The sequence below is a fragment of the Erythrolamprus reginae genome, chromosome 1 (genome assembly GCF_031021105.1).
Source record: "Erythrolamprus reginae isolate rEryReg1 chromosome 1, rEryReg1.hap1, whole genome shotgun sequence".
Taxonomy (NCBI): domain Eukaryota; kingdom Metazoa; phylum Chordata; class Lepidosauria; order Squamata; family Dipsadidae; genus Erythrolamprus; species Erythrolamprus reginae.
The window spans coordinates 339,812,055-339,884,143 of NC_091950.1; the positions used below are offsets into that span (position 1 = coordinate 339,812,055).

The 72,089-nt window shown below is 39.6% G+C and overlaps 3 protein-coding genes across 4 annotated transcripts; 1 reads left to right on the forward strand and 2 right to left on the reverse strand.

The window, feature by feature from the left end:
• The first annotated feature begins 1,480 nt into the window (after positions 1–1,480).
• On the forward strand, positions 1,481–27,973 carry EXO1 (exonuclease 1). 2 transcript variants are annotated; one of them, XM_070734026.1, is made up of 15 exons: positions 1,586–1,681; positions 2,348–2,436; positions 2,743–2,923; positions 4,062–4,181; positions 5,079–5,202; positions 6,218–6,355; positions 7,650–7,862; positions 12,176–12,363; positions 12,836–12,932; positions 13,793–14,015; positions 14,426–14,660; positions 18,026–18,506; positions 19,010–19,108; positions 21,513–21,703; positions 27,671–27,973. In XM_070734026.1, exons 3-15 carry the CDS (start codon positions 2,763–2,765, stop codon positions 27,816–27,818), a joined length of 2,418 nt encoding a protein of 805 aa, XP_070590127.1. In that variant the 5' UTR covers positions 1,586–1,681; positions 2,348–2,436; positions 2,743–2,762; the 3' UTR covers positions 27,819–27,973. The 2 variants fall into 2 exon arrangements, with proteins under 2 accessions (XP_070590126.1, XP_070590127.1); XM_070734025.1 differs by lacking the exon at positions 2,348–2,436 and having other exon boundaries at positions 1,481–1,681.
• A 14,274-nt stretch (positions 27,974–42,247) lies between these two features.
• Positions 42,248–46,871, reverse strand: MAP1LC3C (microtubule associated protein 1 light chain 3 gamma). The gene is made up of 4 exons (XM_070740716.1): positions 46,811–46,871; positions 46,345–46,400; positions 45,319–45,425; positions 42,248–42,753 (listed from the first exon to the last, which is right to left on the reverse strand). The coding sequence occupies exons 1-4, from the start codon at positions 46,869–46,871 to the stop codon at positions 42,543–42,545; spliced, it is 435 nt and encodes a 144-aa protein (XP_070596817.1). The 3' UTR covers positions 42,248–42,542.
• A 19,506-nt stretch (positions 46,872–66,377) lies between these two features.
• Positions 66,378–68,540, reverse strand: LOC139161516 (uncharacterized). The gene is made up of 2 exons (XM_070740728.1): positions 67,894–68,540; positions 66,378–66,667 (listed from the first exon to the last, which is right to left on the reverse strand). The coding sequence occupies exons 1-2, from the start codon at positions 68,525–68,527 to the stop codon at positions 66,579–66,581; spliced, it is 723 nt and encodes a 240-aa protein (XP_070596829.1). The 5' UTR covers positions 68,528–68,540; the 3' UTR covers positions 66,378–66,578.
• Between the last annotated feature and the right edge of the window lie 3,549 nt (positions 68,541–72,089).

The window sequence follows — 72,089 nt, forward strand, 5'->3', positions numbered from 1 at the left end:
AAAGATACTGGGAAAATGTGCAGAGATTAACATTTAAAAAACTCAAAAGAAAGATGAAAAGGAATTTGGATATTGTTATAAAGAGTACCATAAACTTCAAAAAAACCCAAAACCCACCCAACAATATACGGTAAATAGATTTTAGACTAATTAAAGACTTCCACTGAAGCAATAGTGTAAAGAAATTCACATTCTTTGACATATACTTCACTAGTTGCTGGATAAGGTTGAGGAAGATAGAAAGGGTAGAGAAATGCTAAATTGGATGGACAGAATTAAAGATATTACTGTATTGGGTTTTCCTTTAAAGAATTATTGGGTTGTTTCTGCAAATACATCAGCACAACAAGCACTGATCTATGCATTTATTGGGAATCAACCAGGAATCAATGGACTTTATCCAATTAACCAATTTAGGCACCCAGATTTTCTGGATCCTGGAGCTTGCCAAGACTGTAGAAAATACAACTTCAGCAACCGAGTAGTTAATGCCTGGTACTCACTACCTGATTCTGTAATTTCGTCACTAAACCCCCAAAACTTTACCTTTAAGACTGTCCACTGTTGACCTCACTCGCTTCCTAAGAGATCAGTAAGGGGTGTGCATGTGCACCAGCATGCCTACCATCCACTGTCCTACTGTTTCCCTTTTATTTAGTCATCTGATGTATATAAACAGTGTTATATCTATGTATACTATCAATACGTACTTGACTGGCTAAATAAATAAATAAACAAACAAACAAACAAATTTAATACATTCGTTGGGCAAATGATACACCTTTTAGATACAGCCACAATAAGTGCGGATGCTTTATTAAGGGGTTTTTTTAAATTGTTTTTTAATGGTTTTTTAATATTTTGTTAGCCACCCAGGTTAAATACATACATACATACATACATACATACATACATACATACATACATACATACATACATACATACATACATACTAGAAGGGTGCTTATTTATGAGATTCCTCTATTGTACTGCCCCATCAAACCAGACTCTAGATGGCACAGTGATACTAAAGATTGTCACAAAATGACAATATTGATAAAATAACGATCAGATCAATATAATCTATCCATAGATCCACCACATCTTTTGCACAACTTGCTAAATTAATGTTTCTTTGCTGAATCAGTCCAACTGCCAACGTTCACACATGATAAGCCATGAACTAAACTAGACTGCAGCCATTCCAACCTATTTTATTTATTTATTAATCTAATTTACATGCCGCCCAACTCAAGGACTCTATTAACGTGACGACTGCATTTAATTTATTCATTTATTGTTCTATCCCAACGCGTATACCACAAAAGAAAACAACCATTCCAGTAGCAACAAACAGTCGCCCCGGCAAAATCTAGCCTCGCGCAAAGAAAAACGCTTGTACTACAACGCCCAAGATGCCGAGCGGCGAGCACCAAGGCGAGGCTCCTCTTTAAGAACTCCTTTGACCGCGCGGCATGCTGGGCGTTGTGGTCTCCATCGGGTCCCACGATTTTCCCTCGCTCTCGCGAGGAGGGCGGGGTCGAGGTGGGGCTTCTGTAAAGCGCGCGCGGGTCGAAATCGTCGCGCGCTGCGTTGGTTTTTGCCGAATGGCCGAAAAGTGTCGGTCGCCGGGTGACGGTTCGGTGCTGCCCCGATCCAAGCAGTTGCGCTCCTGCATCAGGTACCGGGGCGCAGGGCGGAGCGGGGGACTATATTTTTCATTCCCGAGCTTTGGGGTTTCCCAGCTTCAGAAGCTGGACGAGATAGCGTCCCTACCATAAAGGGAAAGTGAGATCGTCTCCCGATGGTATTTTCGACCTTTAAAACACAATTAAGTTTAAGTAAATTTAATTAAAACACAAACACGTTGCGGCTTTGTCTTTTCCCCCGATTGCGTGCCAAGTGATTAAGCGCGGGTTATCCTTTTAAATTAGTTGGCGCGAGTAAGAATGGACGGAGGAACAAAAAGAAAAGAAAAAAACTTTGCAATTTTTTTTGGGTAGTATTGTAAAGTCTTATATTAAACCCTTTGTTTTCAGTGCCACTTAACGTGTGGATTGCTGGTTCGGAATTTGCAGTCCTGCTTAAAACTTGACTTGCAGAGATCTGCTGTTTTAAAGGAAATAATTTATTTTTCTGTTAAACATTTTTCCCTCCCCTTCACCTTCCTATGAAAGTACTGGCCATTTCTATTGTTTTAAAGATTTCGTTTAAACTTGCATAGGATTATTCTAGGACTAGGCATTAATGGAATAAGAATGGGAAGCAAGGGAAAAGCAACCTTTGAAATAAAAATTGAATTCAGTAACTTTCCAAATAAAGTGAATAGCTGTCACTTTTTCCTTAGATGTTGTGTTACTGCTGATTTTTCCCCCTCCATACTATATTAGATCAAAGGATTTTATGGATTTTTGGAGAGCATGAAAAGAGAGAAAGGTAGGAACTAGAGATGAGAATATTTCTTGCACCGATAATCTATTCCTGAAAGTTTATTCTAATGTCAGAAAAATCCTCATGCACCAAAACAAATTCTCAATACAAATGAATTTGAATTCAAGTTTTGTTGTTGCATGCTACAACATACTAGTTACCAGTTACTAATATTATAAATATTATTTTATTGACAACTCGAGGTCTATTGCCACTTTTGAAATCTTATCAATGTGTGTTGTAAAGTTTCCTGGCCTAGCTCAGGAACAATTATGAATCAGTTGTCTTTGTGTTTCTTTATTTTGCTTGCAGAATTCAACTGATACGATACAATGGGAATCCAAGGGTTGCTCCAGTTTATCAAAGAGGCAGCTGAACCTACTCATGTAAAGAAGTACAAAGGACAAGTAGTTGCTGTAGACACTTATTGCTGGCTGCACAAAGGAGCCTATGCATGTGCAGAAAAGCTTGCAAAAGGAGAAGCCACTGACCAGTATGTGCAAAACTATTTGACTGATAGAGTGTGTAAAATACAGTAGTTACTGATGTGGTGGGTGTGCCTTTAACCATTTTTAGCCTTCGGGCTTTAACAGGCTTCTAGGTCAACTGGAAGGCTGCAGAAGGGTTTTTTGTGACATCACCGATTTTCAAAGATTTGGGGGTACTTAAAGCAGGATATTTCTGCATTTTAGCATTTCACATGAAAATTCATGTTTCCAACTTTGTTGGTTTTGCTGCCAAAGTTCAGTGATATGCTTTTAACTATTCTTATCAGCTAGGTAGAAATTAATCATTTTTTGCACCACTTTAAGTTTTCATGCTTATTTATGCGTTTTCATGCCAAAAATTGTGGTAGCAAAAAAAAAACCCTATCATTTTATGACCAAATTTTGGGCACAAACAGTGCTTCAATTAGAAATGGCAGGTGCATATGGGTTGAAGGGGCACAATCATATAACCCTTTTAAGCATTTGAATGGATTTGATGGCTGCTTCTGAAGCTGATAGGCTGTGAATTTTAATCCTAAATTTGAAATAGAGTTCACTGTACAGGAAAGTCTCATTTTCAAATTTGCATAAAAGCTGCCCATCAATGTATTCCATCAATAAGAAAGATGAGAAAGAGGAGCATATTAAGTATGTTGCTAAATGTATGAACTCAGAGAAATAACTTAATTTCTTTTCATATTAATTGCTTGTGAAAAATTTAAACAAAGGATTTCTTAAAAACCATTTAAAAATAATAATAGTAAATAGTTATGAATAGTTGTTGCATAGGATTGCAGTCCAAAGTAAAAAAATATTTGGAAAAGAAGATAATCCTTTTTAATCCATATTCTTTTCTTAATTTAATATACAAAATGAAATATTTTTCTCTTGTATGATGTGTTTACTACAGTTAATTAAGTCAGATGTCATTCTTCATTTACTTCTGTAAGCTAAGTAGTTGACTAGGCACAAAATATAGATTTAGCTACATTGATATAAACTGCAACCGTGGCTGATCATGTTGCTACCCTAATCTAATGGCAGTTCTGTTGTTGCAAGCAGAAGTTGGCCTTGTTATGCAAACGATATGTTATGTTTCAAGATGTCATGACAAATTTATGAGGCTGGTGTTTCTTTTCACAGATATGTTGTTTATTGCATGAAACTTGTTGATATGCTTTTATCATTTGGAGTTAAACCAATTCTGGTATTTGATGGATGCACTCTGCCTTCAAAAAAGGAAGTTGAAAAAACAAGAAGGGAGTAAGTTATGTTTGAGTATACTGTACTAAGAAGCTGGGGGTGTTCCTTTTTTAAATATTTCCAATGCAACAGAATATTGGAAAGAAATTTAGATTCTGTTTCCTAGCAGAATAATACTTCAAAAACAAAGCTGGATCAAATTCAGTAAGAAGGGGCAAATCAGCAAAAGAAAGATTGAGATCAAAATGAACTGGATCTGATTGGGGATTACAGAGAGAGAGAAAATACCCAAGATATTCTCTATGAGTTGGGAAATATGTAGGTATCTCCCTACTATTATTAAGTAATAGCAATGAACAAGAACTGTGGTGACTCAGTGGCTTTAATGACACTAGAGAGGGTCTCTGCTCCAACAGTTCAAATCTTAGAACTTCATGTCAGGCTGAGCTCCCATCACTCACCTCAGTTTCTGTTTACCAAACAGTTCGAAAGCCTCTTCTGTGTGAGTAGATAAACAAGTACCACATTGTTGGGGGGGACAAGTTGGTGCTCCATTCAGGTAGTCCAATTCCTGCCCACTCCGAACCTTCCCAATTGTGGCGTTTATTTACGAGGCGACTCCATAAGGGGCTGTGGATGCTGCTGCAGGAGAAGCCACTCATCTTTCTTTCTGGTACAAAGCCCTTCCATGGTGCACTTTGTCCAACAACAGAGCTCATAAACTCTTACTCTGAAATAGAATTATGGTCTGGCTAATGTAACAATGCCATATGCTAATGACAATAGCAAAGAACATTATTACTGGGCTTTATATTGTTGATTATTGTTATCTTTTATATCTTATTCTTAAGCTTTTATACAGTAAATCTCAACAATGTAAGGATATTTTCGGGGAGAATAGCACAATATTTTATTGTTATGAATGTGAGACAATGTATTTGTTATGTTATTTTGAAGAAAACGACAAACAAATCTCCTAAAAGGGAAACAGCTGCTCCGTGAAGGGAAATTATCAGAAGCAAGAGAATGCTTTGCTCGCAGCATTAATGTTACACACGCAATGGCTTGTGAAGTGATTAAAGTAAGTGTTTATACTAGTAGGTTCCCTACTATGAATTTCACATTCCGTGATTTGCCTTTGCTATCAATATTAAGCTTGCATAACTTAGCTTAGAGCAAAACAATGAATTGTGCTTATTTTATGGTAACCTTTAGTGGCATATGACTGGGTTCTTTTAGAACTGGAAGTGTATTTAGGTTTACAAGACTGGCAATTGATAACAGCCTTTTCATTTCTCCTTTACTTCTCCCCCCCCCCCCCAGTCCCATATGGGTTAGACCAGTAAGGAAGTGTATGTCCCCTCCGCAAGTTTCTATGGACCAAGTCTTTGGGAAAAAAATATTTCTGTAACTAAATAGTACAAGCTGGTTCTAGAACTAGAAAATTATAGTCTTCAGCTTACAACTATTTGAAATTAACGGCACTGAAAAAAGTGACTTATGACTATTTTTCACACTTACAACCAAATGCAGCTTCCCCACAGTCACATGATCAAAATTCAGATGCTTGGCAACTAACATTTATGACGCTTGCAGTGTCCCAAGATCACGTGATCCCCATTTGGCGCCTTCTGACAAGCAAAGTCAATTGGAAAGCCAGATTCACTTAATAACTGGGTCACCAACTTAACAACTACAATGATTCACTTTGTAGCAGGAAATGGAGCAAAACTCACCTAGCACGGAGCATGTTTCACTTAGCCACAGAAATATCAGGCTCAATTGTGCTTGTAAATTGAAGACTACTTGTATAGAGAGTAATTCAAGAAAATGATGCAAATCAGCTAGATTTCATTAGATTAGATTAGATTAGATTATAGAAAGTTCCACTTGAATACAACTTGAATATTGCGATTAGAGTCCTGGAGAACTACTATTCTCTGTTCTAAACTCAAATGCTAATTTTCCAGAATCCCATTCGCACTATTCAAGTTGTATCTAGCAGGTGAATTGTTCATTTATTATAGTTTTCTAGGTTAATGTGTGGTATGCTGAGCATTTCCAATGTTGCATTATTTTTGTTTGTTTGTTTGCAGGCTGCTCGAGCCAAAGGAATAGATTGTCTTGTTGCGCCTTATGAAGCTGATGCTCAATTAGCTTATCTAAACAAAGCTGGCATGGTCCAAGCTATAATTACGGAGGATTCTGATCTCCTTGCTTTTGGATGCAAAAAGGTAGGAAGTTTACATGGAAAATCACTCTCTGATCCTGTTTGGTCCAGTGCAGGATCTTCACACCTATCTTTGCATTACCTTCCCTTGCCAGCGTTAAATATAGCAAAATGTTAATCTTCAATTAATTAAGGCAGATTTGAATAACCAGCCTGAAAAGAACTAGCAATATGGTTTAGAAATTGGCAGTGGAGCCATTTATACAAACGAGCATGGATCATATCAGGGAGAAATTTTCTTTCATATACTTAGATCCAAAACTTATTATTTCTAAAGAGAAATCAAAATTTGTGCATGTGTGTGCCTGCATATGAACACCTGTGCATATAAATATATATGTGTGTGCCTTTGAAATATTCAATGTTGATGTTATCTTTACAATAAGGTGGGTGACTTATGTATAAGCATAATTTATTAAGAACATTTAGGGAGTGGGTGGCAGAAGTGAGAATAAAACTCTGGACTTTGCCACTACTTTACACATCATCTCTGTCCTGAACTTTGACGTATTTGTGATAAAGGCATGTAAAATAGAATGTTCTGCTAATTGCCATGTACTTAATTTCTCGTTAGGCTTAAAATTAAAATAACATTGTACAATGGGACTGTATTTTTATATTTGTTCCAACTATAAAATCTTCCACAGCCTTGCATCAATTTTCTTAAAGTTTCCTTACATCAAAAATATGTAAATAGTTTTTCTAGTAAAAACTGTGACCCATACACATGAGATGTGTATTTTTGTTCTTAGCCCTCCTTCTGCCATCTGTGGTATGAGACATCCACATTATTGTATACTATGTAGTATAGTATAGAATACATAGTACAGTGGTACTTCTACTTACAAACTTTTCTAGATAAGGACCGGGTGTTCAAGATTTTTTTGCCTCTTCTCAAGAACCATTTTCCACTTACAAACTGGAGCCTCCGAAACTGTAACATGAAAAGGCAGGGAGAAGCCTCCGTGGGGCCTCTAGGAATCTCCTGGGAGGAAACAGGGCCGGAAAAGGTGGGGAAAAGCCTCTGTAGGGCCTCTCTAGGAATCTCCTGGGAGGAAACAGGGCTGGAAAAGGAGGGGAGAAGCCTCCATGGGGCCTCTCTAGGAATTTCCTGGAAGGAAACAGGGCCGAAAAAACCAGGGAGAAGCCTCTGTGGGACATCTCTAGGAATCTCCTGGGAGGAAACGGGGCCTCCACCCAGAACACCTGATCCTACCTACCATTTTGATGCTGGTGATATATCTTGTGGATGTTCCTTGAATATATATATTCATTCGTGATTTTGTTTTCATTTCAAGGTGTTTCTTAAAATTGACAAATTTGGAAATGGCTTAGAAATTGATCAAGCTCGCTTCGGAATGTGCAAACAGCTTGGGGATGTGTTTACAGAAGAGAAATTCCGCTACATGTGTATTCTTTCTGGTTGTGACTACCTTCCATCCATTCATGGTATTGGCTTAGGCAAGTCTTGCAAACTGTTAAAGATAGCCAATAACCCCGATATTATAAAGGTAATGTGTTCTTTCCATCTTGAAAAATCTCTGGATAATGAGAAAAATCTGCTCTAGAATTTCAAAATGTTTCAGAATCATATTTTAAATTTCATCTCATGCTAACATTTTCAAAACCTAGTTTTCTCACTTGGCTCATGATGGTAAAAGTAACTGTACTGTTCTTGGTTCTGAGTAGACAATGCATTAGAAAGGAAGGAAGCACTCAAGGTAAAAAGTGAAAGTGGTTAGATAGTGGGAAGGGTTAAACCAATTGTTTAACCCTTAAAGTGCCACCAAGTCTCTGCCTAAGAGCTTTCTACCCACACTTTTAATTACTACCACATGAGTTTTGACTTCAGCAGACCTTCCTTTATGTATTCTAGCTGTTACCAAGACCAAGTTATTCAGGGAGGGTTTATGCTGGTTAATTTGCCATCTTAATTGGCCATAAGTTGTTCGGCAGGAGTGGGCAACCTGTGGCTCCTATTGAACTATAGCTGTATCCTGTATCTCTTATAATTAGAGATACAGGATAGAGCTATAGTTCAATACCTGCTAGAAGCTGTAGTTCAGCATCATCTGCAACACAGCTTGTTACCTACCAGCATTCCTTGGTATAAAAGCATCTTAGATAATAGGTGTATTTCTGCCTTTTCAGAGTACAGTGGTACCTCATGATACGAACCCCTTGCCGTACGAACAACCCGAGATACGAACCTGGGGTTCGGAAATTTTTTGCCTCTTCTTACGAACTTTTTCCATCTTATGAACCCGCCACCGCCGAGAAGCCCTGCCGCCCGGCTGTTGCTTTTTGAAACAGCTGGGGGGCTTCTCAGCGTCCTCCTGAACCCGGACGCCAAACCCAAACTTCCGGGTTCGGCATTCGGGAGGCCGCCGAGAAGCCCCTCGGCTGTTTCAAAAGACGACAGCCAGGCGGCGGGGCTTTTCAGCGGCCTTCCAAATGCCGAACCCGGACGTTCGGCAAAAGTTCGGGTTCGGGAGGCGGCCGAGAAGCCGCGCCGCCCAGCTGTCACCTTTTGAAACAGCCGGGGGGGCTTCTCAGCGTCCTCCTGAACCCGAACGCCAAACCCGAACTTCTGGGTTCAGCGTTTGGGAGGCCGCCGAGAAGCCCCCCGGCTGTTTCAAAAGGCGACAGCCAGGCGGCAGCGTTTTTTTTTGCAGGGTTTTTTTCGTTGCACGCATTAATTCATTTTACATTGTTTCCTATGGGAAACAATGTTTCGTCTTACAAACATTTCGCCTTATGAACCTCCCCCAGGAACCAATTAGGTTCGTACGACAAGGTATTACTGTACTTATAGGCCAGGTGTCATAAACACATAGTTCAAATAAACAAGGCCTAATTTTTCCACTTTCTCATCAGGGCCCCTAAAATAGGAGAAGCAGCTCATTAAACTGAGGAGGCTACTTTTTCTCCATAACCCTGGATGCTATGATTCTACAGGAGAATCTGTAGCTACAATTGATAAATGTATTTGTCACAGGCTGGCAGAACTTTGGATGCAAAGGGACCAAGAGGCTTGGATGATAAGTAGGTTGCACTTGTTGGTAATTTCTTAGGCAGCTGAATCGTTTTATAGCAACACAATTCCAGGAAAAGATGTGGCAGATAGAAGCTACATGCATATTCTCACACGCTCTAAAGCACCTTCCCTCCCTCCTACAACTCATACGTGTTGTGTTGCGCAATTAGCAGCTAAAAATTTTCCTCTGAAGAGTTCAAGGTCTTCCATGACGGATGTCCCTGTTGCTGTGCATGCAATCTAACTCAGTATAAGTCATTAAGTTGGGATGGGTGTATTTTATATTTATTGGATACTTAGGCTATTGACTTAAAACGTTTCGGAATTTGACTCAACAATATGTGATGATCTGTAAGACAGGCGGATGGTTGTTTGTGTTGGGTAATAATTAGTGAAGGTCTTTGGCTTTCACAGCAAATTCAAGATTAGTCAAAACAGTGTCATCTACTTGTTTCTTGTCACCGGATAATAGGCATTAACATAATGACATATGAAGTGTTTTGTTCAGATCTGGAACTAACTTTACTTCACCCATTATATTTTCTTGTGTGCAGTGCCAACAAAGTCAAATGAAATATGTATTTTTGTTCTTAGTCTCTCTCTCTCTCTCTCTCTCTCTCTCTCTCTCTCTCTCTCTCTCTCTCTCTCTCTCTCTCTCTCACACACACACACACACACACACACACACACACACAGATACACACACACACACACACACACAGAGTGCCTGTTAAAGATTCTGAATCAAATTAAATATTCCCTCCTATCATTTATATTTGTGCTACATTTCCCCTTAAAAACCAGAAACAACATTATATTACACATTGGCTCATGGCCCAGTAAAAGGGGTTAACATTGCTTGTGTGTTTCAAAGAGATTGTTATGACAAAAAGTGTCCCATTCTCAGGGTAAACCTTCTTATTTAGAAATGCATCCAATTTATTTCCTCCAGTATTCAGGTAACTGAGCATGGCAGGTATCATTTTCTAGAGATGCAGTAAATTGGGTTTGTGCCCCAGCATCTCAAAATAATCACAATCTCTCAGTGCAGTTTATTATGGGGATTGGAATGGGGTAGATGGGCTTATCCAAGCAGTGTAACAACTAACAATAATATGCAAGTTATGCAAAATAAATCAGAATGCAAGTCAGTCAATTTTAAAGAACCTTGACTCCCAGCTCAGTCTCTATACTGGAAATCAGTTTTTATTTCTTCCTCTGTAACAACTCAATCTATATTATCTTCCCATTTAAAAAGAGGCCATCATGCTTCCAAAGGCTAATCTGAAATCATCTAATTTAGGTAACCCTTTCAAGGAACTTCCATACAAGAGAAGTAATGGATTGGATTTAAATTTGCCCAGTGGACTGCGGAAAAAGTTGTCTAATATTGACAACTAAAAGTTGTCTAATCTAACATCAGGATTCATTGAGGGACAAGCGATCCAAGCTTCAGAACTCTTATTCAGAAAGCATCTTCTTTCTTCTATTGTTAATTCCCAATGCTTTTAACAATGTTTCTCATGGGGAACTCAGAATATGAACCTAAGTAACCATAGAATGAATGATGGAAAGGAATTAGAAGACTATGACCATTGTTTTTGTTGACAAGCGAGATTACAGATCTATTGATCAAGAAAAAAATCTTTGTTGTGCTCTGAACTTGGCAAAATTTGCATGTTAAATAGCCAGAAGCCCAGATGATCTACAAATGAAACAAAATGTTGAAAAGTTATGATATTTATGTAGTTACTTAGCAAGCATATCTAAATTATATGAAAGTAACCAAAATATCTTTACAATTTCCAAGTCATGTCATAACTTTTGAGCACCCCTAATGTTTGGAAATTGAAAAATGTGACACATCCTAATTTTCCTAATAACTCAGGGGTGTCAAACTTGCGACCTCTGGGCTGGATGTGTCGTGTGCTCGCCACGCCTGCCCCCATTTTAGCAGGAGGGAGGAGAAAGTCACAATACATCATGTGATGCCAACGTATTGACATGAGTTTGATACCCCTGTACTAAATATGTTAGTATGCATGTTTGCTCATGTATCTTTTCCTCACTGAGAGATCTGGATATTAGGTTAGACTTCGAGGATGGTCTTTTCTGCAAAGATAAATGTGTTTCCTACTTCTCGGGATGTACCACTTTTCACATAGCAAGTTTTCCAACCTCATACAGCTCTGGTTTGTTTTCATTTTTATATTGGGCACCTCAAAATCAGTGATACTGCTTTTTTAGGCCTGCTCTCTATTTTACTGAATAGCAGAAAGAAGCTGTGCTCACATGATATTGGAACACTTCTGAATTATTCTTGAAGAGAAGCCCTACTATTTTCTTATTTTGTTTTTGATCTGTGCATGTTGGCTTGAATTAAATTTAGACTTCTTATACTTTAACAGTTTTGTAATTGGAAGAGAAGGAGTGTTCTCTTTCACCCTAGAGGCAGTTGTGTATTTTATAATTGCCCCTATATTTAAAAAAAGAGAAGCAGTCCTGTGTTTAAGATACTCTCTGCGTTAGAAAATAACCTTTATCATAACCCAGATGTTCTAGATTTTCTTCATGCAAAATCCAAAGCACTGGTATGTAGATTCAAAAAGGTATTGGCCTGGATATTAACTTTCTTTCTGAACAGCTGTTTCCAAGATCATTAGGGAATGATATGATAGGAGGACAGATGATTATGGAAATTGTCCCCTAATGTGACTAAAGGGATTATCTATAAGCTAAGCACTTGTGTTTGCTATTACTCATGAGCCCTGTTTACTTTTCCGACAGATCATTGGAAAAATGGGACAGTATTTAAAAATGAATATTTCAGTGTCTGAAGAATACATACAAGGATTTATTCGTGCTAATAATACTTTCCTCTATCAGTTGGTTTTTGACCCAGTCAGAAGAAAACTTGTTCCTTTGAATGCTTATGAAGATGATATTGATCCAGAAACTTTACTTTATGCTGGAAAGTATCCTTTATCAAATAAAAATGTAATATACGTAGAGGGCATAAAAAGGCGACCATCAAGTTGTTTCTATGTCAGTTGGTAAAACCCTTAAGCACTGCTATTGCAAAAAGAGAATTGTTTCTAGACCAATTGCTATTTAGATTTGATTTGGCTTATGTTGATCCCCTTCGGAATAGTATTAAGCTTGAATAAATAATAATGTTTTTTCCAAATAATATAAACCATTGTATGAGGACTGCCATTTCATAATCTCAATGAAACCTCCAGGAAAATGAAGTTGGGATTAAGTTATATGCAGTCTTAATCCCTCAGCTAGCTATTAAGTTATTTACGTTTATATCTACTTAAAACAAAGGCTGAGGTTTGTTTTTCATATGTTGTAAAACTACATGAACATTTCTGGGTGAACTGTGCAGAGTTCTGAACTCCATAAAATTAAAAGTGGTACTTTTTCTGAGATCGATTCATTTAGATACTTTGACGATAGGACTGCTTTTCAAATTGCACTTGGAAATAAAGATATTTTCACAATGGAGAAAACTGATGACTATGATCCTGACGTATCGAAGGTAATATTTTATATCTAAAAAAATATATTAATCCTAACCCTGTTGAGAATAATTTTGTCCTTTTGTTTTTGCTTGACTTTGAACCTCGGCTTATATAAATGTGAAGTATATAGAGTTGTTTGTTTGTTTGTTTTATTCGACTTCTATGCCGCCCACTGTCGTGGGACTCAGAGTTACACATTTTATGCCATGATTTGCCATTTTATGCCATGATGGTATTATACTAAAAACCTGTATCAAAACTACAATTTTAGATGATATATTAATTAACAACTACTTGGAGACACTACAAAATTAGTCTTTGTTGAGTTTCTTTAGGCATAAGTACCCTCTGTGCTAAATATTTTATGTGATTTGGAGTGACAGGACTTGCTTGTTAACTATACACTTAGATTTGTTGGTTGTCAATAACTTTTAGGAAAGGAAATTTTATAGATGCTCTGCTGAAAAGCCTTGCTATGGTCCCCTCTTTTTAAAATAGTCTCATTGGAGAATTTTATTATTTTGATTTGGGCCTTATGTGATGCCTTTTTTTGTGATTTTTCAGAAATCATGGAACATTAGCATAATGTCAGAGATTTGGAGTAGGACAATTATTCCTACTTTCAAAAATAGGAGCTGTAATTCAAGAGGTTCCCAATCAGAAAGGTACTAAGGCATATATAAATTGAAAAGATTGCAACAGTCAATCTTTTCAATAGGCTTGATCACTGTCCTAGGTTCCCTTTGTTCAGTGTCTAACGGCAAGGTACCAAAACATGATTGAGAAAACTCTAAACTAGTATTAAATTAACTTCAGTGTAATTTAGAGAAATTGAGTAATATAACTTTATGTTTTTCTTTCTGCCTTTTTGGTATAGCCTGTATTACCAAGAAGCCGCAACTGGGATGTCAGTTACGAGAAGTCATTCTATTTAAACAGTATTTGGAGCAGGGACTACAAACCCTGTCTTACTGCAAAAAATGTCACAAATTCAACACCTTTGCTAGAGAAATCCACTACCCGAGGAGTTGAGCAGCTAATTAACTCAAAAGGACTCAAACTTCCTAGCAAAATGCTAGTGGCAAAAAGACCAAGGCATGGTAGGATTGCTACATTTTTAAAAATACACATTTTACACACACACACACACACACACACACACACACACACACACCAAAGTCTTACCGGTAATCTAATTTTTTCTTTAGCACGTAAATCTTGAATGCTCAATACAATGGTTAGGAAAAAAAATAAGCATTTACTCATAGCATCTTTCTTAATTCCTTATATATTTTTCTATATATCACCAAAAGGTATTTTTAACAGAACACTTATGTTTAAAAAAAACCACAATCTGTTTATTTCTTTTTAACTTTTTTATTTTATTTTTCTCTTTCGGGGTAAACTAATATACAGCTTTAATATTTGTCTATTCTATTAATATCAATCTAATAAAAATGCTGATGTAGATCCAGTATAATTGAACTTAATTCATCTTTTATATATTTAGAAGAAGCATCAGAAGAAGAGCTGTTAAGCCAGTATTTTTCAAACTCGAAAAAAACCAAAACGGAAAAATGTGACAAGAACCAGCAACTTTTTAGTGAAGTCTGTGCTTCCCAGGACTCATGCAAAAATAAGGACAATTCTTGTGTTCAGCCCAGGCTTAGAAATAAATTTGCCACTATTTTTCGGAAGGAGAATGAAAACAATGGTGCAGTGGTTGTTCCAGGAACCAGAAGCAGGTATGCTTCTTTAAATTGCATTCCTGTAATTTCAATTATTTTTTAAAAAAATATTTTTAAAAAAAACCTTAAATACTATCAGTAGAATCAGATAGTCAAATCAAGACTACACAATATATTAACAAATATAATTAATATCACAGCTACTTTATTCAATAGAGAGCTCTCTAGGTGAGATTGTGCTGGCTGAGAATTCTAGGAATTGAATTAACTACACCAGTATTTCTCTACCTTGGCAACTTTAAGGTGTGTGGATTACAACTCCCAAAATTCTCTAGCCAGTAAACTGGGGAATTCTGGGAATTGAAGTCCACAAAGTTGAAAAACATTAGTCTATACCAGGGGTAGGCAAAGTTGGCTCTTCTATGATTTGTGGACTTCAACTCCCAGAATTCCTGAGCCAATCATGCTAGCTCAGGAATTCTGGGAGTTGAAGTCCACAAGTCACCCTGAGTCTTCGGAGAAGGGCGGCATACAAATCTAATTAATAATAATAATGATGATGATGGTGATGTCATAGAAAAGCCAACTTTGCCTACCTCTGGTCTATACAATTAGAGCCTTAGGAACACCTGATTGCTTGACAAGTCAAAAAATGACATGTCGGGTCTATCTGATTAACGTCTTCAGCCCTTCTAAGAATCTAGATATGCGGTTATTATTATGGACTTAAATGTTAAAGCATTTAAATTACAAATTGCCAAAGAGAAGCTGATTAAGCAAAGGAGGGCTAATGATGAGGATGTAGCCATAAGCACCTCAGGAATTTTTTTTTCAAAAGCACATTTTAAAAATTACATAAACAAAGGTTGCTGCTGCTTGATGGTAGTACAAATACAATTCAACTTTATACGAGCAAGATTTTACTTTGATTTCTTCTGAGGCACCTCCTGTTCTGCTTGCGGGCTTCCGATAAATTCCAATCTCCGGAAAAATCACTTCTTAGTGATAAAAATCACTCTTTAGCATAGAAGCAGATTCTATCTCATTTTGAGCCTGCTTTGATCTGGATTCTGGGAAGTTCGCCACCTCAGTCTCTATCTACATTCCTTAGATAACACCCGTTCATTACTCAAAGCATATGCATTAGCTCACCAAACATTTGCTAACACCACACTCCAGCACAGATTGTCTCTTTGAGGCAGAGATCATGCTTTCAGAACTTCTTTTCACGCACACCTCAATTTCTCTGCCTTGAAAGATGGCATTTAAGGGGTGACTTGATCGAAGTGTATAAAATCATGCATGGGATAGAAAAGGTGGATAGAGAAAAATTCTTTTACTTTATCACACAATACTAGGATGATGGGGCACTCCCTAAAGCTCATAGGTAAGAAAACGAGGACAAATAAAGGGAAATATTTATTCACCCAAAGGGTCGTTGGTTTATGGAATTCACTTCCAGAAGAAGTCGTGACAGCTGCCAGCCTTGATAGTTTCAAGGCAAGATTAGACAGATTCATGGAGGCCAAGTGTATCAGTGGTTATTGAAATGGATGTCACCTGTATGTTGGTTGAGACAGGCAGGATTCCCTTGAGTACCATTTTGCCTTCTCTTTCTGCTCAAGATCCCCATGGACAATTGGTGGGCCACTGTGTGACAAAGAGTGCTGGACTCGATGGGCTTTGGCCTGATTCAACATGGTTCTTCTTATGTTCTTATGTTCGTCTATTCCATGGAATGAACGTTGGTGATCCATGCCCCCATTTCCAACAACCCCTCCCTTTATATTGCCTGGAAGTGACATCACAGCTTAAAGATCCAAGGCTATGAATTAGTACCTTTTAATATGGATCTCCTCTCGTCTTCTTGCCATTCTTCTATAGTGAGGGTTAATCCAACTATTTTCTACTAACATGTCTTCCCCACTGTCTGACAGAGACCAATCTCCCAATGTCACATCAGCCCCCTCAGGCTCTCACCAGTAACTTTCTGCCTCACTCTCAGCTTACTCTGGCAGCCCCTGGCCCAAAGTACTCAAAGGGGGCTGGTTCATCCTCTTCAGAATCAGACTTGACCTGAGGTAGATAAGAAGTACTCACAACACCACTCAACTGAGATTATTCTAAATATTCTGTGTTGGATTATAGTTTGAGGACTATGTGAACAAGCTCCCATCATTCGATCCCTAGCTTTTGCCTACCCAACAGTTCTACATCTACTATGTAATCAATGAACTATCAAAATGTGCAGTTAATTTAAGCCTCCTTTTTGTATCTTCCTTGCTCACTGCCAAATACAAGTTTGCATGCCACTTCCTCAAATGTATTTATTTTTGCAGGACTGAGTAACAAAGTTACTAAGGAAAAACAGTGCAGCCCTTTAGTAGTTTGCCATTAATCATTCATTTGATGAAGCACATTTCTTGTTTTAACCCACAAACATTAGACATTTTTACTACCATTTGAATTTTTTTTTTTTATTGCAATTTTAGTTTTAAAAAAAAATGTTTATTTTCCCCTATCTGGTCTTATATTTTTTTGGCATGAAAAAAACATTTTTGTTGTTGTTGTTGTTGTTGTTATTAAACAAAGGCTATGTCACCAAGCACTAATAGGTTCGTGTAAAGCTATTTATTATTATTTCACTATAGAATACAGTAGAATCTCTGGTCACGACCATATTTCGCTCCATAACTTAAGTTGCAAACCGATTTGGTCGTGACCTGAACCTAATTTTGGAAATTTGGTGCTTATAAAAAAAAAAATGGTGCAGAAGGGAAAATCGGCTGCGAAAAATTTTTTAGTCGGAATCTGATTTGATCAATATCAGAAGCATTTGTGATCAGAGGTTCTACTGTATAATGAACTTAGAAAGCATGTTTCAGTGTTCTGGACCTCAAAGATTCTAGTTAGAATGCAATTATGACAAAGTAGATACGCACTTATGTTGCAATGTGTTCAAACTATTTATTTGATTCATCAGGCTTTCTGGTTGAATGACATGACTTTCATGCCTTCAGAACCTGTGTTATATGTGCATCATCTGATGCATGGATTTTTTAAAATATGAAAACATATATTAACTAGCGTGTTTTGACATTTAAGTAAAACTATTAAGAGCAGTAAGAAAGCATAGGTGTAGACCAGGCGTTGGCAAAATTGGTTCTTCTAGCATGATTGGCTCAGGAATTCTGGGAGTTGAAGTCCACAAATTTGAGAAGTTTGCCTACCCCTGGTCTAGACTCTAGAGGTTATTATATTTCACTAATTTCTAATTATTTCAGCATATATTCATAATATTAACATATGTTCATAATTTTCTTTTTTCAGTAAAACTGTAACATTTTAACACGATTAGATTAATGCACACAACTTTTAATCTAATCTCTCATTTCTTCCTGCACTCGCTCAATGAATGTTAGGTTTTTCTGCAACATTGGAGATGTGCCTGAGACTATATCAAAGAATAAAACTGACCAGCCTCTACAGGACCATGAGGCTGATAGTCCAACTAAGGAAATAAATAAAGTAACAGAAGACCACAGTCCCTGTTCATCGCAGACTGGAGAAATAGAAAGAACCTTCTCAACCCCACCTGGGGTAGGACAGTCCAGCTGTTTCACTTGGTCTAGAAGCTTTGCAGAAAAATCCTTGATTCCTAGCCTATCACAAAGCATAGCACTGCTAAAGCAGTATCAAAGACCCAGTAAAGACACAGGGAAAGACTATAGTGTGACTGGCTCACAAATAACTTCACCAGCAAGTAAAGAGTCTGATGAAGAGACATCACCTCTAAAAGAACTGCAGTGTTCATCAGAACAGAATCTTGACAAGCTGTTGCAAAGCGAGGTGGATACTTCAGAAAAATCCCCAGTGACCAAGAAAAATGCTACTCCTGTCAAAGTAAGATTATTCTATGTTTTAGTTAAGCAGTTTATTAAATTATCATGGCACTCTTGAGGGATTGTCCAAATCTGTTCCTATTTGTTGCAATAGTTACACATCTGGCTCCCCGTTTATAAAATAACTCCTGTTTATTAAACTGACTGCCTGATGTCTGTTTATTGCTGTAAACTAATACGTTTTAATTTGATTAACTGTTAGATGTCAGAACATATTACGCTATGAGATATCTTCATTTTCTAACAGGCATTCCAATCTATATCACCATGGGTTTTAACAGGGCTAGCTTTCATGAAAGTTGTTACAGGATTATAATTGTTGTGTCACTTTGCTAGTTATCTAAATTAACTCTAAATTCACTTTTAAAGAATATGCTGGATTAACTGTTAAAAAAATAACTTTTATTGTACTTCATTTCGGCATAGCTTCAGCCAATTTACTTTTTAAAATAACACGGCGTTCACATTTAAGGTAAAATAATGCCTGTCTTTTTTTAATGGCAGGGAGCTGACAGCAGTCCAGAAACAGATGATAATCTGAATTCTCAGATCCTTCCGTTTTCAGAATGTAGAGATAATAAGAGCACAGCTTCCCAAAATATGGTATATCTTTTTCCTCTTTTTCATTTCTAGTTCTTGTTTTCTATCTAAGTACTAAAGTATGTCTTGCAGACACTATCTGTTTTAACATGTATGGATTAATTATAACATTTTAGATATTACTTATGATCACCACCATCCTGTGATATAACTAAAATATTACGTCTGTTCTCCCCTTGTTGCCTCAGAGCTATTCCTAGTACAGTGATACCTCGTCTTACGAACTTAATTGGTTCCAGGACGAGGTTTATAAGGTGAAAGGTTTGTAAGACGAAACAATGTTTCCCATAGGAATCAATGGAAAAGCTATTAATGCATGCAAGCCCAAAACTCACCCCGTTTTTGCGCTGCTGGGATTCCCCTGAGGCTCCCCTCCATGGGAAACCTTACCTCTGGACTTCCGTGTTTTTGTGATGCTGCAGGGGAGTCCCACCAGGGGAATACCAGCAGTGCAAAAACAGGTGCTTTGCTGGCAATGGAAGTCCGGAGGTGGGGTTTCCCAGCGAGGGAAGCCTCAGCGAAATTACAGCATCGCAAAAACATGGAAGTCCTCGAAATCCCACCTCTGGACTTCCGTGTTTTTGTGATGCTGCGATTTCGCTAAGGCTCTCGTCGTTGAGAAACCCCACTTCCAAACTTCCATTGCCAGCAAAGTGACCGTTTTTGTGCTGCTGAGATTCCCCTGCAGCATCGCAAAAACATGGAAGTCCAGAGGTGGTGTTTCCCATGGAGGGGAGCCTCAGGAGAATCCCAGCAGCGCAAAAACGCGCTTCACTGGCAACAGAAGTCTGGAGGCAAGGCATCCCAGTGGCGGCTGCTTGGGTCTGTAAGGTGAAAATAGTTTGGAAGAAGAGGCAAAAAAATCTTAAATCCCGGGTTTGTATCTCGAAAAGTTTGTATGACGAGGGGTTTGTAAGACGAAGTATCACTGTACTTAGAAAGTACAGGTACTTGATTTATAGCAGTTTAATTAGTGTACTGTTTGAAGTTACAACAGCACTGAAAAATGTGACTTAACAACAGTTTTTCATACTTACGTCCCTTGCAGCATTTCCATGGTCATATGATCAAAATTCAGATGCTTGGCCATTGACTCATATTTATGACAGTCGCAGCGCCTCAGGATCATGTGATCCCCTTTTGCGATCTTCTGACAAACAAACTCCATGCGGAAGCCAGATTGACTTAACAACCTTGTTACAAACCTAACTACTTCAGTGATTCACGTTCAAAAAGTGGCAAGAATTATTGTAAAATGGGGCAAAACTCGCTTAATAAATTTGTCGCTTAGCAACTTATCTGATCATAAGGACAACAGAGGGTTGTCACATTGCTCGTGTTAGGGCTGCAATAGCTTCTTGCAAGTGATGTAGGCCTCTTTTCAAATAGCTAAAACTACAACTGAGCTATTTGACATGAGCTTCAGACTTTGGGCTCTATCTTTTTTCACCTTTATTTTAAACGTAAGTAGTTTGGCATGAATACTGAGCAGTGAAGCCTCATGATACACTGAAAAGTTTGCAATGGTTGATATATGTTATTTTAGTTTTTCTTTTGGTGAATTGTTGGGTTTTAATTCTCTGCTGTAAATCATTTTTAATAAGCTTTGCCTACAGGATCCTCAAAATGCCATTAGTTGATACTTCTTTATATTCTTCAGAATTATACTGACATCTTGTGGTTAGTTACTTCTTTTTCCTCATTTTTGAGCTATGTGTATATTAACCATTTGTGTAATTGTATTTGTATGTTAACAATAATATAATTTGGATTATTACGTTGTTTTCAGTGTGTTTTAATAGTGATTAACATTGCAAAAAATAGCTTGGCGTTCTCTCTCTCTCTCTCCCTCTGTGTGTGTGTGTGTGTGTGTGTATACGTGCACACACATTATTCATAGATTTTAATACAGGTGAAACTTTCAAAAATACTTTGGGGTGAGTTTACATAATAATTAGATTAAACAGAATTGTTTCTGGTTATTATATTGTAAGAAGCCCGACTATTTTCTCAGCATGTTATATGAATCATGCTCTCCCACTAACCCAGTTTGTTTCAATGCAGCATCAAATGAAAATCCATTTTGTGTTGCTAATTTGGGATTAGAGTTAAGTGTGCTATACAAATCCAGTCTTTAAGTGCTTGGAAATAATATGCATGTTCAACCATAAAAATGTTTTTAGTAATTGTCAAGTCCTTGATGCTCTCTGAACGAGGAGGTTTTCTTGCAGTGGTTTCATTGCCAAACTTGGTAATGTGCCTGTACTGATGATATTACCTAGTTTGGTAATGAAATGTCTGCAAGGAAATCACCTAGGTCAGAGAGCACCAAGGATCCCACTCTTTACTAGGGACAATTTATAAGACTTCACTGAAACAAAAGCATTTTTTTACTTTCTCTCTTCAGATTCCCGCATTATGTAGAACTAATTCTCTAAAATCTCCTATGGTGGCAAAACATAAATTACTGATGCCTGCCAAAGTTAGTGGCTTAAGCAAGAAAATAACAAGCATAAAGAAAAAACACCATGATGCTGAAAACAAGTCAGGACTGCAGGTGAAAATTAATGATCTCTGGAAGAGCTTCCAGTTCAAAAGGTGAATCTCTTTTAATCTAAATATGCATTTGTTTTATTTCAGTGTTCTGTGGGAAAGGGAAGTATTGATGAAACAATATATGGTCCTAAAACATGACATTAGCTTAATGTCTTTTCTACAGAATAGTACATTTATAGTCCTTAAAGTAACCATTTGAATCGAAAAAGAATTAAGTTTGTCTACTGATGGAGGCTGCCAAGAATGGCTCATTTTAAAGGGAGAGGGAAGGGGAAATGTAACTGTTTAAGATAATTCATTCTGCTTCTAATTTTAGGAGTACCGTATATACTCGAGTATAAGCCGAGTTTTTCAGCCCCAAAAATGGGCTGAAAAACCTGACCTCGGCTTATACTCGGGTCACCACAAGAGAGCGCCGGATCACCACAAGAGGGCGCACCGCGGGAGCCTGTCAGACATTGCTGGCTTGGGCAGGTGTGGGAAAGGGCAAAGTGCGGCGGCAAAGGGCGCTCCAACCGAAGCGGCTGTGGCAAGAGTGGGGCAGTTGCCTCCTCCCCAGCTCTAGCAAAGACGCCAGCCCTTTGCCTTTGCTCTTACAGCTGGAGCTTCTGTCTTCTTGCAGGTGCCTTCCCTTCCCTGGCTCCAGCAAAGGCGCCAGCCAACTGCTCCAATGGCGTGCGAGAGGGGGAAAAGGCGATGGTGAGGTCGGGGGGTGGATTCCTGCTTCACGAGTCCCCCCCCCCCACCTTGCCGGCTTCCCCTCGCCTTTTTCCCCTCGCACGCCATCGGGGCAGTCGCGGGGAAGAAGAGAGAGAGGGTGCCTGCATGCGCCCTTTCTGTCTCTCCCCCCCCCTCCTTGCCGGCTTCCCCTCGCCTTTTCCCCCTTGCACACCATCGGGGCAGTCGCGGGGAAGAAGAGAGAGAGGGTGCCTGCATGCGCCCTTTCTCTCTCCCCCCCCTCCACCTCGCCGGCTTCCCCTCGCCTTTTTCTCCTTGCACGCAGCTGCCCTACCCTTCCCACAGCCGCGTCACTTGGAGCCCCCTTTTACTTCCCTCTTGGAGCTCCTGTCGGCATCTTGCAGCTGCCTTCCCTTCTCCGGGTCCAGCACAGTTGCCAGCCAACTGCTCCAACGGCGTGCGAGAGAGGAACAGATGATGGGAAGTCAGGGGGGAGGGGATTCCTGCTTCATGAGTCCCCCACCCCCGACCACACCAGCTTCGCATTGTCTGTTCCTCTCTCGCACGCCGTCGGAGCAGTTGGCTGGCAACTTTGCTGGACCCGGAGAAGGGAAGGCAGCTGCAAGATGCCGACAGGAGCTCCAAGAGGGAAGTAAAAGGGGGCTCCAAGTGACGCGGCTGTGGGAAGGGTAGGGCAGCTACCTTCCCTTCCCCGGGTCCAACAAAGTTGCCAGCCAACTGCTCCGACGGCGTGCGAGAGGGGAAAAGACAATGCGAAGCTGGTGAGGTCGGGGGGGGGGGACTCATGAAGCAGGAATCCCCCCCCCCGACCTCACCGGCTTTTCCCCTCTCGCACGCCGTCGGAGCAGTTGGCTGGCAACTTTGCTGGTGCCGGGGAAAGGAGGCAACTCACCCTTCCCACAGCCGCTTCACGGTGTTTCGAAAGACAAGTTCTCTGTCATTTCGTCATTTAAAATAGCCCGTCGAAGCCGTACATCCAGGAGACCAGCCTGTCGGAAAAAATCCACCTTGCCAAAACTGCACCGCACGTGTTTAGAAACATAGAAGTCTGACGGCAGAAAAAGACCCCATGGTCCATCTAGTCTGCCCTTATACTATTTTCTGTATTTTATCTTAGGATGGATATATGTTTATCCCAGGCATGTTTAAATTCAGTTACTGTGGATTTATCTACCACGTCTGCTGGAAGTTTGTTCCAAGGATCTACTACTCTTTCAGTAAAATAATATTTTCTCATGTTGCTTTTGATCTTTCCCCCAACTAACCTCAGATTGTGTCCCCTTGTTCTTGTGTTCACTTTCCTATTAAAAACACTTCCCTCCTGGACCTTATTTAACCCTTTAATATATTTAAATGTTTCGATCATGTCCCCCCTTTTCCTTCTGTCCTCCAGACTATACAGATTGAGTTCATTAAGTCTTTCCTGATACGTTTTATACTTAAGACCTTCCACCATTCTTGTAGCCCGTCTTTGGACCCGTTCAATTTTGTCAATATCTTTTTGTAGGTGAGGTCTCCAGAACTGAACACAGTATTCCAAATGTGGTCTCACCAGCATTCTATATAGCGGGATCATAATCTCCCTCTTCCTGCTTGTTATACCTCTAGCTATGCAGCCAAGCATCCTACTTGCTTTCCCTACTGCCTGACTGCACTGTTCACCCGTTTTGAGACTGTCAGAAATCACTACGCCTAAATCCTTTTCTTTTGAAGTATTTGCTAACACAGAACTGCCAATACAATAGTCAGATTGAGGATTCCTTTTCCCCAAGTGCATTATTTTACATTTGGAAACATTAAACTGCAGTTTCCATTGCTTTGACCATTTATCTAGTAAAGCTAAATCATTTACCATATTGCCGACGCCTCCAGGAATATCAACCCTATTGCACACTTTAGAGTCATCGGCAAATAGGCAAACCTTCCCTACCAGACCTTCCCCTATGTCACTCACAAACATATTAAAAAGAATAGGACCCAGAACAGACCCTTGTGGCACACCGCTTGTAACCTGACTCTGCTCAGAATACTCGCCATTCACAACAACCCTCTGGTGTCTATGCTTCAGCCAGCTGCAAATCCATTGAACTATCCAGGGATTAAGTCCAATCTTCACTAATTTATCTATCAGCTCTTTATGTGGAACCGTATCAAAGGCTTTGCTGAAGTCCAGGTAGGCAATATCCACGGCACCACCTTCATCCAACACCTTTGTGACATAGTCAAAGAAATCAATGAGATTAGTCTGACATGATTTGCCTTCAGTAAAGCCATGCTGATTTGGGTCCAATAATTTATTGTTTTTTAGGTGCTGATTTATCCTCTTTTTCAGTAGAGTCTCCATCATTTTAACGACAACTGATGTCAAGCTAACTGGCCTGTAGTTACCAGCTTCTTCTCTACTGCCCTTCTTGTGGATAGGCACAACACTTGCCATTCTCCAATCCTCAGGAACATCTCCTGTTAACAAGGATTGGTTAAACAAATCAGTCAGGGGGGTAGCAATGACAGATCTGAGTTCTTTAAGAACTCTGGGGTGGATGCCATCTGGACCCATTGCCTTATTTATCTTTAATCGTTCAAGTTCTTCTAAGACATCGGCTTCTAAGATCACTGGAGCTGAATCCGTACAGTTGGAGGCAATGCTATATCCCTCTATACTATTATTTTGTAAGGTGTCTTTTGAGAAAACTGAACAGAAGTAGCTATTGAAATGGTCAGCGATCTCCTTATTCCCATTAATGCATGTATTTTTCCCGGTACTAAGCTTCGTGATGCCGCAGTTTTTCTTCTTCTTATCACTAATATATCTGAAGAAGGTTTTATCCCCCTTCTTTAGAGATTTGGCAATTTCTTCCTCTTTTGAGGCTTTAGCAGCATATATTATCTGTTTCGCCTCCTTCTGTCTCATTTTATACACCTCCCTATCAGCTATACTTCCAGACTCTTTATACCTCCTATAGGCAGCCTTTTTTTCATTGACTATAGTCCTTACATCATTGCTAAACCATAGCGGTTTCTTCTTCCTTTTACCTTTAGTTATTTGTCTTACATACAGTCCAGTGGCTTTTAAGATGGCCTTTTTAAATACAGTCCACTGGGTGCTCGCTCCTGCCATTTTATCCCTCCCCTTTAATTCATTATCTAAATATTCCCCCATTGCATTAAAATTTGTTTTTCTGAAATCCAATACTTTGGTTGCATTATAGGATTGCTCACAATGAGTTTTTACATCAAACCACAAACATAGATGGTCACTGCAACCTAAATTTTCTCCCACCTTGACATCTGAAACCCAATTCCCATTCGTAAAAACTAAATCTAGAATATTCTCCCCTCTAGTTGGTGTCTTAACCAGCTGTGCCAGAGCTGCTCCTGTAAAGGCCTCTACTATATTCTTACTTTTGCATGTAAGGGCACTGGGGATATTCCAGTCAACATCAGGCATGTTGAAATCACCCATAACCACAATATCTCCCTTTACTGCCATTTGGGTAATTTCATCCACCATCTTGTTGTCATATTCCTCAGATTGCCCTGGAGGCCTATAGATCACCCCAATTCTAATGACAGAACCGTCTTTATTTTGCATGCAAATCCAGAGGGTCTCTAGATCTTGACATGTATTTTGAATTAGTGTTGTTTTTAGAGTTTCTTTAACATAAATGGCTACTCCACCTCCCCTTCTCTCTATTCTATCCTTCCTATACAGTGTATATCCTGGTATGGATATTTCCCATTCATTCATTAGGTTTGTGGTTCACCAGGTGCAGTTTGGCTCCTGTTCTCTCCTTTAGCAATTATTCCAGTTTCCCGTTTGAACAAAGGGCTTAAGGGATCATTAAGGCATAATAGATGAGTCTTCATATTTTTCTCCAGCTAAATGTGGTTGCTTCATTGTAAACTCTGGGCCGGTGAGAATTACAATCACTTGGCTTCAACTTTTACAATCTTGGAGGCTCAGCCTGGCTTTGGAAGAAACTGGTGAACTTAGCTTCTTGTCATTATTATTATTTATTTTTATTATTATTTATTAGATTTGTATGCAGCCCCTCTCTGTAGACTCATTAGTAGACCATGTGGCTGACATGGACAAAATATAGCAGCAACAACAAAAACAACAACAAAATCAACAAACAACAATAACAGAGTTGGAGGTCATGCTGATAACCTCACAGCAGCTAATGCTGAAGCTCTTCTTTGGATACAGATCTATCTATCTATCTATCTATCTATCTATCTATCTATCTATCTATCTATCTAATTGGATTTGTATGCCATCCCTCTCCAAGGACTCAGGGTGGCTGACAGCATATATAAAAACAGAACAATAATGTAAATCCAATTAATGATGAGAAGGAATCCAGTTTCGAAGGATTCTAACTCTTAGGTTTTAGCTTTGTTGCTGATTGAGCTACTTTTTTTACTTTTTAATTTATTGTTAATATTGTTAATTTGTTTACCCTCTTTTACATTTACAGAGCTAGTTTACTGGTTTTCTTTAAAATAAATATTCTAAAACATGTCTCAATTAATGTAATTTTATTGGTTTCCATTTTTATAAGTTACCAGTAGCCACTGCATTTTCTAACCTCGGCTTATACTCGGGTCAATAAGTTTTCCCAGTTTTTGTGGCAAAAATTGGTGCCTCGGCTTATACTCAGGTCGGCTTATACTCGAGTATATACGGTATTTGTTGAATTCAATCTTTTTTAAATGATTAGGAATAAAATATATATCAAGGAAACTTTTATCTCCTGTGGTTGTAGCTTTGTTAATTGCAGAATTCTTCCATTGGCTTAATATTTGCATTTATCTACAGATGATGGATTTGATTACTTTATATATTTCTCTAAGGGATTATTTTAAGATCAGAACAAAACAAAACTACCAGTTATCTTCTTACCAATTCCTCTTCTATGTCTGCTAAAGCAATAATTTTTATCTCAGAGGCAGTTTTCAGGAATAAGTTTTCATTCCTTCTAGCTTCATTATTTTCCCATAAAGCAGTTTCTCCTTGGCTTTGCTGGTACCTCCTGCTTGCTGGGTAATAAAGAGTGTGCAGCTACTTGAGACAAATGCAATATATCTTCTTCCCATCTTGGATAACTGATTTTGGCAGGACTTACTTTTCAAAAATAGTGGGGAGGTAATGGAGAGAGAGAGAAATCCAGCCAACGAGTTATTTTTATTGGTATGTAGTAGAAATGTAGCTCTGAGAAGGAGACTAACAATAAATTCAATTCACTTTAAACTTTGTTAGTACTCGTCTATACCACTATTAACCATACTTTTTTTTTTTGCTTGTAGGGAATCAGAAATACTACCATCCTGTAGAAAATCAAAACCATTGTCTCCAATTAAAGATAACAATAACCAACTCCCTCCGGACGCATGTGATGAAATTTTTGATAACTGCAATGGAAAATATTTCAGTGAAGTAGTACTGCAGATCTGAGTAACTCTGTTCAATTTCTGCATGAATTTAGATTATTTCTGGACATACATGTGTATATATAGACTCCGGCTAGCATTATCAACTTCCCTTTTGAAAGAAGCAAAATGAAACAATATTATGCTTTTTGCTGCATTGAATAAAATATTTTGATACAAGTAGGTTGCTTGATTTTATCATATGTATGAATGCAAGAAAACTTTTGGAAAAAGTCAGCAAACTGAACAATGGAATAATTTAGATTATCAAAAATCATGTTAAATCTCTGCAACAAAGTGGGTCCAAATAATTCAATAAAGGAAGTAAAATCTGAAAAGTTAGGAAAATGGGTATATTTAAAATATTTAAATAATATTTTATAATTCAAATTTTTTTACGCTGAATTTCATACAACCATAATAATTATTATTATTTATTATATTTGTATGCTGCCCCTCTCCGCAGACTCGGAGTGGGGATGATAGTGGATTACAAAGGAGTCCTTGAATGATGGCAATTCTTTAAAATACAGTGGTACCTCAAGATACGAACCCCTCGTCTTACGAACAACTCGTGATACGAACCCGGGGTTCAGAAAAATTTTGCCTCTTCTTACGAACTTTTTTCGAGTTACGAACCGGCGTTCGGAGACTGCTGGGAAGCCGCGCGGCTGTTTTAAAAGGTAACAGCCGGGCGGCGGGGCTTCCCAGAAGCCTCCCGAACGCCGGTTCGTAACTCGAACAAAGTTCGTAAGAAGAGGCAAAATTTTGCTGAACCCCGGGTTCGGTTCAGGAGGTTGCTGGGAAGCCCCCCAGGCTGGCTGCGACCTTTTAAAACACCCGCGCCGCTTCGCAGCTGTCTCCCGAAGCCGAACGCGGAAGTTCGGCTTTAGCGTTCGGCTTCAGGAGACAGCTGCGAAGCGGGGCGGGTGTTTTAAAAGGTCGCAGCCGGCCTGGGGGGCTTGCCAGCACCCCCCCGAACCCAGGTTCGGGGTTCGGGGGGGTGCTTGCAAGCCCCCCAGGCCGGCTGCGACCTTTTAAAACACCAGCGCCGCTTCGCGGCTGTCTCCCGAAGCCGAACGCGGAAGTTCGGCTTCAGCGTTCGGCTTCAGGAGACAGCTGGGAAGCGGCGCGGGTGTTTTAAAAGGTCGCAGCCGGCATGGGGGGCTTGCCAGCACCCCCCCCGAACCCCGAACTTTTGCCGAACTTCAGGGTTCGGGGGGGTGCTGGGAAGCCCCCCAGGCCGGCTGCGACCTTTTAAAACACCCGCGCCGCTTCGCAGCTGTCTCCCGAAGCCGAACGCGGAAGTTCGGCTTTGCCGTTCGGCTTCAGGAGACAGATGGGAAGCGGCGCGGCTGTTTTAAAAGGTCGCAGCCGGCCTGGGGGGCTTCCCAGCACCACCCCGAACCTGGGTTTGGGGGGGTGCTGGGAAGCCCCCCAGGCCGGCTGTCACCTTTTAAAACAGCCGCGCGGCTTCCCAGCATTCGCCGAAAGCCGTTTTTTTGCGGGGGTTTTTTTGGTTGCACGGATTAATTGACTTTACATTGTTTCCTATGGGAAACAATGTTTCGTCTTACAAACCTTTCGTCTTACGAACCTCCTCCTTGCACCAATTAAGTTCGTATCATGAGGTATTACTGTATCTAAATACATGCATGTGTACTCTAAAAGTAAAGGAAGTGCTTCCCTCTTGTATCTCAGCCGAAACTCATTATTTTCCTAGCAGTATTCATCACCCAAATTTGCTATTAGAACAATGAATGTTTCACATAAAAGGCACTTAAAATGCAATTTAGAGTACATATCTGAGTTGTCAGAGAGGGAATTGCTGGTCAAAATCAATTCGATTGTATTGGTTTTACTGCACTGAGAGTTTAAAACACAGAATTTGGATTTAAGACAGTTTCACTTCTAGTCCAAACTACTTGGGCACTAGACAAAGCCTGCAACAAAATACAACCCGTAGGCTGTGTGTGATCTGCCAAGCAGCCATCTGGGGTCCAGTGATACATTTTGAAAAATAATCCACTGTCACCAAATGCCATTAGGAAAGATTCATTGCCCCTTGTGTTTTCCCAGCCACTTTCATCTTAAGAGACAAGCATCTCAATACCTCCATGCTTCACAGATACTGCCAACTCCAATATTGCCCTGCACTTCTAGCACCAAATAGCTGACTTGTGTGCCAGGTATTTCTTGTGGCTCACCATTCTATTTCCGTTATCAATATTGCCCTTATAATAAATAATGTGCTGTAATGTAAGATGTTGTCACATTTGTTGTTTGTAAGATCACTTTAGTTTGTGGTATCTGTCTGATTTAATGTTTAATTTTTGTTGTGGGTTTTTTTGAGATGTGTAGGCCATTGGAGTTGGGTGGCCAATGCATTTAAATAAATAGAAATAATAGTTTGCGCAGGCATATACTGGACTCTTGTTTTCGTTCTCCCTATGTGAACAATAACCTAGTAAAGTTGATAGCTAGAGTGTTACATGTTTGTTGAGTGCAATTTGAGGTATTTTCATCCAGATTGGCTTGATCTATTCTGCAGGCAATCATTTGGTGGCAGCCTTCTCATGCCCTCTGGATTCCCTTTTGCTGGACAACAGATCTATTGAAGGCGCCTGCCTCATCTGGATTTCCTAAGGTGGGGTCTCCAACCTTGGCAACTATAAGACTTGTGGACTTCAACTCCCAGAATTCCTCTGGAAGAGAGAGGTTGGAGACTCCTGTCCTATGAGACTGTGCTTTTCTAGGTGCTGTTGAGGGCACTTTTCTGATATTTGGATTGAAGTAAAATGCAAACATGAGTTTGGTAGCCTTTGTTTTTGGCTACAAAAAGTCTTGGCCTAATTCTGCTCAGTTCCTTGCCAACCTATCCATGATGCTTACTGACAAAGCTGCCTTAGTTCAGGAAAGCAGGTATGGATTGCACCCAGAGTAATGTTGGACTAGCTGTTTGGACTTGCATGTCATGTGGAACTGTAATGTGGCATTGCTGCTTTTGTAGCCCAACCCTAATTAAAACCATGGCTTCACAGAATGTGTGCATTCAGTCTCACTTGTTTCCCACGAAGGTCATTCAGGACAGAAGAGGCAAGTATCAGAAAACAAGCATAAAAATAATAATATTGGGAGGGGAGAGCTGTTGTATGTGAAGTAAATATAGAACACTCAAATAACACATCCTAGATCTGAATGAAATATTCTCATTGAATACTTTGTTCTGTACAAAGTTGAATGTGCACAACAGCGTGTGAAATTGATTGTCAATCAGTGTTGCTTCCTAAGTGGACAGTTTGATTTCACAGAAGTTTGATTTACTTGGAGTTATATTGTGTTAAGTGTTCCCTTTATTTTTTAGTAGTGTATTTCTTTTTAGAAATACTGTATTTATATTTCTCATAGTTTGTTTCAGTGCATCTTTTTCCATCTTCAAGGTCCTTTAAGCTGCCAATTGGTACTCAAGGCAAAAATGTAGGCCTGTTGTTTCTGGACAACCTTCCTATCATGAAGCATGGACTGAGGTAACTGCAACAAACCTGGCACATTTGAAGAGCAACTGCTTTCAAAGGACAGATGAGGTTGCTAAGCAATTGGCAGATTGGCTAATGGGCCTACAGCTTAATCACAGTTCAGCTGGAGCGTGAGATGTCTAATATGTCAGAAGCTCAAAGCTTTAAAAAATCTAAATTAATATTTGTGTTGGATTGAAAGAAGGTTCATGGAGGTTAGCTGCAATGAACACATCCATCTTTTCAGAAAGCAATGCCGATATAATTTGAAGGGGTCCCGTGGCTCAGTGCTGAATTGCTTTTGGTTTCCTGTGTCTGACATATGGTCTACTGACACTATATTTATTCCAGCAGGAGGATGAAAGAGAACCTCTACTGCACAGAGAATGGATGATGTGACCCGAATTGCTGCCTTGGTTCAATTCAAAATCAATATTATCTAATTAAGAATATTAAAGGAGTAGTAGATGGGAATTATTCTAGTCAAGGTTCCATTTTCAGCATTTAGTGGCTACTGAGCCTGCTGAGTCCTTATTTGTCTTTACATATGTTTTTATTTTTTATTTGAAGTAAATTCTTCTAATAACTTCTACTTCTCTAAATATGGGATCTCCAAAATGGATATCCTCCTCGTACCAGTGAATCAGTTGTTTGGCTATCTAAACTATTACTCGTAGTCCTATCACTAGAAACTATTTCTGAATTATTATTATTATTATTATTATTATTATTATTATTATTATTATTATTATTATTAATTAGATTTGTATGCCGCCCCTCTCCTAGACTAGAAATAGTCAAGAACAGCCCAAATGCCATTTTAAAGAAAATACGCACTCTATAAGATGTGTTTATCCATAAAAAATTTAAGACTTTTACACATTTGAAAAAGCTAGGTTGAGCGAAACACTGCTTCTTGTAATGTTAAATGTGTCATTTGGAGGGTTTGTTGCAGAGCTGGGTTTCAGTAGATTCTACCAGCTCTGGAGAATCAGTAGCAGAATTGTGGACATTGAGAGAACTGGAGTGGTCCATGTGATGAACTTGTAACTTGTAGGTGTGGGGACAAGGGATGAACTTTAACCTGGGTGGAGAATTATAGGAAAAATGAGTACTGTATTGGGTTGACTACAGATCGTAACCAACATGGTTCTGTTAATAAATTTGAACTTGAAAGAAGGCCAAGGTTTGGACTCTGATTTATTTCTCGGATGCTAATTGGAACGCTGACATTGGTTATGATTCACTTACATAAATACATTTTGTGTTGAATGCTTTGCATATCCAATAAATGTATAGGTTGCTACCTTTTATTTCAGCAATTTAATGCTCAAGATAATATGATCTATGGTATTTTGCACAGTTTCTCTGACATCTTTTAGAATGAGAGATTTACTGTACTTTAAATTTGCAATATTCTGTCCAAGGATAAAACTAAGTATTAGAAAGTGTACCAAATTTAATTTGAAAATAATTGACAATGATTTTCCAAATGTCTGTCTTTTCCAGCACTCTAAGATGATACCAGGGGCCAAAACTCGATCTTTGCAATATAATACAAATGCAATATAAGTGTACTACCGGTACTTTGGATTAAATTACTGCTGTGCACTTTAATTCAACTGCTCAGGATAGGAGAGGAGAGGACAGAACAGAATAGAATTCTATATTGGCCAAGTGTGATTGGACACAGAAGGAATTTGTATTTGGTGCACATTCTTTCAGTGTACACAAAAGAAAAAATACATTCATCAAGAATCATAAAATACAACAGTAATGACTTGACTAGAAAGAGAAGCAAGATGAGGATGTTAGTTCTTTGCTTGAGGACATTCCCTAGTCAATTAGCAGCTCTTCATTATAATACCTTTTTAAAATTAAGAATTTACTGAAAAGGCTTCAAAAATGACAATGTTTAGAAAACTTAAAAAATAAATAGCATAGGAGTGTCAGTAGCCTTGCAGAACTGCTGAAAACACCTGGACTGTGCTATCAGCTTGCTCAGGGTATTGCAAATAAAAGACCTATCCACTGTAAACAGTGGAATAGTACTAGACAAGTATTCAAATAGTTAGCTGAAAAGAGATTAGATACCTTTCTATGTTGCTCATAAACCTGCAGTATAAGCAGTTTGCATGGCAACTTGCTTGCTTCATATGCCTTTGGAAAAATTACCCTATCATTGCTTTGGATTTTTTAAAAAGTTGCTAAAGTACGTAATGCATAAGTCTGATAAAAACATGTAAGATATGTTGGCAGACGGGTTTTTAGTCCTAAATAAGTTTCCCTTAGCATATACAGTGGTACCTCTTCTTACGAACTTAATTTGTTCTGTGATCAGGTTCGTAAGTAGAAAAGTTCGTAAGAAGAAGCAATTTTCCCCATAGGAATCAATGTAAAAGCAAATAATGCATCCCAAAAGTCACCCCATTTGCCTTGCGCCACTGGGAATCCCTGCCTCCGGACTTCCATTGCCAGCTGAAGCACCCGTTCTTGCGTTGCTGGGATTCCCCTGAGCCTTCCCTCACTGGTATTCAAAACAGCGCCGGCAAAAATGAAAGGAATCCCAGCGAGGAGAGCCTCGGGAATCCCAGCAACGCATGAACAGGCGCTTCGGTTGGCAACGGAAGTCCGGAGGCGGGGATTCCCAGCGAGGGAAGGCTCAGGGAAATCTCAGCACTTTGGCTGGCAATGGAAATCGAGTCGGGGCATCCCAGTGGCAGCTCAGGTTCATAAGATGAAAATAGTTCGGAAGAAGAGGCAAAAAAAATCTTAAACACCGGTTTCGTATCTCGAAAGGTTCGTTAGTAGAGGCGTTCGTAAGAAGAGGTACCACTGTAACTAATTTCAATCTGTTGATTGAAGTCCATTAAAGCTTATCCTATTCATAAAATTCTAGCTTTTAAGATACTACATGTTGTTTCTAAAATTATTTTTAGCCTCTATAGACCTGCTCTTCAGTACTAGGTAACATAAATCTGATTGATATGTTTACTTATGTGTAATTTCTATTGAAATTTGTAAGAATGGTTGTTGATTGATTCTCTGGCTCAGGGTGGAATTGTTATTCCACTAGCAAAAGTATTCAGAAAATTCCTGTTTGCAGAAAGTATTTCTTATTCACTGAAGCTTTAATGGCATCATTTCAGAAAAGTTCCCAATTTACAGAGAAGATATCTGAATAACATAGGAAAGAGAAACGGCAATTATATTTTCTCCCATTTACCGACTGGGGAAGCACTATTGGATCATAAACTTCATCTTGGCAAAAGAGAATCCATGCCTTTCTCATATGTTTTGAACCAAATGTTTAGATATCTTGGTATTAGAATTAATTTTTAAAATACTAATGGGAATCACCATTCAGTTATTGAAATTCAAAGGAATGCCATCAGCTTATCACAACCCTGGTAGATATCACTTTTTTCTCCACCTAGGTATGCGCATATACAGTAGAGCTATGCATACTGTAAAAATGATTCTAAAGAGGTACCGTACTTTAAAATATGAAGGATCACAACAGGGATAGTATTTTACGGCAGTCACATTTTTTTTCAGGCTCATGTAGGCTTCCAAAAAAAGCCATAGCAACTTTAGAATTGCTGTACTTCTACACAGACCGAAACTCTTCCAAACCACTTTTACTACATTCGTTCAAAGCCCTAATAAATATACTTTCATGAGGCCAATTTCTTTGACTCTGTTCTATTTTATGATGTTGTTTCATTTTTAATATCAAGGATCAAGGATGGGTGAACAGTGCAGTCAGGCGGTAGGGAAAGCAAGTAGGATGCTTGGCTGCATAGCTAGAGGTATAACAAGCAGGAAGAGGGAGATTATGATCCCGTTATATAGAGTGCTGGTGAGACCACATTTGGAATACTGTACTGTGTTCAGTTCTGGAGACCTCACCTACAAAAAGATATTGACAAAATGGAACTGGTCCAAAGACGGGCTACAAGAATGGTGGAAGGTCTTAAGCATAAAACGTTATCAGGAAAGACTTAATGAACTCAATCTGTATAGTCTGGAGGACAGAAGGAAAAGGGGGGACATGATCGAAACATTTAAATATGTTAAATGGTTAAATAAGGTCCAGGAATGAAGTGTTTTTAATAGGAAAGTGAACACAAGAACAAGGGGACACAATCTGAAGTTAGTTGGGGGAAAGATCAAAAGCAACATGAGAAAATATTAGTAGTAGATCCTTGGAACAAACTTCCAGCAGACGTAAATAAATCCACAGTAACTGAATTTAAACATGCCTGGGATAAACATATATCCATCCTAAGAATACAGAAAATAGTATAAGGACAACTAGATGGATCATGAGGTCTTTTTCTGTCGTCAGTCTTCTATGTTTCTATGATGTAGATGATATTTAATTGGATGAGCAATAAATAAAAATAAGATCACGTATTAAGACAACAAAGGCTTGAGGGAGACCTAACATTGCTCCATTTATATATAAATCAAATTGCTCCCTAATAAACTACCATTGGCAGTTTTCCTATATGGGAAGTAGACAATTACAAACAGGATTTGCCATTTTCTGATCCATTTCAAGACAGCCAAGGCATGGGGTGGCACTTCAAGTAACCTAATTAGTTCCAGTTCTGAAACAATCTAACACAGCATGTCATTTTAACATGTTAAGTGCTTATGTTTGTCTCTCTAAGTTTCCATCCCTACTATTTTCCAGTTATTCAAATAAATGTACCAAAAATAATATAGCTTGGGTAACACCGTGTCAATCAGAACTTTTAATCAGATCTAGAATCCTTGCTTCACCATTAACGCATATTTTAATGAGAGTTTGCTATAGCAGCAGGTTCTGTTGGAATACTTTGAAAGATCGAGTTGGAGGAGGAACTATGTTGAATTCTTGAAAATCTAGAGATCCAAATTCCATTCAATTTATTTCTGAGAATGAAGACAACCTATGATAAATAAAGAAGTTGCAGGCATATAAAATATCTGCTCCTTGGATAACAGAATCTATATTTTCAGCATTCCTTTTGAATATATTTTGTTATTCTCTTGCTGAGCAGAGAGACCACTGAGAGAAGCAATCTTGGTGGGTCTGTTGCTTGTTTGCCATTTCCAAGAATTTTGGTTCTCTGTTCAGGAGGCTTGAAGAAATATGTATGTATATATATATATAAGTTCTGGAAGAACCTTGAAGTAAGATATTTCAGTGGGCAAATATAGCTTTCTGTCTAAAAAAAATTCCTCAGCGACCTTATGTGAAGAGAATTTTACTATTGCTCAGTCTGAGTTAATAATTAGAGAGTAAATAATCAACCCTTGCGATGTCTTTAAATCAGATAGCCAATGAAGATAAAGAGTGAATAGATTGGGGGGGGGGGGATAATTATTTGCATGCATTTATGATAGAATTTAGCTTAAGAGAATTAAAGAACACTAGTTTTAATAAGTTGCTGAGTGCCAAAATAGGGTTGTTGGTCTTTTTTGGCAAAATGTGGCATACAGTAAGAAATATACCAAAATAATGTAATGATTCTTGGATTTGATTCAGCGAACATAGCACAGATTTCAAATCACCACATCCTGAACCCATATCAATCCTCTTGGACAACTCTTGCCTGTCTTATTCTCTAGACTGGATTTATCTTTTTCCCTTTGTTTGTGTGTGTGTGTGCGCGCACACAGAATGTTTATCGTTTTCATCAGCTTCACCTTTCCTTTGAGGTATTTGGAATAATTTAATATTTTTATTCTTTTTGATACTATGATGTTTTGTTTGAATTCCTTTGTGAGATTTCTCGCATTTAAAACGAAAACATTGCCTAGTGATCAATATCACTATTCAGATGCTCCTTTGTTCAAACTGGAGTTATTGGAAAAGAACTGTAAACTTCAGCTAAGTGTCCTTATTTCAGAGTTATACATTTTACACAGTTATACATTATTTTTGTCAAAGCAGAGCTCTGCAATTCTGCCTGAAAATATTTTATCGGTGAGTTTTCTGGATCCCATTCTGAAACAGGTTTGTCCATCTGTTGTTTCCCCAATATATGAAAGAGCCGTGGTGGTGCAGTGGTTAGAATGCAGTATTGCAGGCTACTTCTGCTGACTGCTGGCTGCCAGCAGTTTGGCAGTTCAAGTCTCACCGTCTCAAGATTGATCAGTCTTCCATCCTTCCGAGCTGACTAAAATGAGGGCCCGGATTGTTGGGACCAATAGGCTGACACTTAGAGCAGTGGTTCTCCACTTAGAGCAGTGGTTCTCCACCTTTCTAATGCCGTGACCCCTTAATACAATTCATCATGTTGTGACCCCCCAACCGTAAGTTAAGCGCCAATTCTCCCAACAGAGCTTTAAAATGATTGGCAGGAAGGTGAGAGGGACACCTTTCACTGTAAATGCCCAATTGGTTGGATTGTAAAAATATGTTCCAAGGCACCAGAAGAGGAGCTTTAGTTCCTAATACCATGGGAAATTTGACTTTTCCCATGGTCCTGTGAAACAGTTGTTTGACCCCTAAGGTTGAAAACCACTGGCTTAGAGAGAACTGAAAAGCACTTTGAAGCAGGGTAGCAGTGGCAATAGCACAATACCATTTCACCTTTCTAAGCAGTCAGCATATTGCCCCCAACAATCTGGGTCCTCATTTTACCCACCTCGGAAGGCTGGAAGGCTGAGTCAATATAAGCCTAAGTGCTATTGCTATTAGAAGTTGACAAGATATTTTTTCTTTAGCGTAGAAAGGGCTTGTAACAGATTCTCGAGGCTTGTTTTTAGTTCATTATGCTATTCTAGTAACTATTTTCTACTCCTTTTTGCACCTGATTCATTGAAAAGAAATCTTTGGCTAGCTACCAAGGTCATTGTCTTTCCAATTGAAGCAATGTCAGTAGCTAAATTGCTTGCTGTTTTATTTTGGTGTCGTCTCTAAGGCAATTTCTTCATCACAGCAGGTCCTTGAAGAATACCACGAGGAGAAAATAGGACAGCAATCTTGAATGGAAGAGCTATGAAAAGAAAGTGAGAGAAGGACCCTTTGTGCCCTCGGAGTTTGCTTGTTTTCTTCCCTGAACTCTGGAGTACAAAAAACAGCAAAACAGCAAAACAGAAGTGCATTTTCCTGAACTTCTGATTTGTCCATTGAGGAATTTTTTTTGCCTCTCAGGCATCAGGGAAACTTTCCTGAAGCATCCGGGGGATGAAATGGCCTTTCCCAAGGCCAAAAATACAGGACAAAGTCTCGCATGTCCTCTGATATGGCTCCATGTACCACCTGTGGCACGCATGACAGAGGTTCACCATCATGGATATAGGTTTTTTTGTTTGAACAGAGGGTTGGACTAAAAGACCTCTAAATCCCTTCCTGTATTCTGTTATTCTATTAAAAAGACAATTACAATGATACAAAATGTCACAACATTCATAGAAATTTGTCGAAACCTGCTTATAATATTAGAAAAAGGCACATAAACTTTGGGACTATCCTGGATATCTGCTGGTAGAGGGGAAATTAGCTTGGCTTGATATCAAGTACAGGTCAGCGAGCCATACACCTCTTTCCTCAAGACCTGCATCCAAGTACACATATAAGTGCTATTTCATGTTTATTTATTTTATTAAATAAACATTTAAATGTTGGATATTGTTGAGTCTTCTCTCCATTCTGCTTAAAGGTACCAACTCCCCCCGGAGATTAGAACTGCCCCTACTCTCCTTGCCTTTCGTAAGCTTCTTAAGGCCCACCTGTGTCGTCAGGCATGGGGGAACTGAGACATCTCCCCCGGGCATATACAATTTATGAATGGTATGTTTGTATGTATGTGTGTTTAGAAAATGGGGTTTTTAAATGTTTTTAAGCAGTAATTTAGATTTGTTGTAAATTGTTTTCACTTTGTTGTGAGCCGCCCCGAGTCTGCGGAGAGGGGCGGCATACAAATCTAAATAATAAATAAATGTATACATTCATGTTCTATTTGTATTGTCCAGTTCCTTAATACTCCAGCTTTCAAGCTAGCTTCACACATATAATAAAACCCATTATTTGCATACAATTTATATACAATATAATGTTGTTTCTCCTCATATAGTCTCTGAGCATCTGGTTCATTGCCCAGGCCTTTAAAAAGCATAACTGACGAACCCTCTCCCCACAACATACACTTTTCTCCCCTTTAGACATTTCTATCACTTTTATCACTTTTTTCTCCACGTTTAGACATTTCTGTCATCTTTATCTGGGGAGGGAGGGGAGAATCCTTATTTTAAATGTTAACCATTTGTAAACCATCCAAGGTAACTTGAGTTGGGCAACATATATATATATATAATAAATTATTAACATATCATTAAAACCTATTAACTTGTAATACATTTAATACTGTACATGTCATTTTGGGAGTCTCAAGAAATTTAAGACCAAAATCCTTTTGTTATATAATCTTTAATTTTTCTTCAGTTCATTCCTTTCATAATGAAACCATAATATTTCAGTCTTTTACTCTCTAGAAAGAGGAGCAAATCATTCCAAAAATAGTACACTTAACATCTTGAACCTATTATTTGACTCTCTTTGAGAAAAAGAAGAAAGAAAAAAAATACTGCATACGGTTGCAAATGAGAAATCCCGTCAGGGGCAATTTTGCTTTACCTATTCTGAGGCATTATATTTTACATACATTATTGCAGCAATTCTAATGACATTAAATGTTGGTCTTGCCAAACAGATATTGTTTTAAATGCCACAATGGATAAACTCCTTAGTTGAACAAAAAGCATTTTGTGTCACAAAATAACAAAAAGGCATTTAACAAAATACACATAAAAATGTGCACCCCTCCTGCAGGCGCAGCCATAAATATGGACTAGACAAAACATTTATTTTAATGAAACTGTATCATCTTGTTAAAGCAGAAATGCATGTCATTTTTAGAAATACACAAGAAGTTGTTGGACTACTCATATATAAAGGATATCCAGAAAAACACAATTTTAAAGGACAGAGTTTTAAAAAGCGTGATCATACGAGTTATCATTCTAATTTTTTTCAACAGATATAGATCCATTTTCACCTCACAAAAAAGCATCAAGTATAACTGGATAAAATATACCTTTTGGGCACCAGGGACCGGTTCTATGGAGAAAAGTTTTTCCACAGACTGGATGGACTTGGTTTTGTGTGCTGCTGGTTTTGTGTGGTTTTGTGTGCTTGTTTGCATGGCCTTGGTGCTGGACCAGTTTGGGGACCCTGGGTTAGTGACTTTGCATGTGAGCTGCGAGTTGTCCATCAAATAAAATTTTATGCCTTACCAGATCAATATTTCTCTTCATCTCACAAAAACTGACTCCTCAAAATCACTATTTTGGACATGAAATATATCTCAGTCTTCCTGTCTATATGTCGATCTTCCTCCTCTTCCTTCTCCAGTCCTCCCTGTCCCAGAGAATGGAGGTAAGCATTCTCTGGTTTGAATAGCAGCAATTCTACAGTCTGCTCTTTCCAAAACGCTCCAAGATTTTCCAAGTCATTTGGAAAGTGAGAGGCTACCAGCAGGATTTTAACTTGAGGGCAGCCTTAAGTCAGTTCTACTGAGATAGAATTATCTTAAGTATGGCGTTGATAGAAGAGTATCAAAGACATGACTTTATTAGCTGGCTTTAGACTAAGTAGCTTGTAATCCTGGCGCACTTTATAAAATACAACATATGACTCTATAGCACAATTACACATGCACATTCACTCATCTTCATACCATAATCTTATCGTCAATCAAAGTTAAAGCTCAGAGCAGAGTTCAAAAGGCAAGAACACAGCCTTGTGATAAGGCTACCGTTCTAGCTCCTGGAGTTGCTGCCTCAGCACCAATGCTGAGTCAGTCACATACAAGTTAAACAATTGTGAGATGCCATGTAGGAATGTGCGTTCCTATTTGAGTGGCTGTGTTCTTGCATTACTTGACATACTCATCACCCCCCCCCAACACAATTCATTTACTAATTTTTAGCAATTGATATCTGAGGAATGTGTGTGCACAACAATATTCTCCAAAGGACTGATGATTACATGCCATCAAGTTGTCAACTCTTGGTGATCACATAGATTTTCTTTATGATACAGTGTTCCCTCGATTTTCGCAGGGGATGCGTTCCGAGACCGCCCGCGAAACTCGAATTTCCGCAAAGTAGAGATGCGGAAGTAAATACACAATTTTTGGCTATGAACAGTATCACAAACCTTCCCTTAAAACTTTAAACCCCTAAATTGCAATTTCACATTCCCTTAGCAACCATTTAGATTATTACTCACCGTGTTTATTTATTAAAATTTATATAAAAAATATTTATTAAAGGCAGATGAAAGTTTGGCGATGACATATGATGTCATCGGGCGGGGAAAACCGTGGTATAGGGAAAAAACCCGCAAAGTATTTTTTAATTAATATTTTTGAAAAACCATGGTATAGACGTTCCGTGAAGTTCGAACCCGCTAAAATCGAGGGAACACTGTACTCTGTTCCTAACCTGGTCCCTCTGGAACTCCACTGGTACACTCATTGTTACGGTAACTGAGTCTATCTACCTTGCTGCTGGTTGTTCCGTTTCCTTCTATCTTTCCCAGAATTAGAGTCCATTATATTCCACTTTATTAGTCTCAATTCTACAAGCTGTTTCTGTGTAATTGTCACTGTTCAGTAAAGAGAGATGCTTCTAGTCTGTGGAAAGACATTGTCCTATAAAATTTACAGTGCCATCATACTCATCAGCAATATTCATGTTGGAGGAAGAAAGCATATGGCTTTGATAAAAACAGACAATATAAAAGCCAACACTGGCTCAGACTTGCAATGTTCAGCTAACTATGACAGCGTGCTACTCTCTAGTGCACATATTATTCCCCGTTAAGCAGACAATTCAGGTCCAGGTCACTTAACTTGGGTTATAAAATTTCATGGTTTTCACTCCTCTCCAATTATGGTAACAATTTTTTAAGCAGATACATGATTTAAGGATAACACTGAAGCATATCACTACTAACTTCTTTGGCTGGCAAGGAGCCAAATTATGAAACAGTGCCCATGTCATTTGTTTGGGATGGTTTATCCTACGCCTCTGTTCTTTAGTTGGGTCTTGCCAACTCCTGGGCCATTAATTTTTCAGAAGAGCCCGCGTTAGACAGAGCATCCTTCATCTTCAAGTAACCTGAATGATGCACAGCTCAATGTTCAGCCATGCTGACACCAAGAGAAAAGTTATCTTTTTAGGAGATAGTCCTTACATTTTACTTTGGAAGTAGTTAGGAGACCTCCAAACATTTCCTGGGAAGCATATGTCATGTATACAAAGCCATCTTCATCTTTGTAGTCTTGGTATACTTCGGCCAAAGTTAAAGACATACTGGCTAAACTCTTGTTGCTTATCAGCAGGTAGAAAGCTTGGGTAGCACTCAATGCCATTCTGCTTCTGGATTAACAAAGAAAACAGACATTTTTTCTTAAATATGCAAACTCCTAGTAGACAGACAGTAGATTAGCTAGACATATATATGGTCAAGTGCAAAGTTGCCACCAAAAATGTCCTATTGTACTTTTTAAAAGGGGTAAGGAAGAAGATGGATTTTTAAGTTGTCTAGACCAGTTTTTCCCAACCTTGGCAACTTGAAGATGTTTGGACTTCAACTCCCAGAATTCCCCAGCCAGCAAATGCTGGCTGGGGAATTCTGGGACTTGAAGTCCAAATATCTTCAAGTTGCCAAGGTTGGGAAACACTGGTCTAGACTGTCCAAGAACGGGCATGCATTCCATTTTTCTGGGATAAGCTTTACAGTGTTGAGTGTAGCCTTTTTACATTTATTATTAACATTAGTATTTTTGTACCTTCAAGGCGGTTTTTGAGGCCTTGTGATTACCTGCAATTTTTTGGCAAGATTTTTCAAAAGTGGTATACTTTTGCCTCCTTCCTAGACAGCAACTGGCACTAAAGTTACCCAGGTGGCCCTGTGCCTAATACAGAACTAGAACTCACAGGCTCCAGGTTTCCAGCTGCACCAAATTGGCTCTCAGATATTTATTGAGCTTGCTTGTCATTAAGGCATTTATTTAGTGGTTTTGATTCCATAGTGAGAAGGTTAGAAACAGCGAAGATAATTCAACTTGTTCTTAAGAGTGTAGAGAGTAGGAGAGACTGAAGGTGAAGTTCCTTACCATTTTACACTAATTTGCTGCTTAAATGTACACTACACAAAGCAATAAGCATATTATTTTTTAAAAAATTGTAGTGTACTTCTTAACCAAAACTTGTAAATATTTTTTTATAATTCCAAGGACCGTACTCTTGTAGGCAGAATTGGATGAATGAAGATTTAATATTCTGAGCACTATTTGCGAAATTCTATTGGGTAGCACATATTGGATAAGCCTATGACCTTGAAAACGGCAGTTAATAAACATTTCAAGTTTCTATAATCTCACTTTGTACGCACTACCTTACTTCACTTGGCTGTAAGAGATTCTAATCAATTTTGACATCAGCAATAGTCATAGGAGCTTAAAGAGTACTTGAAGCAGTGGAGCTGAGATAAAAATAATGTTATGCAACTAATTCTGCAGATCTGAAGGCTTTTTGAAGTTACACTTCTAAAGTGCCCTCACCAGCTTATAGCAAGCAGTTTTAAAAATGAAGAAAATTTAAAAGTGAATTACTAGATGGAGTCAATAAATAATCAATTTTTCCAAATCAAAAAATCATAGTTAAATCCCGGATTCTGAAGAAGAAAATGTCAATGTTGCCCTTCACCTCGAGGTCCGATTACTGCAATGCTCTGTATATGGGCTACCTTTGAGGAGTGTTCGGAAACTACAAATGGTGCAGAATACAGCCATGAGAGCAGTCATGGGCCTCCCTAGATATACCCATGTATCTCCAACACTCTGTGGACTGCATTGGCTCCTGTTTGGTTTCCGGACACAATTAAAAGTGTTGGTAATGGCCTATAAGGCCATACAACCTATAATGACCTATAAGGCATCGGGCCAGATTACTTGTGGGACCACCTTTCTGCTGCATGTGTCCCAGGACCTGTTAGTTAGGCCCTACAGAGTCAGCCTTCGCCAGGTCCTGTCAACTGACAATGTTGCTTGGTGGGGCCTTCTCTGTGGGGGCCCCGGCCCTCTGGAATCAGCTCTGCCTGGAGATTCGCACTGCCCCCACCCTCCTCGCCTTTCGCAAGAGTCTTAAGTCTCACTTATGCCGCCAGGCTTGGGGCGGTTAGACCTCAGCCTCCTGATGAATGTTTGTACGGCTGTTTGAATGGTTATGATTGATTTTTAACACAGCTGAGGATTTTAGATCGTTTGTTTAGTTTTTAATTTAATTGGATTTAACTATTGCTTTTTATATGTTGTAAGTCACCCTGTGTCCTCGGAGAGGGGCGGCATATAAATCCAATCAATAAACAAACAAACAAACATTTCAAGATATGCACATTCATTTAGTATAGCTTTTCCTAAAGCAGTACTTTCCCTATACTTTGGGCTGATGTCAATTTTGGAATTGAAAGCTGAAAATGTCTGGACTGCATAGGACTGGGGGAAACTAGCTGAGAATAAAAATAGATTGAAATAAATGTAAAGTACAACTGCATAATTTTTAAAATTAAACCTTGGTCGTTTGTTATATCAAACTCTTCTTGGATGAATTAGTTGAAACATTCTAAGACAGCCTTTATAAAAAAAACACAGAGGAGGGGGGAAAAGACTGGACTTTATTAATCTAGCATAGTTTTCTCACCCTACCTTTGTGCAAATAATGAGGAATACTTTGCAAGAGGGCTCAAAGGACTGAACCTCATCAAAGCAATGGGAGAAAAATCACAGAATGGTGTTGGGTAACAGAAGCCATATTACTTGCAAAGTTCCCAAGTGTTTTTTAGAAGCCCCGTTGCAAAAATAGACAGGGCAAGGAGGTTTGCGCAAAGAAGCACTGACAGCCAACAAATAATAAATAGCCTATCTGCGGCTTGCTACATACCTAATGATGGTTATAAACTGTGTCATAGTTAACTCTTGTGGTACGAGAAATTTCGTTTTGTCCAACAGGGGGAGGTATTTTTCTTTCTGATATCTTTCAACAATTACCTGATTCAAAAAGAAGAAAGCAACAACATGTTTAAAAAGTAATGTGAAAGCAAGATATCTATCTATCTATCTATCTATCTATCTATCTATCTATCTATCTATCTATCTATCTATCTATCTATCTAGTTAGTTAGTCAAGTATGTATTGGTAGTATACAAAAATATAACAATGTTTATATACATAATGCTAGTAAGCGAAACATTAGGACAGGGGACGGTAGGCACGCTGGTGCACTTATGCACGTCCCTTACTGACCTATTAGGAAACGGGTGAGGTCAACAGTAGATAATCTAAGGGTAAAGTTTTGGTGGTTAGGTGATGATACTACAGAGTCTGGTAGTGAGTTCCATGCATTAACTACTTGGTTACTAAAGTCATATTTCCTGCAGTCAAGTTTGGAGCAGTTTACTTTAAGTTTGTATCTGTTGTGTGCTCATGTGTCCTGTCAACTGGACAATGTTGCTTGGCGGGGCCTAGGGGAAGAGCCTTTTCTGTGGGGGGCCCGGCCCTCTGGAACCAGCTCCACCTGGAGATTCGCCCTCCTTTAAGCTTGTATCTGTTGTGTACTCATATGTTGTTGTGGTTGAAGCTGAAGTAATCATTGACAGGAAGGACGTAGAGGCAGATGATTTTATGGGCTATGTTCAGTTCATGTTTAAGGTGACATAGCTCTAAACTTTCTAAACCTAGGATTGTAAGTCTAGTGGCGTAGCGTAGGGTAAGTGGAGGGGCTCTACTACTATCAGCAGGAGACAATCCTAAGCAGACTTCTTGTTATCTACAGAACTAATGAAGTCAGTGATAGCACTGGCCAAGAAAACCTGCCCTGAGAAAGGTTTTCAAAAAAAGAAAACAAACCAACTAGGCAAATGTTAGGGGTGTTTAGCAGAGAAGAGAACGGAATGAAGAGAGGCTTACTGGAACTTTTGTCGGGAACTTCCCACGAATGCCTGCTACTTCTTCCACTCGGGTGGCTGTGAAAAAACAACAACAAAAGACAAGAAGATCCATTAATTTTCACCTAACGGGGGGCGTTGAGGTTAGAAATCCCCGACTCCCAAGGCGGCAGGTAGCGGATTTCAGACGGTCTCAAAGCCTTGCAAAGCCGAGCCGCCTCCACGGAGGTCAGATCCCTCGGAGGCGTTTTCCTTTTCTCCCTTCCAAAAAGAGCAGTGGGGGGGGGGGGGGGAAGCCGAGCGCCCCCGGCTGTGTTTGTTTTTAGCCACCCCCGTTCCCGATCCCAGAAGCAGTTCGGTCCCACGGAGATTAAGTCACGAAGCGGTTTCCTCCAGAATTCCGGGTAAAAATAAAGCCCGATTCTCCCCCCACCCACCCAAGCGATCGCGTCGCGCGTGGGGCACTGAGCCCGCTTCCCGCCGCTTACCGAAACTTTTCCTTTGCTTGAACGGCCTGACGGGCTGACAGTTCTGCTGTAAAGGTTGCATTTTCCCTCAGCCTTTGCAAGGAGCACGCCTGGAGAAAAAACAACAACACTCTCCCCCTCAGCCGCGCGACAGCTGCGCTGCGACTGTACAGCCCGGGGAGAAGAAGCCCCCTTTTTAACGACCGACTTGCGACATCCACGTCACTCTTTGCCCCCGAGGCCTCGCCCCCGCCCCCTCTTTGCCCCCCTCCCCCCCCTCCGGGCGGTCTGGCCTAGGCCCAAATGGGAAAAGTGGGTGTTGCAAACAAACAACAGGGACGCGCGGGACACTTGGACCTGTGCGGTGGCAAGTCATATCCTTGCTCAGGTCCAGGGTAGCCCACGCGCGACCTCCGTGTCCCTGCAGAGCGTGGGGAGCGAGGTCGCTGTGGAAGAAACTATTCATTAATAAGAGTTAGCCGTTGTGGTGGGGGTTCCCCCCACCCCTCAGTGGAAGATCTCCAGACCGGTTTTCCTTGCCGTGGGAACGGTTCCTGTCCGCTCAGCTGCCGGGAAGTACTTTCTGATGAGGTAAACATCAAGAGGAGCGCCTGACCCTATCGAGATGGCTTGACCAAGAGCCGTATGACTCCCCTCTCTGGTTACAGTGGGATAAATCTGCTGGTGTGTGTGTGTGGAGGGGGGGAAATGATGGTGACTTTAGTCAGTTCATCTCCTGAATGCTAGGATGACACCCAGGTAGAGTGGTACCTCTACCTAAGAACGCCTCTACTTATGAACTTTTCTAGATAAGAACCGGGTGTTCTAGACTTTTTTGCCTCTTCTCAAGAACCATTTTCTACTTACAAACCCAAAACTCCGAAACTGTAACTGGAAAAGGCAGGGAGAAGCCTCTGTGGGGCCTCTCTGGGAATCTCCTGGGAGGAAACAGGGCTGGAAAAGGCGGGGGGAAGCCTTCGTGGGGCCTCTCTAGGAATCTCCTGGGAGGAAACGGGGCCGGAAAAGGCGAGGAGAAGTCTCTAGGGGCCTCTCTAGGAATCTCCTGGGAGGAAACAGGGCCTCCACCCTCCCTGTGGTTTCCCCAATCACACACATTATTTGCTTTTACATTGATTCCTATGGGAAAATTGCTTCTTCTTATAAACCTTTCTATTTAAGAACCTGGTCTCAGAACAAATTAAGTTTGTAAGTAGAGGTACCACTGTATCTTGCTTGTTACTGTTGATGACAAAACCATTTCCACCTATTTCCTTTTTTTATATAATTTTTTAAACTGATTTTCATATTAACAATATAATCATTAAACATTCACACAACACATAACAGGGTGCTCAGTGTTCTAATTGTCCACCGCCAAACAACATTCATACCCCTCCACCAAAATGGGGGCATAATTTCTATATACCATTTTAACTCAACAGCAATATATCTATTTACATATTACAAAGTAATTCTAATTTATTCTTTAGACCTTGGTCTCGAATTCTACTAACCACATATCATCTTACTTTGTCCCATTGTCCCATCAGTTCACACAGATTAGTTTCATTGGCTGAATTCATCCTCTTATCCAAAATCCCAAATTGAATATGATCCACCATGTACCGATACCACTTTTGGAAATGTATATTTCCACCTGTTTCCCAGCTTTTGAGATTTGTGGCCAAACTTTAACTGTGTAAATAGTCTGTCACACAGACACAGCTGGGTGACCCGGGGGTCATAAAAAATAAGGTCTATTTTATATGAAATAGCTATAACCCAACAAGACCGACACAGACTTCAGAAGATAATCAGAACTGAAGAAAAAACAATTACTGCCAACCTGCCTTCCATTGAGGACCTGTATACTGCACGAGTCAAAAAGAGGGCCGGGAAAATATTTACTGACCCCTCGCATCCTGGACATAAACTGTTTCAACTCCTACTCTCAAAATGTCGCTATAGAACACTGCACACCAAGACAGCTAGACACAAGAACAGTTTTTTCCCAAACGCCATCTCTCTGCTAAACAAATAATTCCCTCAACACTGCCAAACTATTGACTGAATTTGCACTACTATTACTACTAGTTTTTCTCATCATTCCTATCACCCATTTCCTTCCACTTAGGACTGTATGATTGTAACTTGTTGCTTGTATCCTTAAGATTTTTATTAATATTGATTGTTTCCTCATTGCTTATTTGAACCCTATGACAATCATTAAGTGTTGTACCTCATCATCCTTGACAAATGTATCTTTTTCTTTTATGTACACTGAGAGCGTACGCACCAAAGACAAATTCCTTGTGTGTGCAATCACACTTGGCCCAATAAAGAATTCTATTCTATTCTATTTATCTCACAGGGCTCCTACCAGCACTGTATTGCTGATGAATCTGGTTGAATGGTTTTAATTGCATGAGGTTTAGACTTAGGTTTTTTATTTGGGTTTCATACATTTTGTATTTTGTATTGTTTTTATCTTGTGAGCCGCCCTCAGTCTGCGGCCTAGAAATCCAAATAAATAAATTGCTGGAGTTGGGGGGCTGTAATTTCATCTGTTGTGGCTGCACTCCCAGCTGCATTGCTAAAATTCGGATTAATTATAGCTCTTGTTCCATTCTAAGGAAAGTCTCCTTGAGTCCAATGCCACAGTAGATAAATCCAGAATTGCACCCTTAATTATATTGAAAGCTGCTGATAAGCAGGTAATTGGCCCTTTTATTATCAGGTAGGTTTTGGCAGATGTTAGCCAATCTCCAATTTCACCCCCTTACAGTATGTTGTTAAATTGCTTGGCAGTGAATGGGTGTATTAGACCAGACCAATGTTTCAACCAAAAACCATGAGGTTCATTTTCACCTGCTGCTGACCAGTTCATGGTTTTCCTTGTCCCTTTCTCCACCATTTCTGTGGTTATTGCAAGTTCTCTCATTTCAACTTTTTAAAAATTCTTATCCACTTCCTTTATCCAAGCTTCTTGAATTTCTTTGGGTTGTCCCACAGCTGTACCCAGAATACATTGCTATTTTCCCCCCTTTGGCAGGTGTTGACTGGTTCAGTGCAGTCTCTCCATTGATGGATTGACAGAAATGTTTCTGACTCGACTGAATTTGGAGATTCTGCTTGTAGTGTACAATTCGAGGTTTGTAATTGCTGATCCTGTGGTTATAGTTGTTATTTCTTGTCTTATTACCCAGTCCCATCAGAAGCTCATGAGAAAGTTGGCCTAATCTTATGAAAATGGAAAAGTGAAATAGGTGTAGGTATAGACTGAGTATAGACTAACTGGTATTAATATCTTGATAATTGGTCCATGGGCCATATCAGATAACAGAGTAGAATGGTGTAGATATAAGGTAAAAGCTGAGAAAAAAGCAGTAATTCCGCAGTTTGCCTATCAGAAACCTACTCTAATGATGGGAATAGAACTGCAACAAAACCGTGTTCCCAACCATCAATTCTTGAGAATGATCCAGGTGGTGTCAAAATATGTTGAGATATATGCAAGCACAGCAGAGACAAATTACCGAATTGTATCCTCTTTGAGACCATCCATCAGAATAACTAAAACTGATCAAGTAGATCAAGTTCATCTAAAGATGCTTGGAGTTGTTCTACCAACAATTCTGTTGGCTGGAGTTTAGAACAGTGGATGGGTTTTATTTGGCTTTTTGCAACACTATAACAGATTTAAAGCATCTTGCTTTTTAGGATTCATCATAGATCTTATTTTGAGAAATAATGTAGTTTGCTGTTTTATCAGAAATGCATAACAATAACATATATCTGTGATGGCGGACCTTTTTTGGTTCGGGTGCCAAAAGAATGTGTGTGCATTTACTGACCCATCGCATCCTGGACATAAACTGTTTCAACTCCTGCCCTCAAAACGTGGCTACAGAGCACTGTACACCAAGACAACTAGACACAAGAACAGTTTTTTCCCAAATGCCATCACTCTGCTAAACAAATAATTCCCCCAACACTGTCAAACTATTTACTAAGTCTGCACTACTATTATTACTAGTTTTTTCTCATCATTCCTATCACCCATTTCCTCCCACTTATGACCGTATGACTGTAACCTGTTGCTTGTATCCTTACGATTTTATTAATATTGATTGTTTCTTTATTGCTTATTTGACCCCTATGACAAGCATTAAGTGTTGTACCTCTTGACAAATGTATATTTCCTTTTATGTACACTGAGAGCATATACACCAAAGACAAATTCCTTGTGTGTCCAATCACACTTGGCCAATAAAGAATTCTGTTCTGCTCTGCTCTGCTCTATCCTATCCTATCCTATCTCATGTGCTAGCATGCGTGCATGTGCCCTCACCGATTCCTTCCCCCCATGCATGTGCACCCCTGAGCTGCCTCCTGCACATGCACACAATCCCCCCTGTTCCTGGGCATGCACACAGACCTCACTCTAAACCTGGGAGGGTAAAAGAATGGGCAAATGGGCAAACTGGAAGTTCAGAAAAATGGACTTCCAGTTTGTCCGTTGGGCGGTTTTTCGCACTCCGGGGCTTCAGGGAAGCTTCCCTGAAGCCTCTGGATGGCAAAACACTTTCCCCAAGGTCAAAAATCAGTTGCTACCGTGTACAGACACGCTGGAGCTTCCACACAAATCCCAGCGACCGATAAGGTCCCAAGAGTTGGCCTTCTCCTGTTCCTGTCGACTATGCAATGTCGTCTAGTGGGCCCCAGGGGAAGAGCCTTCTCTCTGGCGGCCCCAGCCCTCTGGAATCAGCTGCCCCCCCGGAGATTAGAATGGCCTCCACCCTCCTTACCTTTTGCAAGTTACTTAAGACCCACCTTTGTCGCCAGGCATGGGGTAACTGAGATACCCTGAGCACATATAGTTTTATGAATGGTATGATTGTATTGAATGGTTCTTAATGATGGGTTTTTAAAATGTTTTGTTTCTTTTTAAATATTGGATTTGTATATTGTTGTGATTGTTGTGAGCTGCTCCTAGTCTCCGGAGAGGGGCGGCATACAAATCTAATAAATTATCATCATCATCATCATCATTATTGTTATTGGGCAACGCCTTATGTGCCCTTCAATATGGCTCTGGGTGTCATAATTCGCCATCGCTGACATATATATGCATACATAGCGCATAGGGAATGGTAAATCTCATGGAAATCAATGAGTCAATCTGAATGCTTACTTTCAATGTTGGCATTCAAATTGCCAAAATTATTTATATTTGTTTCTGGAGAATATAACTAATTGTATGTTGCCTTTTGTGATTTTACAGATGCGCTGAACTGCAATTCCCATTGCCTGAGTTAGAACTTGAATTGTACTACAATTTCAGGAAGGCCATCCTTTAGCCTTGGATTGTTGTTCTTTGTCTTTTATTTATTCCAATGTATGCCATGCTGTATAACTTCATGGCATTTTCTTGAGTTGAGTCCATTCCTTATATTTCTTTCAGACCCCTTTACTTTCTGTCTCTACATCTGTCTCACTGTTGCATTTTTGTTTCATGTTCAACTGATCTTACCATTTGAACATCTTCCCTTTTGTGGTGCATTTTTTCTTGTAACCTCTCTCAAACCATTTGTAGCCATAGAAGCAATTTAGGATCATTTTTCCACACTTTTTCAAGAATTGGCAGGTTATGCCATCACTCCACTTATCAGACTGGGAGTTGAATTAGATGATGTAATTACTTTAAAATGTGTCTTGCATGCACAGTACTGAACAAAATGTTCCCCAGAGAGGCAACATTTCTAGTCCAGTAATCGTCTCCAAACTTGTAATAGCAAAATAGGAAGTTTAACTGGCATTGGCTTGAAGAACTCAAGATAGTATGGGTATGGCCTCCACTGGGAGACCTAGAGAGCTTCTCAGTCTTTGGAAAAGTTATGACAAATATTGTGGGAAGCACTAAAGGTATGAAATAATGATGTATCTTCCTGGATGCCGCAGAATTTATTATGGGGGATTGAGGGTGATGAGAAATATAAGAGATGAACTTTTTGATCTTCTTCAGAAACAAATCAATAATACAGTTAGTTGGAGGAGATGCTATTATTATTATTATTATTATTATTATTATTATTATTAATTAGATTTGTATGCCGCCCCTCTCTGTAGACTCGGGGCGGCTAACAACAATAATAAAACAACATATGACAAATCTAATATTTAAAATAACTAAAAACCCTTATTAAAAAACCAAACATACACATATATACCATTATTCCATGGGTTTCATTTCTATGTTTGCCCTGTCTTTCCCAAGATACAGGAATGAACACGAGAATAGTTCATTCTGATCAGACCAATTCTTGTAACAATTCGAGAATGTGTGAATTGAAGGCAGACCTATTGATCATTGAACTGAATCTACTTCCACAATACCATTCCCAACAGATCCCTCCCCTTTTAAACTAGTGGCAGTCATCTCATCATTTCCCTGTCTTCAACAACAGAGCAGGATCAGAACTCTGTTGAGGAATTTGGAAAGGATAGGTTGGATTGGAATCTTTTCTTCTAATGTTGAGCTCATTTATTTTCCCAATTAGTCTTCTCTGGAGTTTCATCCACACTTGAGGCACATCACTACTTTTCAAGGAGCAATAGTCTATCTTTTTTTTCTTAGTTGTGTCTGTAGATACAAGTAGTAGACCCTTTGCAATGTCATGTAAATCTTGTGAAATGTAATTAGGATTTAGACTTGTATATCACTTTACAGCACTCTCTAAGCGGTTTACAGAATAAGCATATTGCCCGCAACAATCTGGGTCTCATTTTACTGACCTTGAAAGAATGGAAGGCTCAGTCAACCTTCAGCCTGATGAGATTCAAACTGCCAAATTGCAGTCAGACGGCAGTCAGCAGAGGTTGCCTGCAGTACTGCACTCTAACCATTGCGCCACCATGGTTTTTATAATAGGAGTATGTGTGATCAAAACTTTTTTCATAAACTAAGTCACTCACCTACTATTGGCTAAGTTATCAAATCATAAGACTATTTCTTTATTTGTTTGTTTGACCAGAAATTAGCAGCAGTTCAGAAATAGACTGAGATCCACTTAGAAGCCTTTCCTGATTCCTTAGCTCTAGATTATTCATCTGGACCTGTGACAGGAACAGGCACCTGGGATGGACGGGTGTCATCTGAACCATCTAGATATGAATTAGGGATTTTACAAAATAAAACAAGAGCAGCAGCAGCAGCAACAAGTATTTCTTTGAAATTGGCAAATCCACTTTCGCGAATAAGAATTCAGGTGCATACAGTATATGAGTAATTTTGTATGTAAAAAAAGAAATCACACCAAAAAAATCCCACAAAGAAAAAGAAGTTACCCAAACTGAGAAATGTTGATCTGATAAAGGAAACAGTTATCTTCTGGAATTCTTGCATTCCATTTTTTATGAGCTACCTGTTTACAACCTACAGAAAGCAAATATTGCAGACGTCTGATATCTCCAACACTATCATACGATAATTATTGAACTTAATGTTTCTGCCCTTGGATGCTTGTATATGAGAGACCAGTCCTGCTGATGATAAGACATATTTAGATCATGTCAGAAAGTTTCATGTCTTTCTCTATTTTTTTACCTTTCAATAACTCATAACAACTTTTCCATTCTGCGTAGTAGTCTGTTGAGTAGAAAGAAACAACTTTCTGAAAGAGTACTTATTTCACTCATTCTTATTTTGCTCTATTCACTCTTGTGCTGTGATGTCACGCCAAAGCCATTGTTTTGAATTGGAGACTTTGGCCTGCCACAAGTAGAATAGTACTGTGTGAATTGGGGAGGGGTACTTGCATGAGAGGGCAGCCAAGCTCTATGCTAAGCTATCCAAATGCGAATTCCACAAAACCTCAATAGACTACTTAGGACATTGCATTTCAAAGGAGGGGATAGAGATGGACCTGGCGAAAGTGAAAGCAATACTTGACTGGCAGCCACCCCGCAAACAACTTCAAAGCTTTTTAGGCTTTGCTAACTTCTACAGGCAATTCATCCCAGCTTTCAGTGAAGTGGCTTTGCCTCTGATAGAGCTGCTAAAAAGGGGACCATCTCCTGCCAAACCCAAGCTATCCCAACCAATTGGATGGACTATGGCAGTGAGGGCGAACCTTTTTTTCCTTGGGTGCCAAAAATATGCGTGTGCGTGCTATTGCATGTGTATGAGTGCCCACACACATGCCTGTCTGCCTTATGTGCATGTGATTCCCCCATGTTGCCCCACTCCCCCATTTTCCAACTTCGAGTGGGCCTCTCCCCAAGCTCCAGAGGTTTTCTTGGGACCTGAGGTTGTTGTTGTTGTTGTTGTTGTTGTTATTATTATTATTATTATTATTATTTATTAGATTTGTATGCTGCCCTTTCCAAAGGAATAGATATAAAACAAACATATAGCACAAATCTAATATATTAAAAAGTATGACTAAAACCCCTATACAATCCAATCACACCATGCATTACATTTATTGGTCAGAGGGGCAAGGTTTAATTGCCAAAAGCTTGGCGACATAGGTGAGTCTTGAGACTCTTGCAGAAGGTGAGGGAGGGCAGTACGAATCTCTGGGTTGCCCCACCCACCAGAGGCCCTCCAGAGGCCAAAAACGCACTCCAAGAACCTCAATGCAAGCCGAAAATCTGCTGGCCGGCATGCACATGCGCACTGGAGCTGAGTTACATCAATGGCTTGTGTATCGGCAGATATAGCTTTGCGTGCCACAGATGGCCTGTGTGCTATAGGTTCACAGTCACTGGACTATGGAATACCAAAAGGCATTCGAGAGGCTCAAGAGACTTTTTGCAAAAGAGCCCATCCTGCAACAAGGCTCTGTTAATAAATTGGAACTTGGAAGAAGGCCAAGGTTTGGACTCTGATTTATTTCTCTATGCTAATTGGAACGCTGACACTGCTTTCTAAAACAACTGACAATTTCAATCCATTCAAAAAGGTTCTGGAAATGATGGAAATAGAGGAGTACTTTCTGTTGCTTCTGTTGCCTTGTGACAATGGTAATAGGAGTGGACTCCTCCTTCTCCAGGGGCAGAGAATAGTAAGCATGCCAACACAAGAAACTGCCTGATGAACAGCTCCATAACTAAATGACAGTGGAAGCCAAGGTCACATCACATGGGCACTCCAATTAACTGGAATTAGTTTAATAAAACAAAATTAGCAGAGAAGCAGTAGAAAAAATTAGCAAAGAAGAGAAGGGCCTAACTGAACATTATGAACATCTGTGAAGCTCAGGTGCCACGCTATCTCATGAGCTTCACAGTTATTCAAAAGGTTCATTTAGACCCTTCTGTTCACACACAGTTTGTACCTTTTCCAAGGCCCATGTATTTCCTTCCAGAGACATCCTGACCTTAGAAAGTATGGTAAATACCTTAGTATTTAATGCAAGATCATTGTAAAGCTTTTAAAGAGAATAAGCTGGTGGATAAATACCTGTTGCTAACTATAGAACTTGCAGCTGCTTCTTTCACTTCTACCATAAAGAAATTAGTTAGTATGACCCACCCCTGGATTGTGTATCTGTGTGTCTAATGTCTGAATTGTATGTGAGGATAACCTTCCTCCTTCTTTTTTCTGCTTATATATACAACAGCAAGGTCAGTTCAAGGATAGTTAAGTGTAATAAATCTTTTTTGCAATATTTAAATGTTTCCCAGGTAAAATCAGGTATTTCCATGACTCTATTTCTATTATCTCTCTCTCTCCCCCTCTCTCATCTATTATCTATCTCTATCATCTATCTATTATCTATCATCTATCTCAATATCAATATCTAATCAATCTAATCTATTATCTACTATCTTTACAACATTTTATCAAAAATATGGAAAAAGAGTTGAATAAGTTTTGAATAGCACTTGTGTCATCAAAATGTTATCTAGAACATTTAGCTATCGGAATCTGAGGATTTCCCAAGAGTTGAGGCTGTAAACTAAGAATTGTCAACTTAAAAACAAAATAGAATTCCCACATATTTGTTAAAACTTTATGTCAGACTTTTTTTTAATTGCTTTTGGTTTTTCCTAAGTTTTTCTAGGGTCTGGCCTTATTTTTTATACAGTCTTTTGTCCCTAAACTTCATTTTACCTGCATTTGGGAAAGACCAGGAAAAGCATGCCAAACATTATTTCTGGATTCTTTGCAACCAGTTTGTGTTTGTTTGAATGTGCCAACTGGGAAGTATAGAATGAGTTTTGTATCCTCCCCTATGGAGCTGATTAAGGAAAGAGGCAGAAGAGAGAAGAGAGGGAAGCTTAGAAAATAACCATTTCCACCATAAGAATAAAGAAGGAATATTTTTTTTCCTGAAATGTTTTTCTTCCTGCCCTGATGCAGCCCACTTTTCAAATTCACCCTTCCTTCCTTCCTTCTTCTGTTTCTGTAGGATTTAAAGACATTTATTAAACTGATGGACAGAAGCACAACACTATCAACATAATTTCTTTCCAACATCCCATTGGTTGCAAAAAGTAAAAAAGGAGTTTATTGCATAAGAGGAAATATAGGGGAAATAAAGGAATGTTACTATGGAGAAATCTAGATAAAATGACACAACTTCAGATAAAATCAATTCAGTCATTCTTTTTAAGTTTCAGCCCATGTTAATTGCAGATAGGATTCTTGGAGAGCTATCATCTGGTTCTTAGAAATTCATAATTAAACTTCCTTTTCCTTTCTCTTTAAACTAACAATATTGTAATGTTTAGTGTTTCTAGTAATTATGTAGTTATTCTGATCCAAGACCACTCTCTAGAATTGTTTCTAGTTTTTATTTTTGCAACATTGAAAGCAAATATTTTTGTCAGTTTTGATTGTTTTCCCTCTGATCCCTCCCCGCACAAGTAATTTCATAAAACTTGGCTAAATATTATTATAAAAGTAATCATTAGTACTGTGCAATCATAAAGAGTTGCTGTTGTGTCAAAAAATATATCTAGTGAACTCCAATCTGGACAAAGCCAACAACACATTTTAGAATATAGTTGACCATTACATAGCATGGAATTAATATCCTACTGAAAAATAAACAAATATACAGCCATTTTAACTTCTGTAAGAAAGTTCCACAATTGCGATGATACCCATTCTTCAAAAATGCCTTTGACATATCGTATATTACAATCATAATGTAACCTGTCTGAGATTCTGGGTTTGAGATACACAGTTTTTGAACTATTTTGTATTTTGTATGCTATATATTCTATCATTACACAGGAAGTGAATACATTTCTGTCATAGAAAGAGGGCACATAATAAATCACTTTTTAATTAGGTCCAAACAATGTTTCAAATTTCCAGATCTTTTATAATCTCAATATTGGTTTTTTGCCCTAAAATCTAATTCTACTCTTCTGACAGTGAATTCCACTAACTCTGCTGAGTTCAGTATAGGTATGCTCCAATCTGAAGACTTTATATGTACAATATTGTTAAGTTGTTAAATCTCTCCAGAACTTCTCATGTTAGGATAGGATAGAATAGAATATAAGGAATTTGTCATTGGTGTATAGGCTCTTAGTGTACATAAAAGATACATTTGTCAAGAATCTTAAGGTACAGCACTTAATGATTGTCATAAGGTACAAATAAGCAATCAAGAAATATTAATATAAATCGTAAGGATACAAGCAACAAGTTACAGTCATAAGTGGGAGGAGATGGGTGATAGGAATGATGAGAAGACTAATAGTAATAGTGTTCTGTCTGGGTTTTCCCAGACCTCAACACCAACTGAAAAAACAGCCAGACACTCTGGTAAAAGCCAAAAGTATTTTATAGCTGGAAAAAATAAGCACAAAGGAAAACCTGTCTTCACAACAGACAGGCTATAATACGTTACAGCAGGGTCCTGATGTCCAGTCAATACCCCAAGCTTCTTGCTGGCACCCCCCCCCCCCCCCCAAGGTTTCAATAGTCCAAGGCACAAACCAGGATTGTAAGCCACCAAAGTTCACAGACAGGTCTCACGAATCTCCAAGATAAAACTCCACAAGCCAGGAAGGGTGGGTCCGCCTTTTATCCTTTCCCAAGAGCACCACACCCAAACCCAGCTGTGACCTCTAATGCTGGAAATACTTAGCCAATTGAGTCCGTCTCTGATTAGCTCTCCTTTGTCGCATATCTATGATGTCTTGAGCATTTTCCCCTAAGGAATCCAGGCTGCTTGCTGGGGAGAGCTCCCCCTGGTGGGACTCTGGCTGTCCTGCTTCTTCAGCCTGGGATTCCTCTTCCTCGTCAGTCTGCACCTCCTGTTCCTCAGCCTCTCCCTCTGAGCTGGAAACCGACAGAAGGTCAGCCATTCCCGGAGGGGTCCCAGACTGAACCACAACAAATAGTAATGCAGACTTAGTGAATAGTTTGACAGTGTTGAGGGAATTATTTATTTAGCAGAGTGATGGCGTTTGGGGAAAAACTCTTCTTGTGTCTAGTTGTCTTGGTGTGCCGTGCTCTGTAGGGTCATTTTGAGGGTAGGAGTTGAAACAATTTATGTCCAGGATGCAAGAGTTCAGTAAATATTTTCATAGCCCTCTTTTTGACTAGTGCAATAATGTTGTCTAAAAACAGTATTTTCTTGTTTTTCTCTCTACTCATACATGTGATTCTTTATTATCCCTATTGGAATAGTTGATCAAAGGGGTTAGAAAAGCTGAACTTGCTGATAGCTGCTGTGGTATAATTAATATTTAGGCTCTTTTCAAGGCCCTTTATTCATAAAACTATATCCCTTCTCATCCATGTAATCCAATATTACAATCAATTCATCTCTGGATCCTACTGCAATAACTCAGACTATTATGATTGTAAGATGCTAGTTCCTATTTTCAGTGAAACTTAAATGCAGCTCATATTTTTTCTTGTCTGCTCCTCACTCAGCTGTTTTTCTACTTTCAGAGAGATACTTTTAACAAGAGGAAAATGTTCAAAATATGCAGCGCATGCATATTCAAAATATGGTCCCTCTTTATCAGAAATGATCCACTGCACTACCTCTTCTCCACTGCTAAGGATAATGGCAATGTCCTTGCACGTTCTGACACTTGTCAGAATCAATAAAACAATTGTTAGGAACATTCCCAAATAAAGATGGCAGCTGTGATTGCATGATTGAAGGGTCACCTCTAAATAGGCATTACATACCCAACCAATTTGATAGACACAATCACTATCTTGACTTTTTTCTGACACCCTATGGGCACCCATCTTCAAATCAGAACATAACTTTTAAACCTAAGAGCCATAAAAGTAGAATTCTATAGACAGGTTGATCTATATCCCTCTTATCTTCACTTTGTTTTTCTTAAATATCATTGTTCCAAATGTATCAATGTATACTGCTTTTAAAGAGATTTCTTTTTCCAATTTTTGCTTACTTCACTAAATGACTCTGAGAAATTTTACAACATATTGCCACATTGTATTTGTGTAAAAATAGGAGTGACCTGGCCAACACCATTGTTTCATGTTTGTAGGACTTCTATAAAAGTATAAAAGAGCCAGATTAGGGCAGCTAAATATTTAACTAAGAGTTTACTTTCAGGTGGACGTCAGTAAAGACAAAATAACCATGACCGTACTCTTTTGCCTAAATAGCGTTGATTGCATTGTTTTGACATGTTAAAACCATGCAATTGTAAATATCAGAGTGGACAACTTGAAATTATTTGTATTGGACATTTATGGATGAAAAATGTACCTTTTCTGATCAATGATTAATTACCATTAATTGGAAACAATCATATAAAACTTTGTGCTATTAATTGCCCTATAATTAGAGTTGTTCCTGTCTAAATTGTCCCTTTAATCCACCCTTATTAAAATTTGAGATTATTCTTCAAGTAAATGCTAGAGAACCTGACCATTCCACAAAAATAATGCATATCAATCAGAATTGGATCTGATGTGATATTTGGATGAAAGACCACCAGGAGTTACTATAATTGCAGGTTAGATTGAGAAGATTTTTTAAAAATGCTGAAGAAGGCCAAGGAGACACCATTTCCATATTGTTGTCATATATTTTTTGTCCCCTTGATTCTGTTCCTTCTTTCATTTGCATGTCATAGGATTTTCGTTGGGTTATTGATGGACAATTCCCAATTTCCTTCAAGCATAGTTGCACATGGCCATTATTTTAAAAAATATTCCAGTTGATCTCTTTGCATCCTCCATCTATTTTCTAATGTAAAGAGGAGAGTTTGAGTGAAACTGACTGAAATCCACCAGTCCATTCACAAGAATGCATATTTTGGACAGGAAAACTGTAATATTGTCTAATTTAGGCAACAAATGATTCAGATGTAGCCCCTCACCTTTTGTTACTGATATTTGCCTGCTGAGCTTCCATCTAGCTCAGAGGTGTCAAACTTGCATCATCAGGCATCACCACATGACATTTTGCAACTTCCCCCCTTCATTAAATTGGGCAGGGCATGGCCAGAGCATGGCATACCATGGTGTGATTCAAAAATTTTATTACTGGGCATTGATTGTTGGATGTGGATTGATGGGCATGGCAATGGAAGGATACTGTAAAATCTCCATTCCCACTTTACTCCAAGGGAAGATTGCTGCAAAATTCCCATTTAATCCCAATCAGCTTGGACTCAAGAGACAGAATAGATGGAGTGGTGGTATTTACTAGTTCTCCGAACTACTCAAAACTTCCAGTTCTCCAGAACTGGTCAGAACCTGCTGAAATCACCTCTGCTGACACATCCAGCCTACGGCCTGCGAGTTTTATGCTTCTGGTCTAGTTTAACCCCTCATTTCCAATATCTTCCCACTCCTGCTTACACTACTTTCAGGTTCTATATTTTCAATTGATTAGAAAGATCTTATTTCCCATTGTTAAAAATGGGGAAGACTTACAATCAATCATTCAGTGACCAAAGTACAACTGAAAAAAGTGACTTATGACCGGTTTTCCCTCTTAATGACCATGGCACTTGCAACTGGTACGTACTTATGACATTTGCACTGTCTTACGGGTGTGTGATCCCCCACCAACCTTCCCAGCTGGCTTCCATCAAGTAAAGTGTGTGTGTGGGGGGGGGGGGGAAGCTGGATTCATTTAATAACTGTGATTTGCTTAACAACTGTGGCAAAAAGTCATAAAATGGAGCAAAACCCACTGAACAGCTCCCTTCTTAGCAATAGAAATTTGTTTCAAATGTAGTTGTAACTCAAGGGCTTGTTGTATACAATAAGTTTAGTAGTTTACTCTTGGCACCTTAATTTGTCTTTTAAATTTTGTATTCTAATTATTCCAGTGTCATTTAGGCATAAGCCTTTATTCTCCCCCCCCCCTTTTTTTTAGATGACACAGAAGAGAATACTTTGTTGTTTTGCCCTGTGGTAATTTTGGCTTGGATACTATCACACAACTCTAAAGATATCACCAAGTAAACAAACATTATTGTTTTTTTATCCTAATCACCCTGTTATTTAATTGTTTACCCTTCTAGTTTGTTTTTACTCTTATCAACTGTCTGCGTACTTAGTTGTCATAGTTCTGAGGATTCTAATAGATGATAAGCTAAGATGAACCTATATATATGAAGAGAGTGCTTTTTAAAATCCTCTACATTTCAGTTTAGGAATCGAACCAGATGTGCCCATTCCTGACCTCTCAGATTGCCAAGTCTTGATTCATGCCCTGATTATTTCACATCTGTATTATTGTAGCAGTTTGTTGGATTTCCTGCTTTGGTTCTTCAAGTATATTCACATACTATTCCACTGAGGAGAAGAAGAAAAACCTCAGAGAAAAACACCATAGATGTGTAAGAAGCTTTCAGTTGAGCTGAATTAAAAGGTACAAGAAAGAGAAAGTGGGTTTAATCACCAGGGAGGTGAACCAATAAGAAACCAGTTTTTGCAGAAAATCTATTAAGCTAAAGTGCAAAAAGAACTTAGATTTGCATGGGATGCTAAATGCAATAAATTGATTCTTTGGTTACGGCAATAGTAAGAGGTAGAAAAAGGGAGATGTAGGGTTGCTTCTTGAAAAGATAGTAGGATAATAGCAAGGCACCAGGAGAAGGTAGAATATCACAACTCCTCTTTTGCTCTGCCTTCTCTTCAAAGGAATTTGATATTCAAATGGATCTAAACAGAACAATTGAATAATGAGAAAGTAGCAACCCAGGTGAGGCACATTTTGCTTCCAAGAATGAGTTGAATTCTTCAGATGTTCTCATCAGTTACATGAGAACACTGGTGTCCAGGGGGGGCTTAGACATGATGTCCTGATCAAAAGAATACACCTTTTCTACCTGTACTGTACGTCATCTTGTAGATTTTGAACTCCACCTCCCTTCCCATTAATGCCCCTGTCAGAAGGTCTTGAATGAGCAGATATATGCTATTTCAGATTTGCTTTCTGTGGGCTTTGAGAAATCACAGAGGATAAAGTTAATGAAGAAGCTTGAATGTTCTATCTTTAAATTGGGTAACCACAGCCTGGTCAACGATGTGAAAACAGGAAAAACTATGAATCAGATGATTGTGAGCATTTAAACAAGAAAGCTCTACGTGGCAGGAGTCAGTTTGAATTTGTCAAGAGCATCTTAAGTCAAATCACCTGATCCTTTTTTTGAGGGTGACCAATGTAGTTGGGAACAGATCACAAGCTCAACATGAGCCAACAAAAGTAAATGCAATTCAAGATAGCAAGATGCATCAATACAAGAATGTTGTCCATGTTTTGTCCAGGTCAATGTTACTCTCTATTCTGCATTGATTAAGCCACACCTACAACATAAGGTCCAGTTCTGGGCATGGGGGAATTGAAACATCTCCCCCTTGCCCATGTAGTTTTTGTGTATGATTCGATTGTGTGCTTGTTTTTTTTTTATATATTGGGGCTCTTTTGGATTTTTTTAACTTAAAACTGTAATTTAGATTGCGAAATATTAGATTTGTTACTATGTTTTGTTTACCATTGTTGTGAGCCGCCCCGAGTCTATGGAGAGGGGCGGCATATAAATCCAATAAATCTAATCTAATCTAATCTATATTGAAGCATGGACTATAGCCAAGATGATAAGAGGACTGGAAGGAAAAAATGTAAAAAAAACCCTGTTGGATGCATTGGTTAGGTTTATCATGGAAAAAGATAAAATTGTGGAGAGACATGATTGCTATGTTCAAGTATCTAAAGGACTGTTATACATGATACTAAATTGACTTTAGTTTTATTCCAGATTACTAGAAACAATGGTTTTAAATTATAAGGAAGCAGATTTTGACTGGCTATTGTGAACATAGAAACATAGAAGACTGACGGCAGAAAAAGACCTCATGGTCCATCTAGTCTGCCCTTTCCTAATTGTACCCATCTTTTCAATGATATGACAACAGACTGATCTGGAAGTGGTGGAGTGTCAGACCTGGAAGCCATCTTTTACCTTTTTGCATTCAGGCCTGCCACAATTTCTACTGTGGAAAAATGGGGAATTATATGGAATAGGTGATATGTAGTACACTCTAAATAACATTCTTTCCAGAAAGTCAAGGTCACTGTGCCCTGCAGCTGTGATGAAGTGATGGGGGGGGTGAAATGAATGAGACTCAGACAGGAGTACAAGATGGTTCCGTTTATTCAGCTCTCTCGAAAGTGACTTCAGCAAGGAACGCATCTGAGCTGTCAGTGTCAGAACAGCCCTTTTTATACCTTTAAGGCTCGCGCCTAAAAGAAACGGCCGTGCGTCTTAGCCAATCAGACGCGGCCAAGGTTTATTCATAGTTTAAACAGTATTTACAAGGCATTTTCTTTTACAGATTTTACATTGGTTATATACAGACTTAACACCCCTCCCTCATTAGTTGAGACAACTGTCACTCAGTGAGCCAAGTGACGTAGTCCTCCAATCGATTGGGCCGGCGTGCCGTGCGCTCAGACCTGCGCAGATCATTACCGGCTGGTATGTCTATGGTGGAGGTTGGCTCGTCGTTGTCTCCTGTCCGCGGCTGGGCCCAAGTTGGGGCTCTGGCCTGCGGAGATAAGTATGCTGATGGTGCACCGTGCCCAGAAGAGGAGGAAGGCTCGGCGTCGCTGGAGGAGGCATCTGGCCGTGGTAAGTCCTTTTGTAATTCCAAAAGTTCGAGTTGCGAATTAATGTCTGCTTGGGGGGAAGAATTTCCATTAGCGGCCGGCACTTCATTTGATGTTATGCGCCCCCTTAAATGATCGATGTGCCGCCTCCATGTGCGGCCATCTTCCAGTTGTACCACATAAGATTTTGGGGCTGTTTGTTGCAATATTTTTCCTTTCAGCCAACTCAACCCCCCATCAAAATTTCTAGCAAAAACAAGTTGCCCTAAGTACATATTTCTTTCAGGTGTTATACATGTTTCATTATTTACATTTTGAGTACAATAACGAGGGTGCAACCTGTCCAGGGGGGACCTTATTTTTCGACCCATTAAAATCTCTGCTGGGCTTTTATTTGTGATAGAATTTGGGGTGATATGCTGCATTAATAGAAACTGATCTAATTTGTGTTGTATTTCCCCTGGGCCTGCCCTGCGCAAGGCTTCTTTGGCCACACGTACATAACGTTCTGCAAGGCCATTAACCCATGGCGAGTAAGGGGATGTGAGTGCGTGTCTGACCCCCAAGTTGCTCAAAAAACACTCAAATTGTCTGGCAGTCAATTGTGGCCCGTTATCTGAAACTAGGATGTCTGGGCACCCATGTGTGGCAAACAAATGGTATAGTGCCTTGATGGTGGCACAAGTAGTAATGTTTTGCATAGCAATGATTTCCACCCATCTGGAGAACGCATCTACCACAATTAGAAAGTTTTGGGTTCCAATAGGCCCTGCGAAGTCAATATGAATGCGGGACCATGGCCCAGTGGGTCTTTCCCATTCCAGAGGTGTTGTTTTCGGGGGATTGGGCCGTGACTCCTGGCAAGGGTCACAGTTTGCTACCCATTGCTCAATGTCCCTATCTAAACCTGGCCACCACAAATAGCCCCTGGCCAACCCTTTCATTCTGACAATGCCTGGGTGGCCTGCATGCAACATACTTAGTACCTTCTGTTTTAAGGTATTGGGAATGACCACCCTGTCACCCCATAACACGCATCCCTTCAAGTAGGATAATTCCAACCTTTTAGATTTGAATTCTGACAGCCCAGTTTCCTCAGAGTCTCCCAACCATCCTTTTAGAATACAATTGATTACTTTTAACAATAGTAAATCCTTCTTGGTGTGCTCAGCCACCTCTTTGGCAGTGGTCAGGCAGTTTTCCTCAAGGTCAATTAGTAAGACATCCTCTGTGGGGGTTGGATCTGAGACTAACTCGGGCATGGGGCATCTACTTAACCCGTCAGCATGATTTATTGATTTTCCCCCCTTATGTGTTAGATGGTATTGGTATCCTGACAGGAAAAGGGCCCATCTTATTAATCTGGGGGACATGAAGGGAGGAGTTGGTTTATTGGCAGCTAGAAGACCAAGCAGGGGTTTGTGATCTGTTATTAGTTCAAAACTCCTCCCACAGAGATAATAATGGAATTTCTTACGCTAGAGACTAGGGCCAATGCCTCTTTGTCTAATTGGCTGTAGTTTCTCTCTGCCATGGACAATGTTTTAGAAAAGAAGGCGATGGGGGCCTCTGTATTGTTTGGCATTATGTGAGCTAATACCCCACCTACCCCATACGCCGAAGCATCGCACGTGAGCCTTATTGGCAAAGTTGAGCTATATTGAACCACTACGCTTTTAGAGGTCAATAACTGTTTTATTTTATGAAAAGCTTCGCGCTCCATTGTGCCCCAGGTCCAGGGAACTCCCTTCTGCAGCAGTCGGTGTAGTGGTTCTGCTGCCGTTGCCTTCTGTTTAAGGAAGACAGAATAAAAATTAAGGAGGCCCAGAAATGCTTGGAGTTCTGTCTTATTATTTGGCTCGGGTGCTTTGGTTATGGCCTCTAGTTTGTCTGCTGTGGGGTGTATTCCCTCACTGTCTATTCTATAGCCCAGAAATTCTATGCTACTTGCTCCCCACACACACTTGTCTGGTTTTACTTTTAACCCCTTAGCTTGCAGTCTAGCCAATACTTCTCTGATGCGCATGTTTAATTCTGCTTGGTTTTTTCCTGATATAAATATATCGTCAAAATATGGGGAGGTTCCTTTTATACCTGCCAATAATCGTTCCATGAAACTTTGGAAAATACCTGGGGCGGTACTGACCCCAAATTGCAGGCGGGTGCACCTAAAAGCACCCCTATGGGTTACTATGGTCTGGGCCAGGGATGTGGCCTCATCGACCGGAAGCTGTTGGTATGCCTGTGCCAGGTCGATTTTCGAAAATACTCTCCCTTCCCCCAAAGAATGAAGCAATTGTTGGACCACTGGGATCGGGTATGGATGGTGTTGAAGGGCCTTATTGATAGTGGCTTTGTAGTCTGCACAGACCCTTAAGGAGCCATCAGGTTTGACTGGAGTGACAATGGGGGTTTCCCATGGCGCTTGTTCTACAGGGACTAAGATGCCCTGGGCAATCAATTTGTCCAATTGGATGTCTAGTTTAGGCAATAGTGGTAGGGGTACCCTACGAGGCTTAAGTCTGACTGGGGGTACCTTGGGATCTAGAGAGAAGGAGATAGGGGCCCCATTATAGGTGCCCAAAGTAGGGCTGAAAACCTCAGGAAATTCTTGGATAAAGTTAGGAATATCAGGTTCAGCATTTACATGACAAAGACCCAGTATTTCAATTCCCAAAGGAGACATCCATGTTAACCCCAGGAGGGAGTGTTTGGCTCCCTCAACCACAATCAGAGGAAGAAAATATTCACAATTTTTAAATTTCACAGGCACATCTACTTTCCCCAAAACAGGTATGACATTACCTTGAAAATCCCTTATTATTAAAGTTGAGTTAACAAAATCAGTTTTAAGAAAATTTGGCATATACATTTTGAATTTGTCCCAAGGCATAATAGAATGCTTAGAGCCTGTATCTAATTCTAGGTTACAAGGTTTGTTATTTAAAAGTAGTGAGATGATAATCTTGTTCCCTCCTTTAGCAGTTGCGCAATTTACGTAAGTTTGTGCTTTACCTCGTGCGTAGTCACGGTTAGCGGTAGAGTCGTGTCTGCGATTGAAGCCTCTGGAAAATTTGTTGTCTCGCGGTTGTTGTGCCTGGTTGTTGAAACGTTGTTGGCGGGGTGTAGAGAAGGACTCCTCTGGAAGGGGCGCTCTGCAAGCCTCGGCGATGTGCCCGCGTCGATTGCAGCGGCGGCAAATGGCGTCCCTGAAGGGGCAACGCTGTCGTGGGTGATTTCCTCGGCAACCGGGGCATGGGTTGGAGGGGCGTTGGTATCTGGGTTGTCTGGCTTGCTCGGAAGGCAGCAGGAGACAGGTGTCGTCGTCCGTGGCAGCTGGGCTGAGGTCATCTGTGGTTTCGGCGCGGGAAACAGCAACGGAGATTTTGGAGACGGTGTCTTTCTTTTCGTGTTCCTTGAGTTCTTTGGCGGCCGCGTCAGCTACTTCGGCTGTTTGAGCCAGCTTGATGACTGACTGAAGCGTTGGGTCGTCCTCTGTTAGGATTTTGTTCCGGACGGTCGCATTCTTCATCCCAAAGATCAGAGCGTCTGTGAGGCGAGCTTCTGGGCTGTCAAATTTGCACTTTGACAGCACCGTGCGAAGTCTCGTGGCGAATTGATTGATTGTCTCAGACTCACGCTGGGTCATCCTGGAAAATTGATGTCTGTAGACTACGGCAGGCTTCGTTGGTTTGAAGTGGTGTGCCAGTCTTGCTTGGAGGTCGTCCCACGGAACGGATTTAGCTGGAAGCGGGTCGGTAAGCGTTTGGACGAGGTCAAAAATCTCAGTCCCGCAATAGTTCAAGAAGATCGCCCGCTTCCTGTCGTCTTCAGCTTCTCCCATTCCTGCCGCTTCCAGGAAGATTTCAAATTTCGCCATGTAGGCGTCCCAAGACGACTTCTCGGGGTCGAAGTAGTCGGGAGCCCGGCCGATCTGGAGGTGATTCATGCTTGACTCGTGGATTCTTCGTTCTCTCGTCGCCAGTGAAATGAATGAGACTCAGACAGGAGTACAAGATGGTTCCGTTTATTCAGCTCTCTCGAAAGTGACTTCAGCAAGGAACGCATCTGAGCTGTCAGTGTCAGAACAGCCCTTTTTATACCTTTAAGGCTCGCGCCTAAAAGAAACGGCCGTGCGTCTTAGCCAATCAGACGCGGCCAAGGTTTATTCATAGTTTAAACAGTATTTACAAGGCATTTTCTTTTACAGATTTTACATTGGTTATATACAGACTTAACAGGGGGGGCATCTTCAGTTTTGGACGGTGCCTGATTGGATTGTGTGATGGACATGTGGATGCTGGACAGGGACTTGAACTTTGGTTTGGGTGGAGAAAACCTGGAAGCTCTGAGATTTGATTTTTTCCAGATGTGCCAATATGACATCTCTAATAAAATGGAATATTGAGGAACTTCAAATCTCAGAGTCTTATTGCATTGGGGGTGTTACTTGGAACTTGTCATGGAGTCTTCTTCGATGGAAGTGTTTATACAGAAACTGAATTGTTTCTATATCATGCCAGGAATGTTGTGGTAGCAGATTTTGGCACTAGGCAGTGGATTAGTCTAAATAGGCCCAAGGCTCCTTGCTCTTACAATCTATGATGTTATGATTCACAGTCTATAAGGGCTGCTTTGAACTTTTCCTCATTTTTTCTCAAACTTCTTATTTGAGGCATTTTTGTCATTGGCTTCCAATCCAGGCATGTTGATGCTTTCTAGGCTCTCTAAATAGACAGTGTATCTTCCTGCTTTATTAATTTGTCTTCTACTTGGATAAATAATACCATTAAATCAGAAATAACAGAATAGAATAGAATAGAATTCTTTATTGACCAAAAGAGGTGACTTATGTGAGTGGCTCCTAATGCTATGAATCTAGTCTTCAATTACTCTCAAGTTTCTATGTTCCAAGTTGTTATATCCATAGCTAGTTTTGACTTCTTGCACAATTAGTGTGCCACGGTGTAAAATAGGTTACTATTTTTCATTTCTAAGCAGGAAACCAGCATGTCTTTTCTCCTACATTGCACTGCTAAAATGAAGTGACCTCCTCATAATGTGAACTCCTTTCCAGAAAACAATGCTTGGTGAAATAAAAATTACCTTCTGCTATAGTTTCATGCAATAAAAACTTTATTATAAACTTATCCCTGCATAATATTTTATGTGACTTGCTGGTTTGGAATTATGGAGATGTAGTCCAACATTTTTTTTAAAAACTGGTAGGCCTTAAATCCATTCTTTATTACATTATATAAGAGCATTTTACTAGTTTTCCAGAAAATATTGGGGAATGGGATTCAGCAATTTTTGAGCTAACAAATCCATTTTAAGAGAATATTTAAACATTTCTGAGCCAACTAGGCTAATAGAATGAATTAATAAATGATAGGATTTCCTTTATTTTTCTCTCCAGCCCAAGGCTGATTTGGCAATGTAATCTCCTCTCTCAGCATAGTATTCTTTAAGGAGACTTTCTGCCTGTTTCTATTTATGTGTGAATTTGGATCATCTCAGTCAATGAGAAGCATCTAGTCGTAGGATTGCACATCAGACCATTTGAATACTGCTTAAGCCTGGGCACTTAGTCATGTCGTGGGACTAGCCTGCTAATCTCAAGTTTATCTGGGAGCCTCATGCAGCATAACCTGACTGTGATTTATGCAACCTTGGTCCAGCTGTTTTGATACTGCAAGATGCCCAGTAGCTACAAATTAGGTAACTAATCTGGACAATGTGTCATGGTGCCGCAGATTCTTTTTGTAACACTACTTAAGGGCTGGATTTCTTTCAGGTTCACTAGTCAAGCTCAGTGACACATCTCAATTCTCTAATTTTTAATGAATCATGGAATGGCATATATCGACTTGATCACTAGGTGGCACAATATCATCATTTACTAATATTAGGAAGGCGGCTGCTTCATTTTTACAAATTGGTATCCAATTACGGTATGTTTTTCTATTATCTATCTAACACTAGAGAGACCTCCTGCTGATATAGCTATAGCCTACTATATTTTATATATCAAGGAGATAATTTGGTTTGTGGATTGAAGGCTGGACTACAGCAGTTAAAATGCAGGTTGGGTTCTAAAGAGAAGCATCAGTTTTCTGAATAATAATATTCTGAGTATAAAGTAACTTTGACCCTTTCCTTCTTCCCTTCCCTTTTAAAGAGGCAATATTATTCTCAGTCCTCAACTACCATTAACTTCCTGATGAGCATTAGGTTTTATTCAAAGGTTGCCATCTTGCTGTTGATGCTATATCATCTAACACCCTCTAACAATTCCTCCTTGTCTTATGTGTCACAAATCTACAAGTTTTCCTTAGAAACCTGCCCCATTTTCATATATGACCTTTAAAGCCCTACATGGCATTGGGCCAGAATACAGTACATCCAGAACCGCCTTCTACCGCACGAATCCCAGCGGCCGATAAGGTCCCACAGAGTTGGCCTTCTCTGGGTCCCGTCGACCAAACAATGTCGTTTGGTGGGCCCCAGGGGAAGAGCATGGGGGAGTTAAGTTATCCTTTCCCCCTAGGCTATTACAAATTATGCATGGTATGTTTGTGTGTATGTTTGGTTTTTTATAATAAGGGTTTTCTGGTTGTTTTTATTAATTGGATTGTTCATGTTGTTTTACCACTGTTGTTAGCCACCCCGAGTCTGCGGAGAGGGGCGGCATACAAATCCAATAAATAATAATAATAATAATAATAATAATAATAATAATAATAATATCCCATAATATGCCTTCAATTGTAAAAGTAACATTTGGGGCATTTTTAAAGGAAGTTTTTCACAGCCTTCAAAGCAGACTTCTATAGGACTTTCCCATATAATTTCCATTGCCAAAGAGTCCATTCATCTTGGTACCTCTCTCTTCTTTTGCTTCTCCTGTTCTCTCTAGCCAGTTTACAATCCTTGCCCTTATTTATCCATTTGATCATCTGCCTAGCTTTCCAAGGGTTGTATTTACATTTATAGTAGACTATAGAAGGAGTGTGTCAGTAGGCTAGGTGTGTATGGGAGCCAACTGCTACAAAATTATTTTGTATTGGGGGTATGAAGGGGATTTCTTATTAATCCTAGGACCAGCACAGATGTACTACATTGCAGACAATGAAACTGGATAATTTGGTTTAGATTCAGCTGCAGACATAAGAGTAATTTCTGAAGATAGTTCTGCAAAAGACATACAT

Bases quoted from the DNA above. Each gene is read 5' to 3' on its own strand.
- EXO1 (XM_070734025.1), top strand. From the start codon at position 2,763: ATGGGAATCCAAGGGTTGCTCCAGTTTATCAAAGAGGCAGCTGAACCT. The intron at 14,661-18,025 runs GTATGCTTCTTT...AATGAATGTTAG, and splicing joins GTTCCAGGAACCAGAAGCAG to GTTTTTCTGCAACATTGGAG. The intron at 19,109-21,512 runs GTATATCTTTTT...TTCTCTCTTCAG, and splicing joins GCACAGCTTCCCAAAATATG to ATTCCCGCATTATGTAGAAC.
- MAP1LC3C (XM_070740716.1), bottom strand. From the start codon at position 46,871: ATGCAACCTTTACAGCAGAACTGTCAGCCCGTCAGGCCGTTCAAGCAA. The intron at 46,401-46,810 runs GTAAGCGGCGGG...GTTTTTTCACAG, and splicing joins CAAGCAAAGGAAAAGTTTCG to CCACCCGAGTGGAAGAAGTA. The intron at 45,426-46,344 runs GTAAGCCTCTCT...TTTTTGAATCAG, and splicing joins AGTTCCCGACAAAAGTTCCA to GTAATTGTTGAAAGATATCA.
- LOC139161516 (XM_070740728.1), bottom strand. From the start codon at position 68,527: ATGACCCAGCGTGAGTCTGAGACAATCAATCAATTCGCCACGAGACTT. The intron at 66,668-67,893 runs GTAAAGCACAAA...TTCCTTAAACAG, and splicing joins TAACCGTGACTACGCACGAG to AAGGCAACGGCAGCAGAACC.